This window comes from Scardinius erythrophthalmus (genome assembly GCF_964197995.2).
Source record: "Scardinius erythrophthalmus genome assembly, chromosome: 2".
NCBI classification, from domain to species: Eukaryota; Metazoa; Chordata; class Actinopteri; order Cypriniformes; family Leuciscidae; genus Scardinius; species Scardinius erythrophthalmus.
In genome coordinates this window covers 54,602,547-54,674,635 of record NC_138222.1, presented here as the reverse complement: position 1 = coordinate 54,674,635, position 72,089 = coordinate 54,602,547, and the positions used below count along the sequence as shown (strand labels likewise).

Here is a 72,089-nt window from a genome sequence, read left to right as displayed (position 1 = left end):
TGTTTGCAGCACATGACTTTGTTTTACACAGACATACAAATATTATATATAGCCTATAAATACTCAAGAAATGCTTTTATTGTAAAACCTTTGCTCACTAGCAGATTACGATGTAAACGTGTGAAAGATGCATGCAAATAAGTTCTTACACTCTAATAGGTTCTTGACAAGTTAGATATAAATTCTCAGTGTGAATTCAAACACTATAATTTTACAGAAAGCAGCATATGTCATGCTAAAACAAACACTTTTGGCCTCTAATCCCTATAATAACAACAACTATTTACAATACATATAAGTCCTTATTAGTTGCCCAAGCCTACTTTATTAAATATTCATGCGAGGCCACGCCCCCTCGTGCGCAATGTACAGATAGGCAACTCATTTTTATTCTGCATGATTCGCTTTATTTAATTGACAAGTTCGTTCAAACAGAGAGAATAAATATGTTAAACATCACATTATTGTTTATTTAAATGTCAAAAAAATCTGAAAAGTAAATTTTACGTTAGGAGTGCATCCTGCTTCCCAGGAATGAACAAATGACGCATTGTCTACTGCAAAGGCGCTGTCCACCGCTGTGGTGCTGACCTTGCTCCAAAACGCACGTTTTAAGCATTAAAACGAGACTTTCCAGGGAATAGGCTAATTATGGAAAAAACGAGATTGTTTTACCTATAAGAAGTTAGAGACGGCTAAAACTAAATGTAGCCTGACCACGCAACACTTCACCAACTCTTCCACTATTTACTTTGGCAGCGCACTCTCTTCAATTGCATTCACCATTGCCTCATCACTGACTGAATCCTTCTCATATTCGTCATGCTGTAACTCCATTTAGAGCGTCAACCTTTCCATCACATGACTGAGAGTGATTATATGGCTGTGACATATTTCTTTTGTTGGGTTAAGGCGGTGACACGTCGAAGCGCGCATTGTTGAGCGAGAAGCTTAAGGAGGATTCATTTTTAGCACAAATGTTGTGTCGGGGGGAGTCAGCCTTGTCTGCAGTATGTAACAAAACACGCTGAACATAACATCCTCGTTCTAAAATAGCCGATTTCGCATTTCGTCATCTGCTCTAAATTTGCAGTCATACGCATTTTAAGTGACAGCGCGCAACACAACTGGCTGTGTCATGGAAGTCAGTCTCCGTTTGTCGTCGGGTAAACGCCTCCCATAGCATTAGTACGGGAATATGCATGGCATATTCTAAGAGAAAGTGCAGCAGGGCGAGAGTAGTGCCGTTTCTCTCACTGAAAGGAGGTCGCGTGAACGTCTGGCGCGCGTCTGGAATGACGTTCTCGAGTGCCGCGCTCTCAACTGTGGGTGAGGAAGGCAGAGCAGAGCCTCAACTCCACTAGGATTGGACAACGGGCAGTGCAGTGGGGATTCCTGGGGACTGGTGTCTCTCCTAAAAGAAAACTACGACTTCATCACCAATAAAGCCTATGGCAGCTTCGGAGAAAACGCTCATTTACCGGGAAGACACCGATTCGTTTAAGAACTTGCTATCCAAACGGGACATGCGCCTCATAAGCGCACAAGAAGAGTCAAATTATGTGGATCTGAACGACCTGCTGGAACTGAAACTGGATGATACCAAAACAGTGAAAGTAACATTTACTGGAGACTCGAGTCAACTGGAAATAATTAAAAGTATTAGTGGCATGAGCGATTCACAGGGAGAGCCTGAACCTCCCACTGAAAACATACCCGAATCTACTCAAAATAAATGCGCACTGGAGGAATGCGCGGAGAAGTCGAGCTCTTTTGAAACAGCAACTTCGGAAACACCTCAAGCTGATAAAACGGACTGTATCGAGAAGACGGAGCAAAAGCTTCCGTCCCCCAATTTGGAGACGCAGAGCATTGGAAACGATAACAATGAACAATACAGTGAAGTTTATCTGAGCAGCAAAAGTGAATCAGACGATGAGGTCACTGTGGTGCTTTCGGATCACGACACGCGCGAAGACGAGTCCCACTTTATCACAACCCACGAAATAGAGCTTTTGGAGTTGGACCATGATGTGGATTACGACTTTGAGACGGGATCAAGCTGGGATCTCGAGGACGATCTCCAGGTCTACTCGTTTGTCGATTATGCCTCTTTTGACAGTGATGAAACGACGGGGGCGAAAGAAGCGAGTGTGGAAAGCAACCAGGCTAATACGAGCGGAGCAGTGGTCAGCAGTAAGCCTGAAAGCAATCTCTGTGACGCGGACAAATGTGCCAGCTCAGAGGAGGGCCTGTCAAAAAAGCAAAATTCAACCGGGCAGATTCACCTGTCAATCAAAGCCACTTCCCGCGCTGTAAATGAGCTACGCAACATCCAAGATCACGAAAAAGACAAAAGTCGCTATGTTTTGAGAGGAGTGGATGCAAAGGGCGACAAAGCGTGTGATAACGCAAAGTGTTTCATTGCTTTGCCGGGGCGCCTGCACTTTGGCAGCAAATTGAAAAGCAAAGATGTGAACGAGTATTCCAGCGGTGCGTCCAGCGCGGTGAGCGAGCTGGATGACGCCGATAAGGAAGTGCGCAATCTCACTGCCAGGGCGTTCAAAAGTTTGGCGTATCCGTATTTCGATGCCATCAACTTTAGCACCTCAAGTGAGTCTTCTGCTTCAGAGCATGGGTTGGGAATCAACAGCTGGTCGACGTTTGTTGACCTAAAGTATGGCAAGGGGCGAGATCAAAACTTAGTCGCGCATAAGGGCTCCACACCCAAATTCCATTTCGCCAAAAAGAGAGACGGAAAGGGGATAACAGGCTTGACGCTGACCAGCATGCGAGCGCCCCCCGTCGAGATATTTGCTCTGAACGGCAATTTAGTCGGCCACAAAAACGCATCGTCCACCACTAAAAAGATTGAGCTCATGGGGAAGTTCTCACAGGGGCAAAGTGGCCTCATAAGACTGACCGAAACGCTCAATTTTCGATGCAATGTCAAATCCGGCCAGTCTGTAAACGAAAGCGCTGGAGGATCACGTTCCACAGATGAAGTTACACACACCTTGCCAAGCGCTCAAGGGAGCGAGGCAAGCAAGCGATCCTGCAATGCAGGTGAAACCATGGAAGACACACACAAGAAAGCCGTATTCGCTTCGAGTCTCCTCAAAAATGTAATTTCTAAGAAAATGCAGTTCGAGCAAGAGCGCAAAATGGAGAGGGGCGAGATATGCGAGGCGCACCACGCGCCCTCTCCGTGCTTCGCGATGCACGAGCACGAGAAAGCGGCCAAGAAAAATTCCAAAGGGCTGCAAAGGCAAAGCTCGAAATTCTCAGAAGCCGATTCCGACTTCACGATCGTAAGCGTGGACGATCTGGGCGACATAGTAGACGGCAATTCAAGCGATGCCAAAGACGACGGGCGCAATGAGGAGGCTTTGACGAGTGCATCAGAAACCAATTTAGAGTCGGCGAATGATACTAAAAAAGGAGCATTCGATGCATCCAAAAGCACGCTGCTTCGAAGCCAAAATAGCGCGTTCAGATCGTGGAGGGACGGCGAGCTAGAGTTTCAAAAGGAACATAAAAACGTCAAAACTCTTGAGGGGAAACCGCTACGCGAGTGTCCGGGGGAAACCAACTTGTGCGTCGATTCGGCGAGCGGCAAGCACACTAAAATGTCACATTTATTTGTGCCAAGCATTCAGCTTCCGTCCTCGGAGAGGGACCTTAGGAAACCACCGCCGAATGTGAGTTATTCCACGCGCAATCGGGGAGAAAGCGGAGCTTTAAAGTGGCGCTCGGACACACTTTATGTGACAGACGCGACGCGCAGCGCGGTGACATCGAAGCCGCCCGAAATCAAAATAAGTCTGCGGAGTGTACGGGACAACAAAAGCGACCCGTTCAATATCGCCAAGCTGCTGACTCCCAATTTGGGCTGTAAGACAGCTGAGGACACCAGATGCCAAGCGCTCGCCACGGCTTTCAAGGGTGAGTCCTGTGACAAAGTGCCTCACTTTATAGTCAGAGACATTAGAGAGAACAAGGGCAAACTACAGACCCCCATTCACCAGGTTAGAGACGTGCGTAAATTGGTTAAGAGCTCGTATCACTTTGTGTCTTTAGATAACAACGACAATAAATCGACTTCTGATGGAGAGCAGAAGACATTAAAGCAGAGTCCTCATCTGAACTCAGCCTCTCTTTCACCCATAGTGATTAAATGCCAGTCTGTGAATACAAATAGCAATGTAAAGCAATCTGGAGATTTAATAGACCCCCCCAAGAGACGATTTCCAGAGGATATAGTTGAGGCTGACAGGTCCTCTCCTCACGTTGCTGTAGCCAACAGGCTGCCAAAACAAGAGGTCCCAACCGGATTAAAGATTGAGACGAGCACAAGAAAGCAAGATAAACCAAGCGACGCCAGCGAGAAAAAAAACGAACCCAAGATGGCCAACCAAGCCGCTTTGGAAAAATTGCAAGCTGCAGTCAAAACAATGGAGCAACTGTATGTTTTTGACAAGAATGAGTGGAAGAGAAAAAAAGAACCTCGGCCGATAACGGACAGCCACGTGCTCTCGCTCATCTCGGGCGAGAAACACTCTGTAGAGGAGCTGGAAAGCTACTCTCCTGCGGATAGTTTGCAAAGACAAGATTCAAACTCAAACCTAATCGAGACGCCCCCTAAAAAAGACGACAAGTCATCATGGGCCACTCAAGAGCGAAACGGCCCTAAGGCGCTCACAGGAACGCCATGTAAGAATATAACCAAGAAGCCTGTTACCTCAAAGACGCCACAAACACACGTTGCATCACCGGCATCTTTTAGCTTCAAGGCCTTGGCACCCAAATCTCCAAAACTACCCATTTCCTTGAAGATATCTCATCCGAAGCGTGTGCTAGAGGAGCGGGAGAGGCCGAACGGAAGTGAGACTGAGTTCGCCCCTCTGCAGTTCACTTCCACAGCAGATTCGGAGAGCTACCTAACCATACCCGTGAAGCCTCACGCCACGTCCGCAGCCGGGCTGGGCAAATCCGCTGTTTACACAATCCCACACGGAGGAGGCAAAACCCAAACGGCCAGTCCGCCGTCTTACCTGGCTCACAGTGACACCAGAAGCCATCCGTCACCTAAACGTTCATCGTTTGTCATGGAGACACGGCCCCCGGATACCCCTACCGCCACTATTTACCACACACCCCTGCCTGTCACGATGCAAACTGCTCAGCCTCAACTCATTTGCTTCTCTCCTTCAGTTCAACCCTCCCCCGTCCCGACAGAGCACTTCCACACGACCCAAAGAAAGATGCTGCTGGATCCCACCACTGGAAGCTACTACTTGGTGGACACTCCGGTGCAACCGGCCACCAGGCGTCTGTTTGACCCGGAAACCGGGCAGTATGTGGACGTCCCCATGCCACAGCAGCCGCCCATGACCCCCGTCCCACTTCCGATATCCCCTCTCGCCCTCGGCCCGGGAGCTTATGGCCATACCTACATGTTTTACCCGGGATACATGCCAACCACGATGATCCCCGCACGCACTATTCAGTCCCAGCTCTCTATGCAGTCCGAAGCAGATGATGGGGATAAAACCCATCCGCACATGGGACAGCAGGAGGAACGAGCTTATATGGAGAGCCCGTACTATATGCCATCGGGGAAGTCGTCACAAACAGCCCATGTGGCTCAACATGTTCCCACCACCTGCAAGCAGCCTGTCATCAGCATCACCTCCCAGCAAGGGCCGAGGATCATCGCTCCCCCCTCCTTCGACGGCACCACCATGAGCTTCGTGGTGGAGCATCGGTAAAGTCCCGCTCACCTGCAGCGTAAGTGCAAATTCATTATTTCTTCATCGTGTTTGCATGCATTGAATGTTTTTCATAATGGTGAAGGCTTTAAAAAACAATGTAAACAAAAAAGATTTTGCTTATAATGCAAATCTGACCTGTAATGCTGCCTGAATCTTAATCATACACTGTTCGCTCGTTGGCCAGAGGAGAACCTTTGTCGCCTTTGGCTTTCGGCTTGCTTAGTTGGGGACATTTCATTTAATATTCAACAATGTTATTGATCTGCCTGCATTGACACCATTATATGAGAACTCAGCTGAGCTGGACAATGACATCATGGTTTTCTCCAGAGCGGCTATAGCTATATATATATATATATATATATAAATAAATGAAATTAATTTTTTTTTTACAACAAGTGAACCATCACTGAACTTATTTAAGCTGGACTGTGACGCTATTTTCTTCTAGAAACAAACTTTGTTCCATTATTTTCCTGTTTTCACTGTAAAGCTGCTTTGAAATAATACTTGGATATTTAAGATTTACAGTATATACTTAAATAATTCAAGCAGACACAGTCTGACACCATAGATAGTATTATATACACTACCTGAAATGGTTATTTAAGGTTTGAAAAGCTCTGAAAGTATTTGTATAGATTAACACAACGATGTAAACAAACAAACAAAAAATATTCAATAATGTTTTTCAGATTTAGCTTGAGATGAAAATGCAAAATAGCTTTTTAAACCTTTAATAGTTCTTGAGCATCATTTTAGATAAATAATGTCTAAAAACTGCTTGGATTATTTAAGTACAGTTTATACTGTACATCAGTGATGGTAATTATATGGGTACATTTAAGGGACTGTTCACACAAAAATTATTTCAATTTTTCATTATTTACTCACATTGTTGAAACCTGTATGAAAGAAAATGTAAAATAAATAAGTATACAAATTAAAAGTAAATGATCTTCTTCCTTTTTTGCACTTCCGGCTTGTAAATGCACTTCATAATGACTTCATGATTCACTTCACCCTTTTCTCTCTGGCCACAAGAATGTCTAATTTAGCTTTAACAGCCTTTAGTGACGTTGCTTTTGCTGGCAGCTTGTATCACACACTGCTAGGAATGTCCTTGTTGTAAAGAACTGTTTTTGTCAAAACAACATTGGACCCCATTAACTTAATGGACAGAAAAACAAGAGTTTAAAAAAAATAAATGTCCTCTTTTGTGTTCTGTTATTTTAATATCGTTTGCAAATATCAACATTTTATTACCAAAGCTTATTATACATTATACTTATTATTATACACTCATATCACGGAGTATAGAAGCTTGTTTCCACCACAGAATAAAACATTTTAAAAGATAATTGCGACTTTTTACTCAGAATTGCGTGATATAAAGTCGCAATTGTGATAAAAAAGGCTGAATTGTGTAATATAAAGTCGCAATTGTGATAAAAAAGGCTGAATTGTGTAATATAAAGTCGCAATTGTGTTATAAAGACAGCATTGCATGATATAAACTCGTAATTGTGTTATAAAGACAGAATTGTGTGATATAAACTCGCAATTGATTGTTATAAAGTCAGAATTGTGTGATATAAACTTGCCATTGTGAGAAAAAAAGTCAGAAGTCGTATTTATCTTATGTTTTATTCTGTGCCAGAAACAAGCTTCTATTACAGAGCCCCTAAAGGGATGTGGTGAAGTAAAAAAAGAAGACGGGAGAGAAAAAGATTTTAATGCTTCTCTCAAAAAGTTTGAGAGAAGCACCCCCCCCCCCCCCCAAGAAACTTTGTGTTCGCTCTCAAAGAACTCAAATTGTACGGAGCCCCTAAAGCAGGGGTGGGGAACGTCGGTCCTGGAGAGCCACTGTCCTGCAGAGTTTAGTTCCAACCCTAATCAAACACACCTGAACCAGCTAATCAATGTCTTTAGGATCATTAAGGCTACAATCAGATGAGTTTTTATCAGGGTTGGAGCTAAACTCTGCAGGACAGTGGCTCTCCAGGACCGACGTTCCCCACCCCTGCCCTAAAGGGTCATAGTGGTGAAAAAAAAAAAAAAATGGGAGGAAAATAAGTCAATGCTTTTGCATTCTCTTGCAAATGTTTTGCTTTCCCCGAGAAACTTTGAAAGATTTAGTTCACGAATAACTCACAGTCATGACTTTCATTTACAAATTCGGCGTTAGCACCTGACTTTTCACGGTATTCAAGCTACGACGACATTTTGAGCGGATTAGTGAGTTGTTGACTCAAGAACAGCTGCAACTGGATCAGTCCGATTCGTGAATGAATTGTCCCGTGCAATTTGCGAACCAATTCATTAGGTTAATTGGAAAGAGTCAGCTCGTTCACGAATCAGACATCGCTATATTGCGTCTCGGTTTGGGTTTCTGGTGACGATTTCTCCAGTTTTTATGAAATGGAGTAAAAAGTGTGAAATTAGAATGTAGTGAAGTAAAAGTAAAAGTTTCCCAAAATAAATACACTCTGATACTTGAAAAATGTCCACCACTGCACTGCATAAATGAGTTCAACGTAGAAGTTTTTGTCATCGTAGTCATTAATACCATGTGTGACCTACACTATTTTGTTTATGGGTATAAATAAAAATGATTTTATCTTAACACCTCCCGCTCAAGTCATAAAATAGCACCACCGTAAAAATACATGACTGCTGTTCTATTTCCTCAAGAGCTACTGTATGTGTATGGTATGGACCAGTGGCGTAGCCACGGGTGTGCCAGGGTGTGCCGGTGCCACCCACAGTGGCAGCTGGCACACCTAAAAATGGATGCAGAATAAATTTTTATAGTCTCAATAAAAAATGTTTTACTAAACTTGGGCTGTTGTTGTTTATGTAGAATATACTTTTTTTTAAATCAACCCTTTCACGGCACGCGTAAGTTAAAAATATTTTAACTGACACCTTGTTTCCATGGCGTGATGTCACGTGACACACCGCAGCCACAATAACTAACAGACGTATCGCTATTCGTTTTATTTCGTTTTTCCTTTTTTATTAAAAATATTCACAAACTTGCTTACCATGTCAACTATCTGATATTCCGATTCTTCGTTTAAAAAACTTTATAAATTATCTTGATCTATAACGAGATGAGCGCTGCAGTTCAGAGAGTCCTGTCAGCCGGATTTACAGCACCTGAATTCAGTTTCTCCCGAAATACATGAAAGTAAGTGGCTTATTGCCGCTTCCATAGACATCAGTGTGTATTTTACAAACTGCAAATGTATTGTTTTACTAGTACTTATGTGTATTTAAATGTCTGAAACATAAAATAAACATGTGGTTGAAAACACTGCATATTAGTTGTGATATGACAAGCGCTGAGCGCGTCCGTCTCTGGCTCAGCGCCAGCCAACGCGCAAAAGAAGTTTGGTTCAGGTTTGAATCATAGTTTGAATCTGGCAGTTCTGTAACGTCACTGAACATTCTAAATCATACTCAGGGACAGGGGCACAGCAAATGGTGCCATAACGCTGGTGTCCGGGACACGTGACGTGCGTGTGTTTTTTTTTTTAAAGGACAAGTGAAAGAGAATTGTAATTGCCCAAACCGAATAAATGCCCTGATTAAAACAATTTTCTATATCAAAAAAATAAAATAAGAAATAACGTAGCCTACTCGATTACTAACGTAACCTCAGTTCCCTGAGTAGGGAAATAGTATAGAGAGTAAAAATTAGGGAAAGAAATGTCCTTTATAAAGCTAAAAAAAAAATTATTCTGATCAAAATTAAATTGTCAATGTTTCATTACATCACTGTTGGAAAACACTCTTATCAGATTCTGATAAGAGTGTTTTCCAACAGTGATGTAATGAAACATTGACAATTTAATTTTGAAGGGAGTAAAGCCTCTGTTTTGGCTGGAAATGTAATTTTGACAAAAGAATAACTTTTATTTTAAGTAAATCTTAATTTTAAATCAGCCTACTTCAGTGTGATATTTTATCATATTATCATGCTTAATCAGATGCAGATATCTAAATCAGAGAATATCATAGGTTCAGGAGGTTGGCGGGTGGATTATTTATTTTTAACAGCAGATTCGGGTGACTCAAAGTGCACCAGATTAATGAATTTATCTTTAAAATGTACAAAATTTTCTTTCCGGGGGGGCATGCCCCCGGACCCCCCTAGAGGTACCGAGCTCAACCCACAAAATAAACAGACCCCCCCCCCCCCCAAGAGCTTTGACAGAATGCGAACACTGTAAACGACAGAGAATTTTTTTCAGCCGCTATGTTATGACTGACTTATTGGTGATCCTGAGTGTAATGTATAGTTATATTTGATAAAGTTTTATGGTTATGTGGGGAATAGTTATGTGGTTATGGTTAATACTTTTGCACAGTAATCTGACAATAAATGTGGCACACCCAGATTTTCAGATGCACACCCAGAGTCTCTTTTCTGGCTACGCTACTGGTATGGACGGTGATAAGACGAGCCCTATAAAGAGCGGGGGGTGGCGCGGCGCGGCGTCCCGCGGGCAGAAGGGAAGAGGCGTGGCATTGTTAGCATAGCGGTGGGAGGAGAGAAAGGTCAGCCAGTTTGAGGCATGTGTTTGTGCTGATACAGTGTTGTGCCAGCTGCTGCTGGATATCATCGTCCTGAGACTCTTGGGGCGCGGGCAGGTCACCTTTTTATAGGACGGCCTTATGTTAAAGGGAAAGACCCAGAGGCGGGCCAGAAGCTTTGGCTGAGGGATATTATACAAACAAATCAGTCAGCGTGCGACCGGCCAGCGCTGGGGAGTAATGTAAGACGCCTGAACTGCAATATTTTAATGACCAATAATCCAAGCAGGTTTTAGAGACACTAAATAACACTTAAATAACTAACCTGTTAGCGGATAACTGTGTTCACATGCTGACAGGAGAACGCTGTTGTGAGAGATTCAGTTTTAATATCATTCTTGTTTTGTTTCACACAGGAGCCACGTGACGTCACCTTGTCTCTTCTGTTTTTTTGCTGAATTTATTCACCTCCTTCATCATGAAATCCCCCCCCCCCCACTCTTCTCCCATTATTATCTGTGGCCTGCTTGTTCATGCCGATTATCCCACTTGCTTCGTTCTTGTGTTATAACATTTTTTTCTGTCTGCTTGTCAAATCTTTATGAAAGTGGATGGATTTTTCTGCATTGGATTTTTTTTCAATGGGTATTTGAATTCATGTGCATTTACTGTATAGGTTATTGTAAAATATCACTTTAAGCACCTTCGGAATGATGTCAGTTAAATAAGTTAAAGAGAACTTGGTTACACTTTACTCAAAGCCTTTATATACTGTATTATATATATATATATATATATATATATATATATATATATATATATATATATATATATATATATATAACTGTTGATTAACAGTAATTTGTGAAAAATTGGTCCAGCATGCATTAATTTCACTGTAAATTTCTGACTACAGTAATTTATTGTAAAAATACGCTTTAATCCTGTAAATTCCTGTCAATTTTTTACAGTGCACAGATACATTAAATTATATATTAACAGATGATGCATTAGTAAATGTTAATATTAACATTAACTGAGATTAATAAATGCTGTAAGTATTGTTTATTCTTAGTTCATGTTAACTAATGTTAACAAATGGAACCTTATTGTAAAGTGTTTCTGTTACAATTATTTATGAAAATATATAATGCATTATGATGTACATTATTACAGTACATAAAGGTTTTAAGTAAAGTTTTACCAATAGCTTTTTAAATTATGACTGCTAAGGATGTAATTATATTAAAATTCTGCCAATAATTATTTTCATGTTATGGCTGCTAACCGATAAATGGCCAATATTAGAACATACTATTTTTTGTCAAAAAAAATACTGAAAAATAAAACCTATTATTTTAAATGCTACAAGTGAATCATAATGTAACAGCACGAAAAATTGATATTCATGTTAAGATTTAACAGTATTAATAAATTATTAGTGTCTCTCAGTGAACTAACTATAAATGCAATCTAAATGTAAAAATAGGCCAAGTTTGTGCACAATTATATATCTGTGTATAATTCTATATATATATATATATATATATATATAATTTTTTTTTTTTTTATATCCACCATATCTATAGGAACTTAAATTGCTACATGTTAAGGCTATTAACAGGTTCTCTATAAAAAACACACACCAAATTTCTCCTGGTTTCCATCTTTCCTCGACTGAAGTTCTTCTCCTGACCTTGATTCTCAACACTGTTCCTTGAGAGGTGTTCAGTGAGCTTAAAAAATTACATTATAATTTTTATATTGTATATTTGTGTGATTTTTTTTTTTTTACTGCTGTTGTTTTTTCTGCTGGTATTGAATAGACCACCACTAAACACACACAAATGTGTGGCGATGTGGTGAACGGAGTGTTTTAGGGGATGGTATTTCCTCTATTACTCACAGTACCAGTATAGATTGTGTGAGAGAATGTGTTTACCAAGTCATTTTGATTTGGTATTGCAGTTTCATTGCTTTTGGCTGCAGTGATAGTGGATCAAGGTCAGGTGAATTGATTTCAGGTGAAGAAATGAAAGATATTAGAAGGGATTTCTTGTATTTTGAATACAGAAACTGTTATACAAAACACAGTTTACAAGATATAGCTTTAGACAACGTTTAGAAAATTTGACTGAACCTCAATTTCAAAGGAGTAATCTATACACAGTGTTGGGTAGTAACTGATTACATGTAATCTGGACTGCGTAATCAGACTCCAAAAATTAAGTACCCGCAATTAGATTATTTATATATATATATATATAAAGTAAATAGACCACAGTTACTTTTCAATTGATTCTATGATTACATGCCATTCTCACAGTTGTAGTAAATTATTCATAATTAATTGATTGTTATCTTGTAAATTTATTTGGAAGAAGCACTGGTCATGTGACTATTTGATCTCTGCATTTACAGAAATCATTTCACTTTTAAAAAGAGTTTTCTCAACATTGCATATATCTAATCAACTCCTGACAAACATTCATTATTATTTGAATTATCACTCACTCATTCAACCACACTGAAAAAAAACGAGTTAGGTCAAAAGTAATCTAAAAGTAATCAAAAAGTAATGTAATCTATAATGAGTAATCTAGATAACATTACTAACTACAATTTTTGTCATGTAATTTGAAATCAGTAACCGATTTGTAAGTAATCTACCCAGCCCTGCTAATGAGGCATCTATGAATTTATATCTATGAAGAAGCAGTGTAGACAGCATCACTTATTATAATGGGTTTTATCCGCTTATATTTTCACATCTTTAAGATGAGCAAAATTAACATTCTTTATAACTGACATTATTCTGAACCTTTTAATAACAGAGGCCTTACATTTAGATCCTCTGTTATATTGTTTTTGTTTTGGCTTTTTTAGATGCACATGGCAAGTTTTTAATAACTCTTGTTTTAGTATTCTTATGAATTCATTCATTATTTCAGCTGTTGGAGCTGCTGGCCAGTCCGTAAAGCTGTATTTGACAAAGTTTGGTGTGGCGTTGTCATCAAATTAATGAGAATATCATTTTGCCGTGTTTAAATTCAGTGACAAGACTAAGTTTACTTAAAGGTATTTTTTTTTTTAAATAATAAAAAAAGAATAAATATGTGAAATACAAAACACAACAAGGTTAATATGTGAAAATGTTTTTGTTTGGTATGTGCTATATGTTGGTTTTGTTTGTAATCAGAAGTCACCTGATGTCATAAGATGACATTGAATGTTCCTGTAATGCCATTGTTTAATCATAAGCAATCACTGTTTTACGAGCTACACTTGATAAATGATGAGACTGACATGAGGACAAAGTTATGTTACAATGGTTAGAAGTATGTGTGAAGATGGACGGGCGACATATTGGATGAGAATGCGCATTATAGCATCTTAGAAAGAATAAAGACTGAGATTCAAAACAAAGGAATGCAAAAAGGAGAAATGTTCTCTGGTTTGAAGTTACAGGAAAAATAAAAATTGTACTTGAAATCAGCATTTTGTTGTTGTTGTTGTTTCCTTTTCTTTGTTTCCTTTTCCTATACTTGTCCAATAAACATGCACTTTTCCAAAGACATAACTACATCTGTTTTTAATTAAAGTAGTAGTAAGTAATTTCCTAAATGTTCCAATGAGTGCACTGTACAAAAAAAAAACTAACATTAGGTTAAATCAACTTGGATGTTTAAGTAATTTCAGCTTAAATTACATTAAACTGAATTAAAAAATTAGTTGAATCTTGTATAACTTTTTTTTAAGGAGAAAATTTAGTTAAAGCAATTTAAAAACATTTGTTGTCATAGGCTAACTTATTGATCATATATAAGTTTTTACAGTGTGCTGAAGATGATGGGAGTTGTTCATACTAGAGCTCATATCAGTTGTTGTTACAATGACATTTAAAGAATGAGTCCAGCAAACCAGCGGTACAAAGTCTTTTTTTTTTACCATATTAAGAGCTCCACGTTACGCTCATTTACAGCAATCTATTTGTAATCCTCTGTAAAGTGCCTATCGGGAGAATGAATATGGGAAGCAACAAATCCATATGCTAATATGTGTTGCAAAGTGCTAATGTGAAAGGTGATAGTCTGGTAGTTAAAAGTCTGTCACACATTCCTATGCAGCAATGGGAATGTAAACTTGCATATTAGCTGTAACTTTACTCAGGTGACATGAGCTCTGAATGAGCTCTAACATATGTTTTATAATTTTAATTCACTGAGCTTATCGATGCATTTCCATGAATGTGTAAATAACTTTTTTGTGCTGACGTTATAAGAACATTATCAAAGATCAGATATGAACCACACATTTTATGAACGTTACTGGAAGAACGTTTTCACATATTTCGCGAGAACGCTTGTCAATGTTCTGAGAATGTATGTCCAGGCAAAGTTCACGGTCAGTTTTGTGTGCCTTTTCTTCTGCCAGTGCTACATTAAAAGCACTGTTACCATGTAATGTGCATGGCAGAATATTTCAGTTGACCACCTGTGCATGAAACATAATATGGTGTTAGTATATGTTGGGAGGCCGGTATTTTGCCAGCCATGCTGTCAGACATACATCATATATAGTGTTTGAGTAAATAACAAAATAGAAAACAATATTTGCATTATAAACAACTATTGTTATGGTTTCAACATCAACCCTGTTTTTGTAATAATTCATTATTCTTAGAATTGTAAAGGAGACATTTATAGTACTATAAGCATTTGCCTCTGAAAATGTATAGGCTTATAGTTTAACAATATATATGCATATCTCAATGTTAAGTTTAAGTGTACATTTATATAGAATATACAATTTATGATGACTCACAACATACGGCAGATTCAAGACCATTCTTACACATCCAGAAAAACGTGAAAAGCAAGTTTAAAAAACAATTAAGCATATACAAAGGTTAATACACATGTAAACAACTCACAACAGATGTTATATCAACCTAGGCTCATTTACAGAGATTTCTCATGCCTGAATGTCTTCACTTGCCCTCACCAACATGGCGGACTGTTGACGTTCCCACGCTGAGCGAGTCGCTTTTAAATGACGCAGCATCCAGCACATGATGATGACAGCCCTACTGCAAAGACAACAGTTTAGAGGTAGTTTTCTCTTTCATGGAATTCTGCTATTTTAAGTAAATTATCACTATTATATGGGCCGTTTTATAAGGTATGTCGGCATGCTTGTTTTATGGTCCCCCTGATGTTTTGCATCATTTTGACAGTCAGACTCTGAATACATCTGATGTTATCTCTTAAGTTAACCTGTATCGTAAGACGTAGATATCTCAAGTTAACATGTATTGCATGTCAAATAATATGGAAGTCATGGGCTACCTTTATACAATAAAATAACTGTCAGAGCTCATGATACCACAGGCAAAAGTGACATAAAGGTTGACATTGTAAGTTGTTGTCTTTGTTTGAAAGCTTTTCTAGGCATCATAGTCGCGGTTAAACGCGGATACGGTAACCACAATTGTGTTTAATTTTTAACAGATTTCGTTACATCGGTGTGTATGTATGTATTATTTGTTTGAGTACTGCTCGGCATGCCGAATCATCTCAGTGACTCGAATCTTTTGAATCGGTTCACTTAAAAGATTCGCTCACGGTTTCGAACAGTGGCCCTTTCAAGTCATTGAACCATTCTCTTAAAACATCTTATTATCCTTTATTAAAATATGCACACATAATGCTCCAGAAAGTGTTTATGCAACATATTTGACTTTTTTTTTCTTTATCTAATTATCTTTTTCAAGCCCAAATAAATTCTGAATTTCAACTACATCCTTATGAATTTTTAATTGATACCTTTCTATTGGAGGTATCCATATCTGTTGTATTTGAAAAAAATAATCTTTCAACATTTTTTGCTACTACAGGATTTTCACAGTAAATGGCCACCGAAATGGCCAATGCACCTGCAGTGCTGGAGAAGAGCCATGAATGTGCTAACAATGAAAATGAATCTACGAAGGGTGAAAATGAGACCGTACAGACTGGAGAAACTGAAACACTGTCTAAAAGACAAAGGAAGAAACTTCTGAAGAGTCAGCAATGGGAAGAGCAGAGAGAACTTCGCAAGTAAGCAGTGTTATCTTAGTATTATTTATGTACACTTATAGTTTTTATTCATATTCTGAATGAGGATTAATTTTAGTGTTTGTAAAAATAGTCTACTTTTATTTAAGTTAGCATTAGTATTATATGGCATTTCTAAAAAACGTTTTTATGCAAGTAACCATTCAAAATGACGAAACAAGACAAAACTGTTTGCTCTACTAATATATGGTCAAGCAGCTCATGCTTAATGAGAGACATTCTATGTTTCACATCAGCAAAAAAGTGTAAAAACAATACGCTTTCTAAATAAAACAACTATTGGTTTCAATAGTTCAGTGTAACGTATCTGTTAGTTGCAAAGCTTAATTATTAAACACTATATATCTTTATATTAATGTACAGACAGAAGCGGAAAGAGAGAAAACAGCAGAGGAAACTGGAGAGACAAGCGCAGGCTGACGACGGAGTGGAGTGGACGGGGAAGAAGCGTTTGCGCAGGTCGGACTCGGCAGAGCCCAGTTCTCTCAGACTGGTCATAGACTGCAGCTTTGATAACCTCATGCTGCTCAAGGTAAGAAACAACTTCAGTGAAGGGCATCTTACAACTTCCTTTGCTTACTTTCATAATGCTATCTAGCTGTTGCACTAAAAAAATCTTGTTGAAAGGTACTTTAAAGAACCAAATTGAATTTGCATAATTATTTATTGTTGTTTGTGTAGGATGTAAAGAAACTTCACAAGCAGATTCAGAGGTGCTATGCTGAGAACAGACGCACCCTCCATCCTGTACAGGCATGTTTCCTTCATATATGTACTGTGTGTGTGTGTGTGTGTGTGTGTGTGTATATATATATATATATATATATATATATATATATATATATATATATATATATATATTCAGTATATATACATAGTTCAGATGCAAAAGCCTCTAAGTGCCATCTGAAATTTTCTTCTTGAATTATCATTTTTATCAAGCTCGTATATTTAAGTTCAGTAATTTCACTTAAATGGCAATGAAAATTACCTATTAATTGTCATTTAAGTTAAACTACTGAACTGAAATATACGAGCTTGATAAAAATTATCATTCTAGAAGAAAATTTCAGATGGCACTTAGAGGCTTTTGCATCTGAACTCTTCATATATATATATATTCATATATATATATTAGTAGATGTGATCTTTAAATTCAACAGCCTTTTCATATTCACAGTTTTACCTTACAAGTCACGGTGGTCAGTTGAAGCAAATCATGGATGAAATTAACAAAGGCTGGGTTAACTGGAAGGTAAGATGTGAAATGACACTACTTATTTATTTTGTTCACACTTTTGTAAAGTCATCTGACAGTAAATGTCATTTGCTGTTGCAAAACTGATGTTTGCTGCAGACATCTTAGCAATATAAACAAATAATATAAACCTTTTTGGCTTGTGTTTACAAAATACATACCTGCAACAGGCGTTTGATTTATAATAGCCGAATACTGTAAAGCCCTATTCAGACAGGACTAGTTTTCTAAATGATGTTTGATTACAATTGTCACCCGACGTCTGTGATCTCATGCACCGATTCCGATGGGACTAACATCTGTGTGTTTTCTAGACGTGGGCGTTACAGAAGCTCATCTGCTGTGCTTGCGTGTGTAACATATGACATATATGTCTTTAATGAATTACTTATTGATATAACTTTAATTTATTATTAAAACCCTATTTAAATAAACTTCACATGAGTATATAGAAGTGGATGTTTATAATAAACCTAAAAGTGAGCAGAGTCATCTAGACCGGTATCTTACCTGACACTGATATTAAAATATCTTCACAGTTTCCACGTTCGGGCTCGATTTATTAATTTTATCATTTTATTTTTTCGTCAGATACCAATGTCATTGAAATGAAATGAAAGAATGCGAAAGATTGTTGTGCAAACAATAGCTCAGGTTGGTCAAAAAACACATGAGGAGAAGCTTTATGATAATACAACATCAGCAAATAACAATTTGCATCCGGACGGGGTTTCTCAGATGACCGTCGAGTTTGACGAAAAACAGTAGGTGATTTTACCTGGACTTTTTATTGAGGTTGTGTGAGAAAAACACAGACATGGCAGATTCGGACGGGATTAAAATCACAAAGTAAACCTGTGAAACATGAATTTCTCTGAAAAACTAGTCTCACATGAAAAGGGCTTTTTCAATGCTCAAAACTGTTCTGTGGTCTTGTGTTGACAGTCTTTTGTATATTTGTAAACCCACCTGTCACCCACACAAGAAAACTCATTAACTATGCACAAATCATGATTCTTAATGCCGAATTTTGCCTGAAAGGGGATTAGCTATAGACCTTACAAGCGCACAGCCATCTTTAAAATATTGTGTTTTGAACTTCCATTTTTGGGGTCGCTCTGTATATTTCTGTCATCGCTGTTGAAGAGTTATTAGCTGGGGAAGTGGATTTACTTATTATAGAGTTAACAGAAGTGATCATGAGCATTGTAATGTTTGAAGCGGATATTGTTACAAATGTCAGTAGACCGGGAAGATTTTAAAATGAGCGGTTCATTCATAAATCTGTAAGATCTTACCTTCATGCTGTGGGAATACAAACCGAAACACAACAAGCGCATCGCTGAAAAGGGGCGGGGCTATATAAGGTCTTTATGAGCAGATTTGATGTATGAATGTTGGATAATAAAAAGCAACGCCTTTAACAAATGGAAATTTAAATGTGGTGTAGGATGTCCATGTCAAGCCTGAAGCGTTTCATGAAATCCTGAGCAAGGACGACCTCGTCTACCTCACGTCTGATTCACCCAATGTGCTGGAAGAGCTGGATGAAGCCAAAGCCTATGTGATTGGAGGTCTGGTGGACCACAACCACCATAAGGTGAGTGGCTTGTTACAGTTAGAAGTCATTGAAATGATTATTTGAGAAAGTACATGGGACTGTTTTAGTAAAGTTATTTCACAGGCCCTGCTTGCAAGGAGATTTTATTCTGAGATGAGTATAGGGTGGCACTTGTCATAATGTTTCATTTTTGTTACCTTGAACTTGAAGTCATTACAAGCTCTTGGTTTTGGGGAATTCAATGCTTTATTACAGGGGATCACATATGGTCGAGCCCAAGAGCTTGGCATTGCTCATGCTCAGCTTCCGCTGGGCAGTTTCGTCAAGATGAATAGCCGCAAGGTGCTGGCTGTCAATCATGGTGAGATGCCCTTTCTTACATTCACTTTAGGCCCTGTTTACACCTGATATTAAGATGAGTTTTGGTCGATCGGATCACAAGTAGACGAGGGAGACACATTCCCATTTACACCTGGTGTTTTAATCTGTCTCTTTTGTCCACTTTCAAACACTTCTGTCCTGATTTCTATGAAGGGAGGGTCTATGGGCTGGTAAATATATGGGCTTTTTCAGATCTTTCAATCTAATGGACGATATAAACTCACTAAATTTACATATGAATGCGCCCGGAGATGACAGAGAAACATACGAAGAGCAGCAGCTTTCGTTTCCGCTCTGACAGCCACAAGACCAGCCGAACTCTGTGAGTGTGTGTTAGAAATCAGGAATGGTGAGAGAACATTGTGCTTGGTACATTTTTCATCTTCAGACCAAACTTATGTCTTCAGCCAAAGTTTAAATCCCGTCTGCTGGTTGGCTGGTCTCATAATATTTACACATTAGTTCAGTAGGCAGAAAGTAGATGGTCTTTTGTGGGTGTTTAAACGCATTCGACCACATGAGCGTTTACACTATGAAAGCAATCCGGTCAAATGCGTTTTCGACTACCTCTGGAAGTGGTCGAAAGTGGACAAACTCAAAACGTTTTAGACCCCGTTTACACCTGAATTTAGCGTCGTCCACATGTGATCGGATTGACGAAAACACTTCTTAATGCCAGGTGTAAACAGGTATCCATTCAAATGACACTTCTGTATTGTCTGGAGGTTTCTGCCATGAAAAAAAAGTAATTGTGTCTTTTTATCTCATAATTCAGATTTTTTTTATATATATATATATATATATATATATATATATATATATATATATATATATATATATATATATATATATATATATATATATATATATATATATATATAACTCAATTGAGAATTTAGATCCCGCAATTCAGAATTTTTTTTCCTCAGAATTGTGAGATATTAACTCGAAAATTGCAAGTTATAAAGTCAGAATTGTAAGACGACTTTTCTCAGAATTGAGATATAAACGGTAAAGTCCTAATTGCGAAATATAAACTCGCGATTGTGAGGAAAAAAGTCTGAATTATTAAAACAAAATTATTCTGCAGTGGAAACTTCCATAGTTATAGATATACAACTTTTAAGTGTCCTGCTACAAATTAAACAATCATGTTCCCTCTTGCTGTAGTTTTTGAGATCATCCTAGCGTTCCTGGAGAAACGAGACTGGCAGGAAGCTTTCTTTACGGTTTTGCCACAGAGGAAGGGAGCTGTGCCAGTGGGCCAAGAGGACAAGCTCGGAGAGGGCAATGATGAGGAAGACTCTGATGAAGACTCGGACACAGAACAGACAACCTCAGAAAAGGGAACGGACTCAAAGGACCAATCAGATAGCAAACAAGAAGAGCACAAACCTCTGCTAAACCAATCAGATTCCAGCGAGCGAAACACAGCATAGAGAAGACGTAACATATTTATGCCATTTCATCTTTTTTTGTTCATTTTTAATTGTTTGTTTTTCTGATGTTTTTCCTTTTAGTTTAACAACATCTCAGTTTGAGGTTTGAGATGCTTTATGCAAAGGTTTGGACTTGAAGGTGTTTTTGTTGAAACATATTTCATGAAAAAAAAGAAAAGAAGCTAAAATAAGAAAGTACCTTTTTTCAACCTTTTCCATTAAAAAACAAGCAACAAACAATGTGTAGATCTTGTGAAAAGAAATAAACAATTACAATATCACTTGTTTTAGAACAATGAGCCTTTTATTCATTGTAAACATTTAATACCTTTGACCAGATGATTTAGAGAAGTGTAGATTTGTAGATATCTTAAATCGCATTCCTGTAGTGAAAAGGATCAAAATGACTAAATATTGTTTTTTGATGATCTGAGAAGCAGAATCTGCGTATTAGCTGTTTTTGCTGTTCTGCCACAGTGGGAATTTGCACCTGTGGGCCAAGAGAACAAGCTCGGACACGGCAAGACTCTGGATGTAAGCCACCCAATCCCAGAAAAGAAAAAAGACCAATCAGACAGCAAGAGGGAGGTACACAAAACTCTGTTAAAACAATCAGATTCAGTGAGAGGAATATAACAGGTAGGGCGAAACTTGATATTTAGTCTTTTTTTTTTTTTTTTTGCCAGTTTTGTTCAGTTAAAGTTGAATTAAATGTTTCGGTATGTTCCTTTTTCAGTCTGAGACATTTAAAATAAAAATGTTTAGTTTAATTCTTAATACATATGTATGTAGTGATGGTCGACATACATACTATATTTTATCTATTGTGCGTATTTTAATAATCTGCATCAAAAATGCATTTTAAGATTATATGAGCTAATCAGTGTTGGGGAAAGTTACTTTTTAAAGTAATGTATTAAATATTGTGTTACTCCCTAAAAAGTAACTGATTGCATTACTTTTCATGGAAAGTAATCAGTTACATACATTTTTTTGTGTTATTTTATCTCACCTGGACTTTTTTTTTATAATAATAATAAAAGTTCTACTTTTGGTAAATGTAAAGGCCCTTTTACAAAAGTGAAATGAATAAGCCTCAGCCTGAAGGAAATGCAAATTAGAGGAAACAAACCTTTCATTAATGTAGAGTTAAATGTTAAAATATGGATTATTGTGAATCACTCAAGTACATAAGTGTGTAAACATGCTTCACAGTTGTTGAAGCAATATTATATTTGAAAACTACTCAAATTGTCCCCTAGATGTCACTATACACACACATAGTTTCATCAAATAACTAATATATATATATATGTTATATGTTATTTAAGTTCAGTAATTTCACTTAAATGGCAATTAATAGGTTATTTTCATTGCCATTTAAGTGAAATTGCTGAAATTAAATATACAAGCTTGATCAAAATTATCAGTCTAGAAGAAAATTTCAGATTGCACTTAGAGGCATTTGCATCTGAACTCTTCATATATATATATATATATATATATATATATATATATCTGAACTCTTCATATATATATATATATATATATATATATATATATATATATATATATATATATATATATATATATAAGCTTAGTTTAATTAAACAAAAAGAAAAAAGGAAATCATATTAGATTTAATAGAGAAATATCTTACAATTATTGATTCAATTCAGTTTTATCTCTGTAATTCTTTTCACAATAAATCTTGATTTCTTTAAGTATTTATTTTTCCAGATTTTTTTCTTTGATATATATAATTATTTTTTTTCATTAAATAACTGTTTCACAGATAGCAAAACATTTTATATTAGTATTAATGTGTTAATAAACTTTTAATTAATTCAAATTAAATTAAAGAGACAGCATCAATGAAACTTGTGGACATTTAGAGTACTTAATCTAATACATTCATAGACCGACATGATAATCACAGTGTATTTTCTTTATGGGAGCTTTCTTGATCACAAATAACTCTTTTCCAACTCAAACCCTCGTTTGGAACGCTATTCTGTTGAACACGGTAAAAGTGCCCGGGGCTTTAACTGTTTTCAGGAGGGAGAACAGGTTTACTGTTTTGGTGCTTGTTTTCCATCAGGAAAGGAATGCAACCAGATACAGTACATGACAGTTCAGGTTAGATCCAGATAAATAACCATGTATTTGTGTACATACCATACATGTATATGTAGCCTATTAATGACACATACACATTATATCACGCACTTGCAGAAATCAATCAGATGTGCTGTCTAGCTCATCCAGCAGGATCTGATTTGATTCCTAAAACCTTATTGGAAACTAGGAAACACTACGGTCTGGTTTACAGACAAGGCTTAGATTAAGCCAGGATTAGGCCTTAGTTAATTAGGACATTTAAGTAGGTTTTATAAACGTGCCTTAGAAAAAAACATTACTGGTGTGCATCTTGAGGCAAAATAATGGCACTGACATATTTTAAGATATGCCTGTGCAAGTTGCTTTCAGTTAAAACAGCTCAAACATGCATTTTAGTCCTGGATATTAAACCTTGCCTGTAAAATCAGGGGTAGGCCTAAATGTTTAAGAACAGTGTCTTGCTACTGAACCGATAAAAGGGCATTATGATCATTCACTTTAAGGAAAAAAACGAAGTTATATATACAGTATGTTCTGAAAAATCTTGTATAAGACAGCTTTCAATAGGATCAATATTTATTGTGAAATATTTTTTTAAGCATTCTATATATATATAAAAAAACGGTGTAATATGACTGGTGTCTTAAGTCACTGGTCTTTTTCAGATTAAACTGTTTTTCCACAAAACATTAGGGCAATAATCTCCAGATATCCACGTGAGCTCGACTATTAAAGATCCCAAGCGATTAAGCAATTAAAGAATATTAAACCAGCTAGATTGAATCATCCGATTGGGAAGAAACACCCGGATTAAAAACTGGAAAGTTGAGTTGCGCGTAAGAACATGTGCGCGACTGCGCAATGCAGAACTGCCTTTCCAACAGGTGCCTTTCCTGAGAGGCTTTCTCTCTCACAGCTTTCTCAAACCGAACGTCAGAGGAATAATGGAAATACTCTGTTTTTTTCCCAACATGTCGTTGATCTTAAAATAATACGAAAACACCTTAAACTGGAGTAAAAACTTTTGTTCGCTCCCTTGAGGATTTACGCACGGAGAAACGTTCACTTTGATGGATAATAGTCCATAAACATTCTATAAATTGATATCGTTTCCTCTTTCTTTTTTTTTTGTAGGCTACTTCAAACGAATTAATCGATATATCTCTGATTCTAAACACAGAGTGATTTTGTTTTTCTGCACCGGATCTCCACAACGTGATCTTCATAATATATGGGAGTCTCCTCTCCTCTTCTCCAACATCCATGATCGATTGGATTGATTGGGAATAAAACTAGCTCTTGACAGGGACACTGTTTTGGTCTTTTAATAATGACCATCACATTGAGATCGCCAAACTGATAACTTGGGCTCAGGTGAAAGTCTGAACTGGAGGACGATGAAGACAGTTTCATATATTCTTGCTGCGATGATCTTCCTGAACTCAGGTGAGCCATTTCATATGAGCTATAATAAATACATTGCGGGTGCAACTGGAAATATTGCAGGATTTGGAGTTAAACTTATTGGAAAAGAACTTCACAACACGTTACGGTTGTCTGATATTACAGGAAGAACTGGTTCTTGTGACAAACTGAGTGATTCAGAGTGACAGACAGGCGCTCCCTGCTCACGCGCACACACATACACAGTGTGTTATAGGCTACGCAGAGTCTTAAGGAGTGTTTTCTGGGCTGATGAAGTTGTGAGAATAAGGGTGTGATGAATCTGAGGGTGTTGTCAACGTAACTTACATTTTTGAGTGTTTTCCCGGTGTATGAGCTATTCATATACAGCTGTGTGTGTGTGTTAATTCAATGCGTCTGATCATGTGAAACCTGATTAATACATTAACACCGTGTCCACACCAGACGCGAGCGGCGCGAGGCGACAAGAGCAAAGAGAACCCATTCAAATAATGCTCTGGGTGCGACGCGACGCGACAAATTCCCGCCAGTAAACTGACGCCCGTTCTATTTCTGACGTAGCTAATCCAAGCGCTCGCGCTACTTCTGATTCATTTGCAATGGTCACTATATAGCGCCAGTGTGGACAGATTCTAGCGTCTGTGCGACATGGTTTAAGACATTTTCCTGCATCACCATCCTTTGCTGGGCCTTGAACAACATTTCAGTCATGATGAGTTATTGCCCTCTGATGTTAAGAGTTGAGGGTTAGGACCTTGAACAACATTCCAGTCAACCAATCATTTTGAGATTTGAGATCAATATTGTTTTGTATTATCCTTTTGGTCATTATTTTCTGACATTCAGAACCAGACAGAATCCGTTTTTAATAATTGTAAGGGTTTAATAATCTGTTTCTCTTGGCAAACAGTCCTTTGACCGATTTCTCAACGCTTGGCAGATACCGAGCTGTAAATAACAATATATTTCTTATTCATACATAGACTAATATTATTTTATGATCATTTTGGTCATTATTGTCTGACATTATTTCTGCTTTTTGGACACAATATTGGCTAAATGATCATTATACCCTTTGTTGTTGTTAATGCTATTATACATAAAGCATGCAACATTATTTTGTCATCTAGATGATTGCTAGAGAATAATTGTCTGTTAAAATAATAAAAAATAAAAGTAATTCAAATACACATTAAATAAGCTACATTACCAGTGAATACCATTGTTATTTGTTAAATTATATAATATATCAGTTGACCTAATATTTAAGAACCGATTACAGATTAATAAAGTGTTCATATTAGTAGAAATATCGGCATCACTTTAGATTTGGGAACACATTCATATTCACATTATGAGCTTAGTTGCTTATATGGCTGTTTATTAGTACATATAAAGCACATACATGCCTTATTCTGCATGACCATATTCTACATCTCTTAATCCTATCCCATACCTAAACTTAACAACTACCTAACTATTAATAAGCAGTAATTGTGAGTTTACTGAGGGAAACTACTAGATAATATGTGTTCCCTAATCTAAAGTGTTACCAAAAATGTCAGTCAAATGAATTAGGTCTGATTTAAGGCTAGTATTAGGCAACAAATAACAACCACTGTAAGGATGCTGACTCAGAAACATGTCATGTTGTGTGACAGTGACAGAGGATGTCAACAAGCATATGTCTGGGAGGCTTTTGCCATTATGTTCATTGATGTAATCCTAGTCTTCGCAAACTGAACAAATGACTGTTGTGGCCTCATGGTCAAGGATCTGACTCAGAAACTAAATAATTAAAGGGATTACAGTCCAATCCCGGCCCTGAACTTAGATGCTATTAAGTGTGGAGTTAATAGATGTTTTTTATTTTTCACTTTTCAACCCTGAGTACATATCGAACTGCAAATAACGATAAACAATTTATTTCTTATTCATACGTGAGCCCAATCAACATGATGTCTGCATGACATCATTGTCTGAACTATTTATTTAACATTAATACATTTTTTATTTTAGTATATTATTTTATTAAAATATTAGTGCTGTCAAATCGATTAATCACGATTAATCGCATCTTACATAAAAGTTTGTGTAAGTAGTTCAGCTTATATTCACTCCGCTTTTAAATGTTGTGTGTTGAATTGAGTGTTTGCTTATGCTTGTCTGCAACCCAAAAGTAACTAGCCCTGAGACACATAACGAGTTGAACAGCATATCTACACTCTTCCAGACATCTGTCTGTCTCTCACCCCTCTTCCTTTCGCTTATTTTGTTATCCATATCGATTCCCATGTCTGCTTCTCCTCTCTGTTCTCTGTGCCAGTTCAATAGAGGGTTAAAAATTGAAAGGTTCATGTTACCACCATATTGAAGGTAACAGATGACCTCAGCCAATGTGGCCCAACTTTCCTTTTACTGCAGGTATGTTTCATGCAGGTACATATCTATTAGAGGTGTTATTTCTATTCTTTTTAAAGCCTTCTTAAACTGCATTAAGCTGTATGATAAATGGCGTATTATTTTTTGGTCTAGCCCTTTAAACCCAGGATGTGATGCCACAGCTATGAGTGCTACAAGGAACTTGTTGTGGTGAAGTTTTCTTAACATTAAATGCAACACAAAGTAATGCATTGCAATACAATATGCAATATCATAATAAGTCATTTAAATACAGCTGAACGTCTATTTCTGGAATGTTGTTAACAAAACTGCCAGAGGGAGGAATCTGACCTTCAAAAAGTATATCATATAGCATGAAGTATAAATATATGTCTACTGGCTACTTTATTAGGTACACCTTGCTAGTAGCAGGTTGGACCCACGTTTGCTTTCAGAACTGCCTTGTTTCTTCATGACACAGATTCAACGAGGTGCTGGACACATTCCTTGGAGATTTTGGTCCATATTGACATGATAGCATCACACAGTTACTGCAGGTTTATCGGCTGAACATCCGTGATGTGAATCTCCCGTTCCACCACATCTCAAAGCTGCTCTATTGGATTGAGATCTGGTGACTATGGAGGCCATTTGAGTATAGTGAAGTCATTATGTTAAAGAAAACAGTTTGAGATGATTTGAGCTTTATACATGGTGTGTTATCCTACTGGAAGTAGCCATCAGAAGATGATTAGACTGTGGTCATGGACATGGACATGATCAGCAATAATACGCGGGTAGGCTGTGGCGTTTGTGATGCTCAATTGGTACTAAGGTCCCCAAAAGTGAGCCAAGAAAATCTCCTCCACATCAGCCTGAACCGCTGATTCAAGGCAGGATGATCCACGCTTTCATGTTGTTTACGCCAAATTCTGATCCTACCTTCTGAATGTCGCATCAGAAATCCAGACTCATCAGACCAGGCAACACTTTTCCAATCTTTAATTGTCCAGTTTTAGAGAGCCGGCGTGAATTGTCTCCTCAGTTTCTGTTCTCAGCTGACAGGAGTGTCACCGGTGTGTGTCTTCTGCTGCTGTTGCTCCTCTGCTTCAAGGTTCGACGTGTTGTGTGTTCAGAGATGCTGTTCGGAAACCTCGGTTGTAATGAGTGATTAATTGAGTTACTGTTGAACCATTCTGGTCATTCTCTTCTGACCTCTGACATCAACAAGGCATTTTCCCCCACAGAACTGCTGCTCACTGGATATATTCTCTTTTTCAGACCATTCTCTGTTAACCCCAGAGATGTCTGTGTGTGAAAATCCCCGTAGATGAACAGTTTCTGATTAACTACTATATGCCATTTTCAAAGTCACTTAAATGACCTTTCTTCCCCATTCTGATGCTCCGTTTCAACTTCAGCGGATCATTGACCTAGGCTGAATCCGAAATTGCCCCCTATACTCTCAAATAGGGCGTTATTTGAGGGGACAGCCATTTGTAGTGGTGTCCGAAACCATAGTGGACATTATTGAGTGCACTTATTCAATCCCACATTGCACTGCAATAACGATTGTACAAGCGATGTACCCTCAGCGGCTGTCCGAATTCACTCACTCATTTTCATTCAATCCTTAAAGTGAACAGCATTAGTGGACTAACGTAGGGAATAGTGAATGAGGATTTAGTGGGCGATTTCGGATTCAGCCCATGTCTACTTGCACTGAGCTGCTGCCATGTGATTGGCTGATTAGAAATTTGCATAAACGAGCAGTTGGACAGGCGTACCTAATAAAGCGGCCTGTGTGTGTATCATACTATTCATTTTTTTTTTTATAAATATAAAATAAAAAATATAATCACTGCTGTTCCACAAAATCTTGCACTGTTTATGGTTAAAACATAAATAAATATAATTAACATGATGTGCTTTCCAACCAAAGTATAATTATATATAATATGTTTATCAAACAACTTCCAACATGGCTCATCCAATTGAATTTGTGTCTTTTATCATGTTGCTGTTGGCAGAATTGTGTTAAGCATCTGATCATGTCTAACGCCGCTGCTCTATCTTTCTCTCTTTTAGCAGCCTGTGTAAGTGGAGAACAACAACCGTTTCTTGAGCCCTCTAAGACCCCCTGGGATCTGCAGTCTTTGGCAGAGGAGGAAACACGTTTACCCTGTCGATTCAATGTGTCGGACAGTGAGACTCGGGTGGTGCAGGTGACGTGGATTCGACAGAACTCAAATGGAGCTGAAGAACAGATTATCACTGTTCATTTCAGTGAAGGACAGACAGGTAAAACAAACTCTTTTTTGTGTCTTTTACATCACAGACTTTTTTGTAACAATTAATAGACCCTTTCCTTTTACTAATATCATTATCACCAAATAATATCTTTTTTCATTAAAATTACAATGGTGCATCAGGGTGTTCATTGGTTACTTGTTTCAAAATATGACAATACGTTTAAAAGTTTACTCTGAGAACATGGGTTCAAGTAATATATCTCTCTTCACTCTTAAAGATAAAGATTCTTTATTGGCATTTGTGTTTCCATGAAGAACCTTTAACGTCCAAGGAATCCTTCCATTGCACAAAAGGTTCTTTATACTGGAAAAAAGGCTTTAGTTTATAAAATGTTCTCCAAACTAATGAATTTTGCATTCATTTACATTGAATCGTTAAGGAAATGTTAAGGAAATTTTTTTTTTTTTTTTTTTTAAGTGACTTACAATTCACTTTTGTAAAGAAACATGCATTTTACAACAACTTATAATACAGGAGCCAACAGAGCAGAATATTGCTTCTTAATTTTCGTTTTCATGTTTTTTTTTGTGTGTGTGTTCATCATTCTATGATGTATGTGTAACAAAACTGTCGCAAAACCAAATCTTACTGTCATATGGTGGATGTGACAAACACATTTAATTCTTTTTCTATTTCCCTCTCACAGAAAACCCTGCATATGCAACGCGTGTGCGATTCGAGACCAACAACCCAATAGCAGACTCTGCTCTGATTATTATGCGGACAAGTTCTGCAGATGAGGGCAAATACATCTGCAAAGTCGCCACCTTCCCCTCTGGAAACTTTGAGACAAAGATTTCCCTCACAGTGTGGAGTAAGTGCATTTAATCAGTGCTATGGGCAAACAAAAGACGACAAACTTTTTTTCATGCAAAACTTAAAGTAATTAATTACTAGCTACTAATTACATCTTCAAGAGTGTAATTGGATTACACTAAAAAAGTATTGCATTACTAAAAGTCCCCCTGTTGTCAATAATTCTATCCCTTAAAACTCACCTTTGATCACCAAAACGACATATTTCTTCGTGCCTTAAAATATCTTGAATATAACTCTACAGCCTTGCCTCATTTAGTAAACACGGTTCTATGAATATGCAAATTAGCCACGCCTCCACTCACTCACACCAGCGATTCACTCGTTGACGATCACACGTTGACATGATTGAAAACTGCGTTTTTGAGACTGTCTTTGGTTCACTGCAGTTTTAAGGAGAAAATTTGCACATGGTTTGTCTTAAAGCATATTATTAAAAACCACATAGACATATAAACAACATTAAAAGCTTGATTGTCACCACAAGAGGACTTTAACAAGACGTCTATCTTTGAACAACACAAGGATAGACATGAAACTGCGCTTTTAATTCTTTCAAATAAATAATATAAAGTTGCATAAATTATTCTTAAACTGTAAAAGTATTTAAAGGGAGAAGGTTACATTGAAAACGTATATTTGACATTAGACATTAAAAAAGTTGATGTTAAATCCACTATTGTTTTATATAGAATTTTTCTATTGTCTGGAGCAACATGTTTGTTGATCCTGGAACATCATTCCAATCAACCAATCAGATTTGAGGGACAAGTTTACAAGGCGCTTCCAATCAACCAATCAGATTTGAGGGACAAGTTTACAAGGCGCTTCCAATCAACCAATCAGATTTGAGGGACAAGTTTACAATTTATGTCAAGTTTAGGCTTACAACCAGGGTTATAGACGCTTCTACATCAGTGTTGTTCGCCATCATTTCCCTCTGATTTTAGGGATAACTTATGGGAATGGTTGGGTTTAGGGGATAGGGTTAGGACTACATTTTCGGACAGGAATGTTGTTCCAACAAAATATTTTGATGATGTCCATATCTTACTTGGAAAAATCACGGTGACTTATTAAAGCTGGGACTGAGGTGGGTCTTGCGCATTTTGCCCACTTGGGTCCCACCTTGTACCAAGTGCAATCCTACGTGAAATCCATCTGGGCAATTCACATGGGGCCATTATGGAACCCACGGACAATCCCATACAGAGCCCATTTTTCAGCCCATTTCGAACCCACATGGGCCCCATGTACAAATGTCTACTGGGTTAAAGCTGGGACCGAGGTGGCTCTTGTGCATTTTGCCCACTTGGGTCCCACCTTGTACCAAGTGCAATCCTACATGAAATCCATCTGGGCAATTAACATGGGGCCATTATGGAACCCGCGGACAATCCTACATGGGGCCCATTTTTCAGCCCATTTCATACCCATATGGGCCCCACATACAAATGTTGGCTGGGGTATTTAATGCAATCACATCAGAATTAACTGTAATTAAATTACAGAAAAATTAAGAGTAATCCCTCACTTTACTTTTTCAAGGGAAAAGTAATTAAATGATAAATTACGTAGTAGTGCATTACACCCAACACTGATATTGGTACATTGGAAGATCACTTTAAACCAACTTTTGATTTCAGACATTCACTCCGGTCATTCCGGTTAAGAACTGCCCTCTTAGGGTTCATTTACACGACAACGATATGCTTAAAACTGAGTTTTTCCTTTGAGTTTTCCCGCGTACAGACGACACCATTGTCAAAATGATCCCAATTAACATGGATCTGTGAAAACGACTAAAAACGCTGTATTCTGCTGCCAGGCCATTAGGTGGCGATAAAACACTATAGATTGAACACGTAATACGCATGCGCATGATGTCATCGTTTTTAGAGATTCGCGTTTTCAACTCAAATGTGTTTTCGACTAAACAACATTTTAAACTAAACACGTAAAACGTTCTATGGATTTTGGCCATTCATTTACACGACAACGGCGTTTTGGGTGCCTGAAAATGCTAACTTTTGAAAACGGTCTCTGTGTAAACAACAAAAACGAGAATCTGTGAAAACGATGACGTCATGCACATGCGTATTACGTGTTCAGTCTGTAGTGTTTCATCGCCATCTAATGGCCTGGCAGCAGAATACAGCGTTTTTAGTCGTTTTCGCGGATCCGTGTGAATGGGGATCGTTTTGACAATGGCGTCGTCTGTACGTGGAAAACTCAAAGGAAAAACTCAGTTTTAAGCATATGGTTGTAGTGTAAACGTACCCTTAGATTAGACAGAATTGATTTGAGTCTTATGTATATGCAGAAGCCCTGCAGCAGTTAGAGATTAAGGATATACCTTTGATTTTTTTTTAACATAACTCTTGTCATTTCATTCACCGCCCCTTTCATATACCTAGACAACCCTTTAACCACAAGGCTAGCTCTGCTTTTATGTATACAGTTACTGTTCTCAGAATAACACACAAGTATTGTGTTTGTCAATGGAAGTGATGATGGAGGTATAGACATGAAAGTGTTCACTGTTGCTGCGATTATATGATCGTACAATAGATGCTGCTTTCTCCTTCAGAAGTATTGTTTATGATTGTGTTCAAGCACACTGTTAGAAACAGGGAAGCACACAGGGATATTTGATCATTTTTACAAATCGGACGCTGGTGAAATATCTGCTGTAATATATGACAAAAGACACTGGATCTATTTTTTTATTTGACATTTCTTATTTATTTGTCATTTTATTTCACAGCTAAACCCATCACTTCCCTTCAAGACTTCGTCCTGGTTGAGGGCCAGACTTTCCGTCCGGCTGCCACATGCCGTTCGATGGCTAAGCCAATGGCAGGCCTCTCCTGGGACACGGAACTCGCGGGTCAGAGCCAGAACCTTAGTTTGGATGGTATGGTGACCTCGATCCAGTTTTCCCTCCACCCTCTCCGGAGTATGAACGGACAGAAGCTGGACTGTCTGGTCTGGCATCCATCTCAAAACGGCCCGCTGAGGATCGCCAATAAACTTACAGTGCACTGTGAGTCTTAATCTCTTACATTGTTCTGAAAATGTTCACTAGTGTAAATACTGAAACTACTGTATAACGGGAGAATCTTACAAAGAAATGCCTGGGTCATAATTCCATCCTTGTATCAAAACAGAAAAAAATGCATAAAAATGTCATTGCATAAACATTTTAGCCTATTTATGTGGCACTCTTTCCTCCTTGATTTTTTTATTACTGTAATAAAAGAAAAATCATAAGACGCTAATGAAAATCATCATGTTGAAACACAATAAATGTTTAATTAAAATCAGCATAAATTTAATGAATTCAGTACTAATACTTCCATGCATACTTTCAGTAGTACTTTACAAATAAATTGACTTCTATACACAATTTTGAAATGTATATAATTCAATCATATTTTAATATCACTTTGAATTTAAATAAATTCCCCCAATAATAATTGTAAAAAACGTTTTTAAAATGACTACTAAACTAAACATTAATATCACTTTATTTAAAATACAATGTCCTAATTTTTAAGAAATATTATACTGACATTACAAAAATTGTTCTTGATTTGATTTTTTTTTCTTAGTATTCATTAGTGTTGCCGTTTATTCAACGTTTATTCATTTTGGCATTCCTTAAAAATTATTTTGATATCCAATCACTTTTTACGTACCAGTGCAAACCACTTGGCAGGTTATACACACAAGCTGTGTATAGTACATTTACTTCAAAATAACTTTAATGTTGTCCTTACTGCAGAATGATTGATAAGTATATCAATCATTCTGCAGTAAGGACAACTTTAAAGTTGTCACATGCGTGTTGTTTCACACATGAATCTTTATTACATCGCTGTCTGTATGTGACTCAGAATGATTGTGAATTTTACAATGTGAACCTAAAACTCCTTTCCTGTTTACCGCGCTTGTGAAATTTAAATATGATGAAACTTTCGTTTCACCTTTTTATGTGTACAGATGTTATTTCCTTTATATGTGTTCTGACCTGTGGACATCTGTTTATTATCTTAATCGATACTATGACAACATTGTTATTCTCTGATTCATCACAACTTGAGCTACAGTCATTAAAACATTTTTGCTTTGGGTGACTGGAGGAAAACTTAGTAACAACAGAAAATCCTGTCATTTACTCACCATCATGTCTTTAGAAACCCATTTGACATTCTTACTTCTGTGGAACTTAAAAGGAGAATACTTAAGAATGCCCCTCCCCCCCATTTAAATTAAAATGAATGGGAATTAAGTCTGAACTTGAATCCACCATTCAGTTCATCTGAATGATTCATTCACAAACTGGACGATCCGACTTACTGACTCTGGTTGCAGCCGTTAACATCTCACTAGAATAAGAGATTATCAGTTAGATTTGAGTGGTCCTCACCCAAAGTTTTCATTTGAGCATTTTATGATATTTTAATGGTGTTTTTACGTCCTTGTTAAAATTGGCATTGTATTTTCTTCCCTATTGCTTCGTATACCGCTTCTCGAATGAGGAAAAAACCTTAATGCGGGGCTTGATTTTGTCCACCGGAAATTGATTGGATGGTAGTGGTTTGCTATTGGTGGATCTCATGTGAGTGACAGGTTGCCCCGCCCTCATCTGAGAAAAGAAGAGATGTCGCTGCAAGAAGAGGGAGGGGAATTTATTTTAATGAAAGCTTACGAGGTCACATGAATTTTAAAAAGCTGATGTGCATGGACAAATCATTCTTCATTCTGCGGTCCTCATTCTTTAAGTGTATAATTGCATGGAGGAAAAAAAACAAAAAAAAAAACAACAACAACCAGGACTTAATTCCAAAATTTCTCCTTTTGTTTTCCACAGAAGAAAGAAATGTGGGTTTGGAACCCATTGCTTTAATTTAATTGCACAAAATTGTGATTATTCAAACATGTTTCATAATGCCAGTATTAGGGTTTGTACTGTGTCAACAACAGAGAGGATCAGGTGAACTTACTGGTCAAACGAATGGGAAGTTCATCACAAGTTCAAACAAGAGGCTGAAAAGTGACACACCTAATTGTGAGACCTTTTTGTGTGTGTGTGTGTGTGTGTGTGTGTGTGTGTGTGTCTTCATGTGTGCGTACAGACCCTCCGAATGCACTGATATCTGGCTACGATGACAACTGGCATGCTGAAATGCAAGGTGCAACGCTACAGTGCAGTGGCGAAGGAAATCCAAAACCTGACCGATTCAAATGGACGAGGTAAGACTTTCTGTCTACATGTTTTTCACCTGTATCTGTCAATCTGTTTGTTTGTCTTCCTGACAGCCTGTCTTGTCAGTTTAATTCTGTTTCGGTTGGCTTCTCTATCAGCATGCCAGAGTAATCTGTAGGTGTGGACGAGAAAGGTTATAGCCTAAATTCATGAGCGAATCTATAATCTAGTCGATCAGAAATGAAGGCTGTTAGGAAGTAATACTGACACTGAGAGGTCGTTGAAGTACACAACAGTTTTTGCATTCGTGAACAAGTCTGAGATCAAATTAGTCACAATCACACACCTATTTTTTTGGTATTTTTCGGTACGAGTGACTAAGGGGGTGTAGACACCGACGTTTAGATGATCACGCAATTCCTGAGACAAACATTCTCTGGTTTGCTCCTCAACGCCTACAGTGGGGAAACCTGTTCTCAGGCTGCTCGGTGTGAATGCAAAGTAAATGAAGTAACTGTGGCCTGGTGTCGTGTTGCAACTTGTGCGGCAAACAGACAAGAGTGCATTTTCACACGGAGGGAGAGAGCGCGGGGGTGAGACGAGGCGGGTGGGGGAGATGGAGTGAATTTATGACGACGATGTCGGGAAAATTTGCCTGCGTGTGTGTGTGTCATGGGATGAGTGTTACTACTGTCCTCATGCAAAACACACTGTGCTCTATAAAAACATACTGTAACATGTAGTTCCTGGTATAAACTGTGGACAAAGTTCTTATTGTCTACAGAACCCCTGAGTGTGTCCATTTATGATATTAGCTAAATAAAGGCTTATGGACTTTTAACAAGTGGGGAAATCGCTTCCCATATCATATCAAACTAAATAAGGTGGATGCAAACATAGTGTGCTTGACAAACTACACTGAAAAGAAATTGTTGTAGAATTGCTAATACATTTTAAAAATAATTGCACATTTTTGACGAGTTAGAAAGACTTAATTAGTTTTGGGAACACTTTATTTTGATGGTCCACATTAAGTAACTTTGCAACTACATGTCAACTAGCAGTCATTAGAGTATTAGTGGACCGTAATTAATATCTCCGCTTCAGACGTCACTCCCACGGACCGCTGGCTGAGCGTCTGATGCATAAGGCACACTTAATTGGAAACACTTCAGGATTTTCAAAGTCGTCATCTGATTGACTGAATTCTACGTCCGGGAGACGTGTGTGTCGCTTAATATCTGCAAGTCTCACGTATAGCCAGAGCTTTAGACTTGACGAATTTCATTGGTCAAGGAGCGCCCAGAGGCCGTCTGACTGACATGTAAAGCAACCAATCACAGTTTGTTTTGTTTTGAGTCATGTTTAGGGGCGTGAATGTTTACCTGCAGATGAATGAGAGTTAATTGACACGTAGTTGCACTTTAAGTTACTTATAGTTAGTAGAATGTCTAAAGTGGACCACCGAAATTAAGTGCCACCTTAGTATTTTCTTGTGAAACTCAATTACAAAAATCTGTTTTATTTACAACTTCGAAAAACCTTTTACAGTGTATGACAAAAAACAACAGCACAGACTACATTAAATTTGCATATTCGCGGAGTTTCACTTCTTGTTGAGCCGACACTTCATGTCCAATGTAAAAAACTGAATCCTGAGGCAAAACCAGTTGTAATCGCTGCCTAACACATTAGTTTGTGTGTTCTTAACTGAATACATGATGTTAACTATCCACATGACATTTATTATATTATAGCTGCATGTTATATTGCTGTATTAAAACTTCCTTATCGAAAGATTGAAACTAGCATTTTCTGTAAAGCTGCTTTAAAATATGTATTGTGAAAAGTGCTATGAAATTTAAATTGACAAACTATTGAATTGAACTACTGCTTTATACCACTGTATGAATTCAGTTGAAGTCATCATGAAATAAAAATTAAGTTTTTATTTTTTTTACGGAAAATTACAGTATTTATTATGATTTACCCAACACATCATTATTATTTTTTTAATTCATGTGCCCTTGTCATTTTTAATTAAAATAACTTCCCCTTACATCGACATCTCTTCTCTTCTCTGAGGATGTGTTTACTGGCGTTAGGGCGGGGCAACCTGTCACTCACATGAGATCGACCAATAGCAAACCACAACAATCTAATGATAGTAAAGAAAAGACTATCGCAACTTCAGTTTTATGATGACTTTAACTTATGCTAATTCAAAGACAATCTGATGGATATTTTCACTGACAACATGATGGACAAAAATATAAATTGCATAAAAAATATAATGGAAAAATAAAATTGCTGATGAACTGAAAGTGATACAAGGCTGATATTTATGAAATAATTAAGCATTAATCATTTACTGCATGTGCTGAATCCTTCAGTATAGGTGACCAAAGCATTCTGTTGTTTTCGATGCCTGGTTTTTATTTGGGGATTGAATTGTATTTCGTTGTTTACACAGGAAAGGTGAAGCTCTACCAGAGGGTGTGACGGTGGACGGTGGCACGCTGAGCTTTTCTCGGCCCCTTCTCCTGACAGATCAAGGGGATTACATCTGCACCACCACCAATCTGGTGGGATCTGGAAAAGCTGAGATTTCAATAAGTATATCAGGTGTGTATCCCGCCGAAAAATCTTCACTCATGTTGAAGTGCAATGCACAGTGCTGTCATCTAGTGAAAATATGATGCAACTGCGTGTCTCATAACCTATAAAAATAAAGTAGTTCATCCAAATATCCAAATACTGTCATCATTTACTCAGCCTTATGTCATTCCCAACCTTTGTTTTTTTTTTCATTCATGGAATGTGAATAAATATAATTGAATATACTGTACAACAAGTATAAGTAGTTTTTTTGCATGTTTCTTTCAGAGACGTCTCCGAAGCAATCATCAGTGAACTACATGCTGATGATTATTATTGCCGGTGTTGCTGCAGTGGTTGTTCTCACTCTGATTGTAATAATCATTTCTGTTAACCGCCACTATAAACGCAAGAATCAACAACTGGCCATAGAGCTGAATGAAAAAAAGTAAGAAGTCTTTCTTTCTAGACATGGAGTAGTTTACATGACTGGTCTGAATATGAGAGTTCCTGTACTTCAATCTGTCTGTTTCACTTTCTTTATAAGGGTGGAAATCAGCACTCTGTCACGACAAGCCTCGTTTAGAAGAGTGAACTCAAGAAGCACAGACGAAAGATACTCGGTAATAAATCCATATACACACACTTTTCAAACAATCTATGTTGTTAAAAGCGCTATATAAATGAAGGTGACTTGACTTGACTTTTTTTAAAAACATGTTTATTGATCATTTGGTTTGGGATTATATTTCCTATGCTCACCAAGGCTGCATTTATTTAATAAAAAAATACAGTAAAATTGATTTGATATCATGATTTGATATTAAAATAGCTGTTTTCTAGTTTTGTATATTTTAAAGTGTAATTTATTTTTGTGAAGGCAAGCTTAATTTTCAGCATTATTACTCTATTAATTCTTCAGTATCACATGATCCTTTAGAAATGATTTTAATTAGCTGATTTAATGCTCAAGAAATATTTTATTATTATTATCAATGATGAAAACAGTTGTGTTTTAGTGGAAAAATGTTTGCAGAATTTTTTGAACAGCATTTAAGTGTGTGTGTGTGTGTGTGTGTGTGTATATATATATATATATATATATATATATATATATATATACACATCTGGCTTAAGTATCTAATTACCCTGTATTGCAAATGTATAGGCTATACACTTAACAAAATTATAAACGCAATACTTTTGTTTTTGCCCCTATTTTTCATGAGCTGAACTCAAAGATCTAAGACTTTTTCTATGTACACAAAAGGCCTATTTCTCTCAAATATTGATCACAAATATGTCTAAATCTGTGTTAGTGAGCACTTCTCCTTTGGCGAGATAATCCATCCACCGCACAGGTGGGGCATATCAAGATGCTGATTAGACAGCATGATTATTGCACAGGTGTGCCTTAGGCTGGCCACAATAAAAGGCCACTCTAAAATGTGCAGTTTTATCTCACAGCACAATGCCCAAAAGTGTTGCGTTTATAACTTTGTTCAGTGTATGTAAACAAGGATGTATATTATATCACCCTTCCTCTCATTTTGCTGTCTCTGTCTTCTTTTAAAAGGAGGAAAATCATCCTTTAAGAGTCGAAGGGACGATACGCACAAGTCTCTCCTCACTGGTTCGTCTCTCTTTTCATGTTTTAAAAAATGCATTTACCAGTCAAGCTCTGCAGTTGTTTGATGTGATATATTTACAGGCAGAATAATACAGTCTTAATTGTTGTCACAAATATATTGCTTGTGTTTTGTTTTCCTGATAAAACAGATAAAACCCCTAAACGTTTACTTTCACAGGATCGTCCTCGCTCCAGGGATAGTCGTTCCACGCTGGGAGGGATGGACTCACTCGGTCGCCCTGCAATTTTTAACAATTCCAGACGAGGTCGAGACAGACTGATCGAGAGATCTGATAGAGAATCCGTTCGAATGATGATAGAGTCTTATGAAGAGGACAGTAACATGTCACAGGTATGAGAGATGCGTTTCATGAGTCTGCATGTGTGGTTGACAGTAGCAATCGTTGCTATGTTTCACATGTTTCACTTGAAACGGGCATCGTAACAGAAGGGACCTCCGCTTGCGCTCGTAAAAGAGTCCCGTTCCCCGGCCATTGAGCCATTGCGTCTCCAAGAAACACAGTGATGTTTCGTTACTGAATGAATCCGCGAACAAATTTTTTGAACAAAACGACTCGCTCGTTAAGACAGTGGCTGGGCCTGAAATATTAATAATGCTGCCTTCAGAGGATGCTTTCAAAGTTAGGAAGGCATCAAGGCATATCCGAATCCGAAGTGCAAGCTTCACTTCCTGTCTCCTGCAATACCTTCATCTGATTGATTGTTGAAGGCAGCATAGATGTGTCCTTCGCTGACTTTGATATCCCACAATCCTGTGCCCTCCATTCCATGACAGTTAAAAATAAATATAGTGTTTGAGAGTTCCGGTTGGTGGTCAGTTTGGGTGTAAATGTACGTTTTTGACCAACTTTTCCACTAAAATGAATATTGTAGTAATTAAATATTTGCTTAGTTATCACCAAAACTTGCTCTATTTTGTTGTAGATCATTAAACCGTTATGCTGCCTCAGAAGTTATGCTTTCAAAAGCCTGAAATCAGTTTTGTGAGGTACGTTTGTGCGCAAACGCCTGCAAAGTCATTGCCTGATAGGCCAGCGAGGCAACAAGCCAGCTTCCTAAGTTTTCGGATACAGACAGTCACTTGCTTTGGCCCTGAATGAATCAGCCGTTTTGAACAAATCGTTTGACTGAACGATTCGATGACTCACTCGCCGACTTTTTCTTTGAAACGGCCTCTGAAGTGCAAAGCCTGTCTCTAATGGTTGATTTATGCCACTTTCCACAAATAGAGCTTCAATTTGTTAAAAAAATAAATAATAATAATTCAGAAAATGGTCAGTAAATGTGCTTAACCTTCATGAAGAAAATGTTCATGCACCTCAGATGGTTAAAATAATCTTAAATTACATTTAGATAAATATACATTTTCACAATTTCTTTTGAATTATGTAATTAACAAAATTTGATAATTTTTTCGTACAATAACTTTGGTAACAAGTTTTAACAAAAAAAGTCAACAATGCAATTGTGTAAAAAAGGAAATGAGAAAATAAAATTAATTGTTTAAAAGAGAACTGTTTGTAAAACTGTAGTACCTTGGTATTAGCCACCCACCACCCTAAATTTGGCTAAATTAGGCTTTTTTCATGATTTGTTAATTTTATGTTGATACTATTTTATCTACAACATTTAATAGATGCTTTTAATTCTTTAAAAACAGTAACAGGACACCAAAAATGTACCATAATTATATTAAGCCCTTTATAGCGTTTTACCCTAAATTCCATACAAATACTCTAATAATAAAAATAAAAAAAAAAGTTTTTATTTTATTTTATATGTGACCCTGGACCACAAAACCAGTCACATGGGTAATTTTTTTTAAATTGAGAATAAATAATTCATGAAAGCTGAATAAATAAGCTTTCCATTGATGTACAGTATGGTTTGTTAGGATATGACAATATTTGGCTGAGATACAACTATTTTAAAATCTGGAATCTGAGGGAGCAAAAAAATCAAAACATTGAGAAAATCTCCTTTAAAGTTGTCCATTTATATTCATGATTGTGCTGCATTCACTCACAAAAATATTTTTTTTTTTATATTTATGGTATGAAATTTACTAAATATCTTCATGGAACATGATCTTTACTTAATATCCTAATGATTTTTGGCATAAAAGAAAAATCAATCATTTTGACCCATACTATGTATTGTTGGCTGTTGCCACAAATGTACCTGTGCGACATGTGACTGGTTTTGTGATCATATGATCTGATACATCTAGCACTTAATGCTTTAGTATTTTTTAACTGTTTAGTAATGCTAACACAGTTATGCTCTATCAAATACATGTGCATGTAAAATTGCACCTAATAACTATTTACAATTTTGCTATACAGGAAACCCAACTTCACCCTCCTCTCAACCCCTCTTCTTATTCAATGGACCAGGCCGTCGAAATGGTTCGATCCCGGAACGGCAGTGCCATTCTCCCGGCAGAAGGGAGGCCGCAATCAGGAGGAGGAAGCAGCAGAGGGCATCACTCACCTTTAGTGTCCACCTACCCGACTCTTACAGACGAAGAGGAAGAAGATTCTGTCAGCCCTGCGGATTCAGGAGTCCACAGAGGTTTAAGGGAGCATGATGCTTTTGAAAACGGCAGCAGCGAGACGGCGAGTTCACAGATATCTGAAGCGCTATCCAACCATTTTGAGCGCACTAACGGCACGCTACGGCCCAAGTCGAAACCCAATAACATCCTGCTCCCGGCCAACACAACACTTTTCCTCTCACCGCATAGCCCAACCATCCACAAAGCTCAGATCGTTTAGAGTGTTTGCTTGGAAGCGTCTTGCATTAGAAGAGAGTTGAATTTATCGCCATTTAAACTCAGTTGATGTTACAGGAGGATGTGCTTTTCTGTAAATTCACTCTTCCAAGGGCTGTCTTGACAACAACTAACCCGTAAAAATGGATCCATTATGTGAACTTTTATTTGAGTACATTCCCAAGGTGGCAAAAACATGGGCAGAACTATCAGGCCATCGACATCTAACCAAACTCAAACCTGAAAAACAATACCAGCATTACTCACATAGTTCCTCAAATGGTTGCATAATCCGGTGTGTATTCTGGAACTGGGACGACTGAGCATTATGGGGCACAGCATGTGTTTCAGGTTCAGATTAACTGGAGACCACCGGAGCTGAGCTGCACTGTGTGACCAGGGAATGGAATTAAGATCTTTTTTTATTATTATTGCAACATAAGGCTTCACTTGAATTACTGTTGAGGGAGAAAATACTACATGAACTGTTTTCTGGTCATCCTTCACTGTGACTTTTGACCGTAATGTCTGTAATCCAAAAAGATATCAAATGGTGTTTTGAAATATTTTTTTATGCGTCTTTTGTGTATTTTGACTGGAAACTGCCCAGAGCATGAATAGTATTATGAAGTACTGCATTACCATATTTTAAGAGTGACTCCTGCGTGTTCACAAAATATCACTATCATGGCAGGAGTGACACTGTCTTTGTTTACAACATTTATACTTCATTATGTACTAAAGCTTTTACATGTAATTAGTTTTAATAAGCAGGTAGTGTTACTGCTCCTGAGGTACTCCTGTGACCTTTCTATCTAACAAAATATAAAGCCATAAAATGGGTCTTGATGGTTAGTAACTTTGGTGTATTCAGTTCACTACATTGTATGAGGGTGGCGTTAATGACCGGTTATTAAATCAACCCTAATTATACTGCATGTATACATGTTAGATTAATTTCAGAAAACACAATGTTGAATCAGGACATCATTGTTGGGTACTTTTCAGCCGACACCTGGACAGCACAATCTGAGGTGTGGTGATTCATCTGAAAATGTACCATAATAACCATAATTTCCACCAAAACACAGCAATAAAACAGTGGATACTTTAAAAAAAATAGCCAATAGTGTTTAGTTTATATCACAGCTCAGCTGTGATTGATTTACCCCTATACTCTTAACAGTTGATCTTAATCTTCTACATATCGCTTTAAAATCCAGCATTTGAGGCAGAATTCAAAATAGGCTTGATTTGTTTCATGATCCACTCTGTGCTATCGTGTCTCTGGACCGGAGCAGACTGTGTGGACTCTGCAGCGGTTTGCATGACACTAACGTGAAACCAATATATTTACACTGTCTGAATCGTTCCATTTGTGCACTATGTGCAATTCACCATGTAGAAAATAGTAAATAGTAAATTTGATCTGCAGATTCAGCATCTATTTATAATGTAGGGGGCGGAGCGCTTCAGATTCTAGAGAGCATTTGATTGGACAGAAAATTTGATGAGAAGCTAAAGTGCAGAGTGATGTCATCAAAATCATTGATTCAAATTGGCAGAAGTGAGCGTTTTAAATGTTTTTTTCTTGTAAATGCGAATTTTGTCATTGTTTTGGAGCACACTAGCTTATAGATAACAGTAAGACTAACATGTTTATAGTAAAAGAAAAAAGAAAAAAACTTTTTGGGACTTTAAGAGCACCATCAGGTATTTGTTGCTTGAATTTCGTAATAAAACGTACAGAATTTGAAAGCTGAGACCTTGTTTAATCTCAAAAGTAACCTGCTCTATCTTGTCAGTGGTGTTTTGTCACTGCGTGAGAAAGGCCAAACAGTCCCTTTAAGGTATGGTATGGCATTTTCCATCACGAACGATGCTTGTTTGGCAATGCTTGGCTTAGTGCAGGAAACTTGGACTTTTATTTTGAACTTAAACCTGACTGTCATTCTGCATTAGACTGGGTAAACCCATTCTGCATTGCACTACATTCCAATTAAAGGTATCTCATGTTTACAAAAAAAAAAAAAACTGCCTCTGAAAGTGTAAGAAAATGGAAGAAATAGCCTTGGAAATTTTGTATGAAAATATTATTATTTTTTGCCTGCAGTTTCCCTCACAAAAAAAATAAAAATAGTGGAGAACATGCAGAATACATAGACATTGATTAACCTTTTTCTAATAAGTAGTTCATTCGGTATTAATAATAAAATCATAAATGGTCACAAAGCGCTCAGAAAGGACTTTTATTACGCCAAAAAGGCGTATCGACGTCCATTTTGTTGACTGCTCACAATGGCGAGCTTCACACATCGCTGCTTTTAATTCTAAGCACATTCGCTAAGGAATTTACCACCCATCATCTTTTCTCCTTCACCGGTGTCGACGCTCTTCCTGATTTATTTTAACTTCCTGAACTGTACAGTTTTCTTTCAGCTTTGTATATCTTTTGAAAACACACAATTGTGCATTTATTTCCCTGATAATATGGATTAATTTGTCGATGCCTGCTCAAATTGACTGGATATATCTGTTCCACCTGACCATGCAGAATATCCAGGCGATAACACACTCAAAGGATTAGTGTAGTTTATATAGATCATTGCATTTATATAGATCATATTTGTATACCCGGAATCGCGTTATTAATTTCGGCAGGTTTTTCTAAGAAAGGGAAGAAAATAAAGAAGAAGAAGGAAACCCCCAAACAGAGGTACGAATGTAACTAGTTCATATGCTTTTTATGTTATTGGTGCATTTTTGCGGTTGTGGCTTTTCATCCGCATTTATGAGTTCACGAGCCATTTACTTGTAACAGCCCCATATGTATGTATATATGTGGTGTGTGGTGAGGTTTAAAAAAAAAAAGGAAGCAATTAAAGTCCTCATATTTTTAGGCCTATATCAAATGTAAATGTATGTCCCTAGCTTTTACAATTAATTTTCCTGGTTAAATAAACATGACATAAAAAAGAGAGACCAAATACAATTCTATTTTGTATTTTACACTACGTAATGTTCTATTTATTAAAAACAAGTATAAATTGAATCAAGTTCGTGTTTTTACGCATTTTTACACTTATTCCAAAATAATAACGCAGTAACAATTTAAACGATATTATTTGTGAACTAATACTCAGCTTTTCTTTTTAATAGTCAACTTATTTTCAGCAGTCATCAAGCTTGTAAACACTAGTCACAGACATAGACACGAAGATGTACCTTTATAGGCTGATTGCTCACTAAAAAACCCCGCAGTCATATTTTTTTCTAGCCATTTCAAGTTTGATTTTGACGGGATAATGTGGTGATATCTAAAAGTGTCTGAGTTGTTTACTTACTTTTGAATTATTATTCCCATTAATGTCATCATCGTCTTCATTCAGGCCAATTCGAGAACGCGCACGAAAACAAGAGGCGGGATTTATCGCGTGAACCAATCATAATTCAATCATAACTTGATGGACATATGGCCTCCTCTCACGTGACTTTCTATCATGACTTTTACATTTTTTTTATTTCATATTTTGTAATATCGATTATTTTCTTATCCAGTTTTTTTGATGAGACACTGCCAAGTCAAAAAGGGCAAAATATTTAGTGTTAAAAAAAAAAATAATAATAATAAAAAAAACGACTTAACCATTAATCACTGGAAGGAAAATTAGCAAGAATTGTACAAACACTGTAGATAAAGTATCGTAGCATGAATAGCCTTCCCCTTTGTTTTCTGTTAATGTTTAAGCCTTGTGGGTAAACTTGCTTTTCTTCCTGCTTTTAACAGGAAGAAGTTTTCCTCTCAAATATTAATGGCTTCAAACTCTGTTGTTGAAAAATGTCTCCCAGTTCGTTTGAGTTTAATGTGAGACCAAATATTCACTATAGGGTTCAAATCTGGACTCTGACCAGGCCAAAACCACGAGCCTGACGGACATCTTCTTAAGCCACTTCTTGCTTGTGTTTGCAGTTTGGGCAGAAGTATTGTTTTGTAACATCTGATCATTCATTTTTAGATAACTTTTCTTTTGTGGGAGGCAAGCCATTCTGCAATATTCTCTTAACCTATAAAGAAAATTGCAGAATTTGCTGTGGATGCAGAATATTGGGAAAAGATGCACAGGAATGTCCCATGAAAACTCGTTCCTGGAAAGCAACCTTTAGACCACAGTTCACGTGTCAGAGCTTTAGGATTTACAAAGTTGTAAGCCGTTTATAGTGAGATGTTTACGGGTAGTTTTACCGTTTGGCATGTCTCTATTGATTCTAGTTTGATCACATTTAAGACAAAAAGTCTTTAGGGAGGGTTAATATATCCAAATATGTAGTCAATATATCTCATTAGAATGTGAATATGTAAAAGACCTTATTCAGAGCAGTGCCATGACAAGTATGAAAGCGAAGCTGTGAGGGATAAACTTACTATTTTCAATGGCATCCGCTGTAAAAAGCTGTATAAAGCTCCTAGATCATTTATAATTTTCCATACTCATGTTGTCTGGATTGTTTTGATCACTGAAATGTCTTGGAAAGATATTTTTGCAGTGTTTCATCAGCAGAACAATCCAAAAACACATTATATAACAGTACAACCCACTGAAGAGATGTATGTCTATCCCTCACCGCCTCGCTTTCATTCCTGTTATAAATCAAAGATGCCGCTGCTGTGAATAAAGTGTGTGGAAGGTAAGCAAACATCAGACCTTAAATGTTGATGGTTTGTGACTTTAGCTGTGTCGTGTTCAGTCTCAGACACGCGAGAGCTGCAGGCGTATAGAGTTGCACTGGACAAGAGGAGCTCTCACTTTTACCTCAATACTTGAGCCTATCTGACCTAATAACCTAGTGCTCAATAGAACAGACAAGGTAGAAATCATATTTTACGTGATAGATCATATTAATTGGTGACGATTTTGAGATTACGACCAAATACAGACCAGGGTATTTATATCTATGCATATTTATTGTAGTTGATATTCCTGTGTTACTGTCTTCGCTGTTACATGAATTTTATAATTTTTCCTAATATGTTTACTTATTTAAATCTTGTTTAAAAGCCTCTAAGGCTAGTGTGACAACATGCCCCACTACTGACATCTTGTGTTCAGCTACCCAAATGTTACTCGAGGTTCACTTATAATGTAATGAGAACTGAACTGAGCTGGACGATGACATAATTTTTTGCAGAACTGCTTTATAGATGAAATTAACTAATTTAATAATTGATGATCTTTACAACGGAACTGAATCAAAACAGAACTGACTTCAGCTGAACAACAGTCGAAATGCACAATTTTCCTGTTTATCACTGTAAAGCTGCTCTGAAACAATCTGTATTATATAAAGCGCTGTATAAATTAAGGTGACTATAGCTGAACTATTTGTCGATGTCATATGCAAATGTAGGCTATTTGCTAGTGTGACGTCACAGATCCCGCAATATCAAAACAAGCCATTTTCGGAGCTTGATTAAATAAATGCTTTGTTTATAATAAGGAGGACGTTTTAAGCTCTTCTGAAAATGTCAGGATGTTTTAATGGTACAAAGAACTCTTATGTCAAAAGATTTAATTTGATTTCTCATGTCTAAAATTGAAGTTTACTTAACCTATTGATGTGATTGCAATATTTGCATATTGAATTGTGATCAGTCTTTTTTCATGCATTTATTTTTCTTACCAAATTGCAGTTGATCTTTTGCTTTCCTTTACGTTCATTTTTACTTATTTTAACATGCTTTATTTGTGCTTCATGTCATTTTCATGAAATACTATTCCATGATTGGTTTAATCATTAATGACATCTACTAACTGTGTTCTCCGCTCTCCTGCCCGCAGTCATGTCCTTCAGGAGGGGTGTTGTCAGGCAGAGTAAGTTCAGGCATGTGTTCGCACAGGCTTGGAAGGCTGAGCATTGCCTTGATGATGTCAGAGTGTCACGCGTGACGTGGGACGGTCCGCTCTGTGCTGCCAATCCGAAGTTCATTGCTGTCGTCATCGAGGCTGGAGGAGGCGGAGCCTTTCTTGTGTTCCCGCTCGCCAAGGTTGGCATGCACTCTCTCTGCGATATGTGAAAACAATGAGGTTTTACAGTTGGTGTTTGAGATATTTACAGTTGTCTGCATAATCAAACCAACATTTCCATAAAATTGGTTGAGCTCACATTGTTTTTACATCTCTAACCACTAGAGCGGTAGAGTGGACCAGAACACCCCGACTGTGTGTGGACACGCCGCTCCAGTGCTGGATGTGCAGTGGTGCCCTCATGATGACAACGTTATCGCCAGTGCCTCAGAGGACTGCACTGTCAAGGTTAGGTTTACTCCCTTCAACAAAGCCCACACCTCATATATGAATGGTGAATAAGGTGTCTTTATGAATATTCATTGCATTATTTAAGGAATTATTTTAGATAAGTCTACAGTCCCAAAAAATCGGCGTGTTCCTTTAAGACATGAAGATTCACATGGTACACATTGTCATTTTTGTTGGTACGTTTTTCAATATTTATCTAATAATTTTTCAATCATTTAAATATTACTTAAAATTGTGTTTTTGAACCAAACAGTTTGTAAAAATCTATGTAAAAATATTGTACACGTTTTCCCATATAATATACTTATATTACCAATCAATAATTTTTTTTATGTTTTTGAAAACAGTCTACAACAGTATTATTATAAAATATTATTATAATTTAAAACAACTGTTTTTTTATTTGAATATATTTTAAAATGTCATCCATTCCTGTGATGCAAAGCTGAATTGTCAGCATCATTACTCCAGTCTTCAGTGTCACATGATCCTTCAGAAATCATTTTAATGTGCTGATTTGCTGCTCAATTTGTAACATTGGTTCTTCTCATTATTATCAATGTTGAAAATGTTTTTGCTGCTTAATATTTTTGTGGAAATCGTGATTTTTTTCGCAACACTTTTATGTAATATAATGTAATATATTTATATATAATATATTATATTTATTCCAGTTTTCAGGGTCACAGGGTCATTGTAATATGCTGATTTGGATTTCAATTTCATTTAAATGTTATTTAATTAATAAAAAGTTCAAAGGAACAGCATATATTTGAAATAGAAATCTTTTGTAACAATATAAATATCTTTTTGATAAATTCATTGTGTAATTTCTGAATAATTTATTTTTTTTTTTTTATATCTCACTTACCCCAAACTTTGGAATGGTTTGTGTAACACAAAAATATTGAGCAGCACAACTGTTTTCAACATAGATAATAATAAGCAATGTCAATGAAGATTTTTTTTGTTTTGTCAAGGAATTCACGTTTTCTACAAACATATTAAACACCACATCTGTATTCGTTTCTCTTGGATATCAATAGCAAATATTTCTTGAGCAGCAAATCAGCGTATTAGAATGATTTCTGAAGGATCATGTGACAGAGAAGAACTTTACTTTTACACAGAAGATCCGTTTTCTTGTATGTCTAAAAAGAGAGACACTGTGTTTGTGCACAACAGGTTTGGCAGATTCCTGACGGAGGTCTTACGTCTCCCATGTCTGAAGCTGCTGTGACCCTCGAGGGCCACAGTAAAAGAGTGGGCATCCTAGCCTGGCACCCTTCGGCCCTCAATATCCTGTTGACTGCAGGTTAGCACTTCCTTTGTCTATATATACTTTGCGGATCTCGGTACTTGGATTAAGTCTGTTCTGGCACACTCTATTTCTGGAGTGTGCTCTAATTCTGGTGTCTTAAACCTGCTTTATATCTTTTCTCAAGCCCTAAATTTGGATGTTGGAGTTTGTTGATGGTTTTGTGCACCTTCAAAGCACTGAAAAGACAATAGTGCTGTCAATCGATTAAAAATGAATTGCATGATAGGCTGATTCTGTAATTAAGTGAATCTCAATTAATTGCATATATCAATATTTGTTGAGAAAAGCCACCAAATGAAGATAATTGAAGACATTACACTCTTGAGGCAGACAAATGTATATGCATGACAAAAAGTGGTTTTAGAAGTCAATAAATTGTTTTATTTCCATATAATTAAGAAATAGTGGTTGATGTGTCTACACAAGCTAAACCACTTCATGCACAGTTTGATTTAAAGGTTTGTGCACAACCAGACAAAGAAAGGCAGCTTTGGGTTTGATTTGCATTAGCGTGTAAATATCTGAGATGCAAATCTTAGCTCTTAAACTGGTAAAATGTTTTTTTTGCTGATCTTTTGGCCATCTTTGATCGGTAACACTTTATTTTGATGGTCCACTGTAGACATTGTACTAACTATAAGTAACTTTGCAACTACATTTCAACTAACAATCATTAGAGTATTAGTGGACCGTCTGCTAACTAACACTTTATTTTGATGCTCCCATAACAGATCTACAACTACATGTCAACTTATTCTAGCTGAACCCTAACCTAACAGTCTACTAATACTCTAACGAGAGTTAGTTGGCATGTCTCTGTACCAATTTCGGGACCAGAGCAAGAACTGCTGAATTAAGTACTTTAATAAATTCTGCCCGCTGTCAATCATAGCAGTTTCCGATTCAATGGCGCATTTAAACATGGTTGTCAGTCCAGAAACTTTTCCGTGTACTGAGCGGCATAAAAAGCTACACTTGTATTGAGATTGTGAATGGGTAATAAACAGAAAGCAAGAGAAGAGCCTCCCTTTATAATCACTAAATCTATCAATCTCTAAAGTTCAAGCTCACTGAATTCTGCACTCTCGTGAAAACTCCCATTATAATAATAAAAAAAAAAGCTTTCTTGATTGTAGAGTGAATCTCTTGTTTATATTGTATTTCCACTTTGTTGGTTATAAGAAGCATGCGGCGAACATTGAACAAAAACAAAACCTCATGCGTTTTCAGCGGATTCTGACTAACTTACTGAATAGCACCTCTGATTGGCCACTGCATTCACGCGCTCAACAGATGTGACTGTGACTCATTACAATGCCCAACAACCAGCTCATAGTGCGCTCAAACAAACACGAACGAGAGCATTTGAAAGCAGCGTCTATCAGCGGGTACCGAATATCCCCAGTACTACTGGAACTGCAGAAATGCTGGTACCATCAACTTTTTTTTTAGTAGTAAGGGTACTTTTGACAGCCCTGGAATGTCTAAAGTGGACCATCGAAGTAAAGTGTAACCCTTTGATCTTGTGTACCCTTGTTCTAGGATGTGATAATGTCCTCTGTGTGTGGGACGTGGGCACCGGGGAGATGGTGTACCAGCTGAGTGATGCCCATCCTGACCTGATATACAGCGTGAGCTGGAACCGAGAGGGCAGCGTCCTGTGCACCACCTGTAAAGACAAAGCCTTACGAGTCATCGATCCCCGGCGGGGAACTGTCCTGAAGGTCAGCCTGTTCACTCCTGCATCCTTACATTTCTGCATCAGGGTTTCCCAACCGGGGATTTGTAAAGCAATGTAACAGACAGATTCAAAGGTTTGGGTTCGGTATGATTGTTTTGGAAAGAAATCTCGTATTCTCACCAGGGTTGCATTTATTTGATCAAAAATACAGTAAAAATAGTAATATTGTGAAATATTATTATGTTTTCTATTTTAATTTGTAATTTATTGCTGTGATGCAAAGCTGAGTTTTCAGCATAATTACTCCAGTCTTCAGTGTCACATGATCCTTCAGAAATTATTGTCATATGCTTATTTGCAGTTCAAAACAACAGCATTTATTTTAAATATTAATCTTTTGTAACATTATAAATGTGTTTAGTCACCTTGGATCAATTAATGCATCCTTGCTGAATAAAATGATTAATGTCTTTCAAAAACAATGTTACTGACAACGGTAGTCTAGATACAGGAGATTTCAGTGTGATAGTGAGAATATTCCTAATAGGCCGAGATGATACAGGTGTTCAGTATAAACATGGGCATTAAGTGCACCTGAGGACTTATAGAATTATTCAAACATGTTTATTGAGCTTTATTCTTTCAAAGCTTGCTATTGCTAGCCTCTCAGAAATTGCCTACCCTACCTTTAATAATGTGAAAATAACATTCATTTTCATTGGAAGTGTCACATGTGACCATGGCCGTAGCCAGCTATGAGGTCACCGAGGTCTGGACCTCGGTCATTTTTTTATATTCAAAAATAAAATGTCAAGCTCTCTGAATGATTAATTAGCCGTTTAAACCGCGTCATGTGTGTTTGCAATTTATGTCGCTGCGAGAAGGTAGATCAGTGAACGGGGCTTGAGAGCGTGTTGTAAGCATAGACTATAAAAAATGCGGCAGAGCGCTTTATGTCACTTTATTATAATTTGTAAATAAAGCGCAAAAGAAACTACAAGCATGATGCAACAACATTTGATGTCAATTTGTAATTCATGAAATGACCAAAAAGTGCCAATGAACTTTTTTTTTCTTTTACATTTCCGATAATGGAGCGTAATTTGCACTAAGTGCCTGTCTTTTTAGCAAAAAAAAGACACCTTCTACTAAATAGCTACAGTGGCATGGGTCGTTGGGCGTGCGTGAGGTGCTTGAAACTCAGTAGCTTTTGAAGCGTTCGACTCGAGTTCGAATCCGCCTTTTGCCGAACTCGCTCTTCTCCCTTTTCCCAATACACATGAGATGTAAAATGTATAGCCTAACATAAAGGTCTCTAGCGTTATATTTTGCCAACGAACTAATATCGAAACCGTGATATGGTTTTGTGCTTTTATAAAACAGCACAAGAATTTAAGTATCCTATATGGGCATTATGTTTGTGCTGCGTGATTTAAAGAAAAGTGCGCACTTTGCTCACGCGATCAAAGAGTTTATTTCTTGCAAGTGAAGACATTAGGACAAAAGTATTGTAATTTTCCTATAGTGTAATGTAAAGTATACTTTTGAAATATTCATTTTCATTATAGGCTATATGGATTTTAATAGGAATAATTATCTAAATCATTATTATATTATTATTATACTAATTGTTTGGCATACTAAAACACCAGTTATAATGTAATGTAGACTGAAACTCCATATCATAACTAAAAAATATGTTTGAGCCCCCTTTAATGTCCAGGTACAAGTCAATGTTTTTTCTTTGTGCACAGTTCATGGGTTGAAGCCCGTTGAAGCTCTTAATTTTGAGCTCTCAAAGACCACCAGATTGATGCATTTAACCTTAAAATGTACAAAATTTTCTTACGGGGGAGCATGCCCCCGAACCCCCCTAGAGGGACAGAGGTTTACCCAACATAGTTTTACAAAATCCTATGGGAAAGATCGATCATTTATGAACTTTACTCCAGCATAGTACAACAAAGTTCCTTTTAAGTCAGTAAACTAAAACTCTTAATGCAAAATTAAAATGTCCTTGGACAAACTATACATTTGGCCTACCTAAGGGGGGGCATAAGACATTGATTGTGGCCAGGGGCCTCTGAATTCTTAATCCGGCCCTGCACCTCACCCCGGACCTCACTAATTTTCAAACCCTGGTTACGGCCTTGCATGTGACTGCAGTTCTGTTTGAGATATGACCGACTTGTTGGTGATGTTGAATTATGTATGAATAGAATATTATTGAATTAACACTTTATAAATCAATAATTTGATAAATAAATATAAATAACTTTATAAATCAATAATAAAACAACAATTCTGTGGTTGCCTCTAAACATGAAAAGTCTCCAGTTAGCTTAGCCTTAGACTTTGCCCTGAATCTGTCCTTGTTTTCTGCATCAGGTCTCTTAGGAATGTGTCAGTGTTTTCAGATCAGTGTTTTTGCACAGACATGTGATTTTTCTTGTCGTTTGACGATGTCACACTCAGGTGCGGGAGAAGGCTCATGAGGGCACCAGGCCAATGAGGGCCGTCTTTCTGGCCGATGGGAAAATCCTGACAACCGGCTTCAGTCGCATGAGTGAGAGACAGCTTGCCCTCTGGGACCCAGTAAGAGCTTTTTTTTTTAGAGGAAACTCATTGGTTCATTGGTCAGCAAGAACGTTTTATCCTGTCAGTGTTTTATTTGCTGACTTTAGCTAGCTTCTTTGCACGAAGAACAACATAGTGACGAAACGAGTTTGTCTGTTTAGAGCTACTATAGAAACATGCCAGCGCATTTCAATATAAGGGGACCCGCGGTGTATGTAGAGAGAAACTGCTCATTCTAAGGTAATAAAAACATAACGGTTCATTAAGTAAGGTCTTTATACACCACTGAAAACATTTCTCTCAACAGATCCTCCTAAATATTACACAATGCACCTTTAAGATAATTTTTTAATGAAATTAAAACTTTCATTGGTAAGGATGCATTAAATGTCTTTACTGTCACTTTACTGTCAAAATTGTAAAGTAAAGCAAAAAAGAAAAAATCCTTTCGAGAAACGAAGGATGCATTTGGAGGAGTCTTTGAATCGGGACAGTCTTTGTCGCGCCGCGGTGATGCAATCGGCTTTCGAAAGCGGCCTTCGAAGGATGCAGCCTCTGAACTGGGACTCAGCTACAGTCTTAACTTAGCGGCTACTGTATGTTTATGCAGCTGGCCCCAGGACACATGCATCAATAATCAGACACTCTCTAATTATTTTAGTTGGCAATGAAATCATCTATATAATCAATCAATCAATCAGATGAGCTTACTTACTTCAATCAGATGTTGCCTGTCTGGTTCAGTTATTGATATGTTTTGGTAATGATATGTATTTTGATAACCTATTCTGTCTGTGCTTTTCAGAGAGATCTCTCTGAGCCAATGGTTACACAGGAAATGGACACCAGTAATGGAGTTCTGCTTCCATTCTATGACCCAGACACCAACATGGTTTACTTGTGTGGGAAGGTAAGATTACCCAGCTTTCACTGCTGCGCGACAGGTTTCACTAGCTGCTCTAACTAGGCCTGGTTGTCAAAAGTAGCGACTTCGGTACCAAGTCGGTACTGAAATTTAAAAAATGTGATGCTTTGAGTGCTGTTGAGCAGAATCATAAACACCTCTGATTGCCTATTGTACTCACGCGCTCATCGGATTTGTCTGTGATATTTGTCTATCTCAGCGCCAGCGGACCGGTCCGCCGGTAGACGCCTTCTTTCAAACTCTCCCGTGTGTTGTTTTTTGTTTGTTTTGTTTTTTGTTTTTTCAATGCCACAAGAACAAGAGATATTACATTTTCACAATATCACATTAAAGGGTAACTAAACCCCTGGTCAGAGCCTGACTCCACCCACTGGCAATATTTGAAAAATGCTAGAAAAGTGGGCAGACCCCAGCGGAGATAGAGGGGACGAACCGAGGGCGGGGCTGAGCGGGGGGGACGTGCACCTGAGACCTGCAGTGACGGATTAATTGACAGCTGCTGTCAGACTCAAAATGGAGAGTGACTCGCAGAGTCGCAAGACGACGTAAAGTACATGCATCTGATGAGTTTTATCGAGTTAATGTCAATAGCGAGCGCTCTCTATAGGCATATTCATATTTTGCCGCTATGTGAAAAAATCCGGCAAAATGCGCCGGCGCGTTTGTCGACCCCAGAGGATTAACTTTAGCCTAACCATAAATTGTTATTAAAATATATATGATCACTCACACCGCTGTGGTGGTGGAGTCCATGCAGGAGGAGCAGCGTTTGGCACTGTGTCGCTTTTCAGCGCGAGCTGTGTGGAGAAGCCCATTTCCACCTCTATTGCGTTGGAGAAGCAATCCTGCGTAAAATGCAGGTTGCACACTTGAGCTCTAAACGGGAACTCACGGTCTTCCAGGCCAAGTGGATGCAACCACTGGCGCCTAATTTCCAAGTCTGCTGGAAAGCTATGCCGTCCAGCAGTGCTGTTGCAACCATCAACACACCTACGTACCCTCCTGCCCACTGTACTAAATACAGATAAATCTACGCTAGCTCGTACCAAGGGCGTGGTGAGCTGGAACCTGCTTACGTCACGTAGTACAGCAAACATCCAATAGGAAAATTCAACTGCAGTAGCCACCGTTCAACCTGAAGAGGGCAGCACTCAGACGTTTTTACACCATATATTGTAGAATTAAAACACTTTATACCCAAATGTCAAAAAAGTTCCTCGAATCAATGAACAGCACTAATAAAGCCCCATTCTTACAACTAAAAAAAGTTGGTTTAGGGTTTAGTTACCCTTTAACTGCCAGGAAATGAGAAAAAAAAAGAGAAAATGCCCCCTTGTGTATCTGTGTAAGCGCTCGCTGAAGAGCGTCATTGATGTATATTTACAACATGTTTTTGAAGCGCTGATCATTGTAGCCAATTACAGACATTTGATGAGTGCGTGAGTACAATGGCCATTCCAGAGTGTTTACGATTCTGCTCAACAGCACTCAAAGCGTCATATTTTTAACATTTCAGTATCGACTTGGTACCGAAGTCGGTACTTTTGACAACACTAGCTCTAACAGACATATAAACTGTGCTGTTTACAGTAAATGTGTCCAATCACTGACTCAGATAGTTTTCCTTACATACAGTAAACATATTATAAAATAAGCTACGTTTTAAAAGTTTGGCGTCTGTAAGGTTATTTTTTAGCGTTTTTGAATAAAAATATCAGGGGCTTATTTGATAAAAAAAAAATATTTAATATATTTTCAAATGTAATTTATTCCTGTGATCAAAGCTGAATTTTCAGCATCATTACTCCAGTCTTCAGTGTCACATGATCCTTCAGAAATCATTTTAATATGCTGATTTGCTGCTCATTTACTATTATTATCAGAGTGAAATGAAAACAGCTGGTTGTTGAATATGTTTGTAGAAACTGTGATGCTGTTTTTCAGGATTGTTTGATAAATAGAAAATGTATTTTAAATAGAACATTTTTGTAACACTGTAAAAATCCTGTAAAAGTTAATGCACAAAAGTATTAATTTCTTTCAGAAAAACAAAACAAAACCAAAAACATATCTTACTGACCCCAAATTTTTGAACGGTAGTGTACGAGATGTCGAGTCTGTAAGCACATGTAAACTAAGTGGTGGTAAATCGCACAGTGATGGTATCAGATGTTAATACCTTGGTACTTTGATGCATACCATAGATCGTGTGTCTCAGAGGCCCATGTAATAAAAGTAGATCTGGTAATTGCTGAAATCCAATGAAGTCAATGAGCTCTAGTTCATCTGTCTGTGACCGTCTCTCTTTCGCAGGGTGATTGTACCATTCGCTACTTTGAGGTGACAGATGAGTCTCCGTTTGTTCATTTCCTGAGTCTGTACAGCAGCAAGGAGCCGCAGAGAGGTGCTGGTTTCCTAAGCAAACGAGGAGTAGATGTCAACAAGTGTGAAATAGCAAGGTATGAACTGAACTACGGTGTGACTTTATGACAGTGTCATTCTTTCTATTTAATAATGCCTTGATAAATCCCTGGGAACATTTGAGTGGCAAAAACGTACTCGGTTACTAACGTAACCTCGGTTCTCTCTAGAAGAGGGAACGAGTACTGCGTTCGTAGAACGCTGCGGGAAAAGTCTCTTTTCACGAAATACTGAAGCAAAATTATCCTTAATTTTCATATTTGTAAAACGCATTGCAGCAGTGCACAGCCATGGCGAGACGGCTCGCTCACTCATTGGCTGTTCTGCGGCAACTGCATGAGCCTATCGAGCGAGGGCTGATGCAATATCAGACCAATGAGAGCGCTTCGCGCGCTCCTCGTCACATCCCGCCGAAACGGGTGTGGCCATCCCCTATAAAAGGAGCTCGAGTAGGCTGATTCAACTGGTTTTCATCGCCGAAGCGAACCAGAGCGAACCGCGCGCACGGCAGGGAACGCAGTACTCGTTCCCTCTTCTAGAGAGAACCGAGGTTACGTTAGTAACCGAGTACGTTCTCTTACGAGAGTTCTCTCGTACTGCGTTCGTAGAACGCTGCGGGAACCACTTGTAAGACGCCGTGCGTGCTGGGATGAGAAAACACCGACCACTGGAAGCTAGTCCAGGTATACAGTGCATAATCACCCGGTAGACTTCGGAGAGTCTGGAGGGGGGGGGGGGACAACCACCCTCAGATAGCTGCGTCCTAAGACGCGATATAACATCACATAGGCAGGGGGAGGCCTGGCTAATGTGGGAAATGTGGGTCTTACGCAAATTTTTGCCCAGATATATGCGCCCTTAGGCGCGAAACAGCGCCACATAGGCAGGGGAAAAACCTGGCTGATGTGGGAGATGTGGGTCTTACGTAATTTCGCCCAATGGATGCGCCCTTAAGCGCGATACAACGTCACATAGGCAGGGAGAGCCTGGCTAATGTGGGAAATGTGGGACTTACACACTTTCGCCCAAATAGGTGCGTTCTAGACGCGATATAACATCACATAGGCAGGAGGGAGCCTGGCTAATGTGGGAAAACATGGGTCTTACACAATTCTGCCCAGAGAACTTCGGCGGCGCTGTGCGTCTGCGATATCAGTGCCGTGTTTAGACAGCTGACTCGAATACGCCGAAAACACTTGGCTTGCAAGTGCGGTGAAGTATTCGGTGGCGTTGTGCGCCTGCGAAATCAGTGTCGTGGTAGACAGCTGATACGGCTAAACCGAAAACAACCTGGCCTGCAAGGCGGGAACTTCTAGGTTGTAGAACCTTATGAATGTAGACGGCGAGGCCCAGCCCGCCGCCGTACATATTTCCTGTAAGGAAATCCCGCTAGACCAGGCCCACGATGAGGCAACGCCTCTCGTGGAATGCGCTCTAATGCCCAACGGGCACTGAAGGCCCTTGGTAGTATAAGCCATTGTTATGGCGTCAACCACCCATCTGGACAGGCTCTGTTTCGAAACAGCCGTTCCCTTGGAACGTCCACTGAACGAGACAAAGAGCTGCTCCGTCTGTCTGAAGGCAGCGGAGCGGGACACATAAGCTCTTAACGCCCTAACGGGGCAAAGACAGCTCGAGTCCCCTTCCTCGTTTGACCCCGGCAGGGCAGACAGGGAAATAACCTGAGCCCTAAACGGAGTGTTGAGGGATTTCGGCACGTAGCCGTGCTTAGGTTTGAGTATGACTTTGGAGTCATTGGGCCCAAACTCCAAGCACGTTGGACTCACAGAGAGCGCGTGCAGATCGCCTATGCGCTTCACCGAAGCGAGGGCCATCAAAAACACCGTTTTGAAAGACAGATGTTTGAGGCTAACAGATTGGATAGGCTCAAAGGGGGGGCCTTTCATGGCTGCCAAGACCGTAGAAAGGTCCCACACCGGGACTGAGGGAGGTCTGGGGGGATTCAGCCTCCTAGCTCCCCTGAGGAAGCGGATGACTAAATCGTTCCTACCCAGTGACTGGCCTGGCGTTGCTGTCGAGCACGCTGCGATAGCCGCCACATAGACTTTGAGCGTGGAAGGGGATCTGCCCTTATCCAACAGCTCTTGTAGGAAGGAGAGAACCTCCGTCACCTCACAATCGAGGGGTGACAGGCCCCGAGCTGTACACCAGCTGGAGAAAACCGACCACTTCGAGGCATAAAGCCGCCTGGTGGAAGGCGCTCTAGCCTGAGTGATGGTGTTCAGCACTCCATCCGTGAGGCTAACGGGTAACCGTTGAACGTCCACGCATGAAGGGACCACAGCTCTGGGTGTGGGTGCCAAATCGAGCCCCTGGCCTGCGAGAGGAGATCTCTCCTCAATGGCACTGGCCATGGAGCGGAGTCTGCTAACTGCATCAGGACTGGAAACCAGGCTTGGTTGTCCCAGAACGGTGCTATAAGCAGTACCGGGCATTTCACTTCCCTGACTCGCTCCAGCACCTGAGGTAGGAGGGAGACTGGGGGAAACGCGTATAGCGGGCAGTGCGGCCACTTGTGGGACAGCGCGCTGTCGTTCTTTGAAAAGAACACGGGGCAATGAGCGTTTTCTGGGGACGCGAAAAGGTCCACCTCCGCTCTGCCGAATCTCCGCCACAACAGCCGGACTGTTTGTGGGTGTAGAGACCATTCGCCCGTGGGAACATTGTTCCTGGACAGCCTGTCTGGACCCAGGTTGAGTGTCCCGGGCACATGCACCGCTCTCAGCGAGCTCAGGTTGCGCTGAGCCCATATTAGGAGGCGCTCGGCCAGCCTGTAAAGGGAACTGGAACCGAGGCCGCCTTGGCGATTTATGTAGGACACCACGGCCGTGTTGTCCGAGCGGACTACGACGTGTTGGTCCTTGATGTGGGGACAAAAGCGCGTCAGCGCGTTGTGAACTGCTAGCATTTCCAGGCAGTTGATATGATGGAGCTTTTCTCGTTCTGACCAGAGGCCAAAGAACGGCCTGCCCTCGAGCAGCGCTCCCCATCCCGAGGTGGATGCGTCCGTAGACACCACTTTCACTCTCGAGGAAGTCCCCAGGCTTACACCTGAACGGTACCAATCGCCCGCCGCCCATGGTCTCAGGGCTGCTGCGCAGTCTTGATCGACTTTGAGGCGCAATCGGCTGAGTGCCCACGCTCCGCGTGGCACTCGCGCTTTCAACCAGAACTGCAGAGGGCGCATGCGAAGCAGGCCCAGCTGGAGAACTGATGATGCTGAGGCCATGAGGCCCAGCATCCTCTGAAAACGTTTGAGCGGGATAATCGCACCGCAGCGGAAGGACCTCGCTGCGTGCTGTATGCGCAGCGCGCGCTGTTGCGACAGCCGCGCCGTCATAGAACGAGAGTCCAGAACGATGCCCAGAAACGAAATAGTTTGGCTGGGGTTCAAGGAGCTCTTCGTCCAATTGATCGTGATACCAAGATTCTCGAGGTGATCGAGTAACATGGTTCTGTGCTCCACGAGCTGAGATCGTGATTGAGCTATGATCAGCCAGTCGTCCAAATAGTTCAGCACTCGCATGCCCCTGAGTCTGAGGGGGGCGAGCGCTGCGTCCATGCACTTCGTAAATGTACGGGGTGCCAGGGACAAGCCGAATGGCAGGACTGTATACTGGTATGCCCGACCCTCGAAGGCGAATCTCAAGAATCGCCTGTGGCGTGACGCTATCTGTATTTGGAAATACGCGTCCTTTAGATCTATCGACATAAACCAGTCTTCTCGGCGAATGTGCGCGAGGATTTTGCTGGTTGTGAGCATTTTGAAACTGCGTTTCACTAAAGCTCTGTTTAGTCGTCTTAGATCTAGTATGGGTCTGATACCACCGTCCTTTTTGGGGACTAGGAAGTATCTGCTGTATAGCCCCCCTTCGCTTTGAGCTTGGGATACATGTTGTATCGCCCCTTTGCTCAACAGTTTTGATATTTCGGCGCGAAGCAGGTGTGCTACTTCTGAATTCACCGTAGTTTCGACGCGCGCTGTGAAGCGTGGAGGGCGCCGACAAAACTGTAGCGAGAAGCCTCTCTTTATAATGTCTAGCACCCAGTCCGAAACCCCTGGAAGCGCGGCCCATGCGTCTGCATGGCCGGCTAGGGGTTGGATGCGAAGCGCGCTCTGTTCGCTGTGCGACGGCGGCGCTTCGGGGCGCGCTAGCATAGGCGTTACGCCTGTGACATTTGAGGCGGGGAGCGCGCATAATACAGCGGGCAACACGCTCATCCTCGACCCCGCTACAGTGTTTATCTGAACGAGGGAGGTCTGAGAAGGTCTCATGGGACTCATGCAGCCTACAAGTGAACGTGGGCGGGGACCGGGCACGTTTACTGCTTTGGCCGCGCTGTCTGCTTGAACAGAGCGGGTGCTCACAGGTCCCGTTTTTACAGGGAGCCTGTGGCTTACCAGACATAGCGTTTGTGGGCACTGGGAAGTGGGCACTTTGACTATGTTTGTGGCGCGATCGAACTGTGTCGATCTTATGAGTACGGGCCCTGTGTGCAGGGCTGTGCTTGTGTGTAGGGATGGGCACAGGGAAGTGGGCATCAACACTACATTTATAGCACCATCGGCCTTGGCCGGGACACCAGAAAATACACTCTTTTCGGGATTTATCTGGGTAGCCGTAAAAACGGCTTTTGTGTGCAGGCAAGCGGGCAGCTGTGCGGGCTTGTGCTCTGCTGAGAACGCTGAAGCAGTCGCAATTCCTGGGACTGAGACAGCGGTGCGCTTTGGTGAGGGCCCGGTCGCAACGGGGCTTACACACCTGCGCTTTCCTAGGCGTGCTAGGACTTCTTTGGGGCTTCCGGCTTCAACACAACCCTTGGTCGCGGCCCGCGGTGAGTGGGGCGGCGGCTGGTAGAGCGAGAGCGAGGGCGTGAGCTGCGCTGCTGTCGCTGAGAGGGGGCGGCCGGAGGCTGAGGCTGTGAGCTCCGAGGGGCCTGTTTCTCACGGCCCGCTGCGGAACTGGAGCGCTTCGGTAGGAAGTGCTTGAATGCCTGTGACGCTTTCTGGGCTTCGGAAAATCTCTCCACGAACTCGGAGAGAGAAGATCCAAAGAGGCCAGCGGAGGATAGCGGGGCGTCGAGGAACGCGTTGCGCTCTGCATCAGCCATCTCCGTGAGCGTCAGCCACAAATGCCTCTCGGCTACGGTAGCGGAAGCCATACAGCGTCCCATGGCTTGTGCTGCAGCCTTGGTAGCGCGGAGGGAAAGATCCGACGCGCTTCTCAGGTCCGTGATGCAGATAGCTTCAGGTCCTATCTCGTCCAGTTTGCGGAGGAGATCGCCTTGGAACACCTGAAGCGTGGCCATGGTGTGCAGGGCCGATGCCGCCTGCCCAGCGGCGGAGAAGATCCGCGCGAGCAGCGACGACGTCATGCGGCAGGCTTTCGACGGCAGCACTGGCTTAGTCCGCCGTCCAGCAGAGGGCGGGCAAAGGTGGGCTGCTATCGCCTGTTCCACCGGCGGCAGAGTGAGGTAGCCTCGATCCTGAGCATTATCCAGGGAGGAAAATGCTGGGGATACAGACGAACGTGTTCGTGCAGAAAAGGGAGCGTTCCAGGCCTTCGCCACTTCTTCATGAAGCTCAGGAAGAAACGGAGCGGGCTTAGACACAGGAGAAGAACGCTCACCAGGGAGGAAGCTACCATCAAGCCGGGTGCGCGAGGGGAGTTCCGGTGCAGACCACTCGAGGCCGAGGCTCGCCGCGGCCAACGCGAGTACTCGCATGAGCTCCCTCTCGATGCTAGCTCTAGCCGACGGCTTTCGGGCAGGAGGCGTGAGATCCGCAGAGCTCGCCCAGTCTTCACTGCCTGAAGCTAGCAGAGAGCAGGAATCCTTTTCGACCGACTCGACTTCAGAAACAACTTCCTCAGATGAAGCGGCGGCAGACTGCGGGCGCTGAGCATCAGGAAGTGCTTCGGGGGAAGCCGGTGAAGCTGGCGGGCGAGCCGGCGAGCTTTGTCGGGAAGAGGTGGGTTCCGGGGCCCGCTGCGAGCGGCGCTTCTTACGGCGCGGCAACGCGGCGGGGGGCGCAGGCTCGGAGAACTGTGCCAGGCGAGTCCGCAGAGTCGCCATCGGCAAAAGCTCGCAGTGAGGGCAGCCGCCGTCAGCGAGCGCGAGCGCTGCGTGTTCTTCGCCCAGACAGAAGACGCAAATAACATGGCGGTCTCCATCGATGAGCGGGGCTCGGCACGAGCCACAGGATGGCATCTTGAAAAAGACGCGGCTCTTTTAGGGGTGAGTGTTCGGGAACACTGCACACACACATACACAAAACAGAGCAGATAAAGGATATGAAGCGCCGGAAAGCGCAGCAGGTACGGCAGTAGAAGGCGGCGAGGCCAGCGGCTTCGAGGGCTCGTCCCGCTGAAAAGCTTGCCTCGACGACGCTTGCTTCTCCGTGATCCAGCGATGCGTGAGCTTCGCTGAAGAGATGAAAATCAGTTGAATCAGCCTACTCGAGCTCCTTTTATAGGGGATGGCCACACCCGTTTCGGCGGGATGTGACGAGGAGCGCGCGAAGCGCTCTCATTGGTCTGATATTGCATCAGCCCTCGCTCGATAGGCTCATGCAGTTGCCGCAGAACAGCCAATGAGTGAGCGAGCCGTCTCGCCATGGCTGTGCACTGCTGCAATGCGTTTTACAAATATGAAAATTAAGGATAATTTTGCTTCAGTATTTCGTGAAAAGAGACTTTTCCCGCAGCGTTCTACGAACGCAGTACGAGAGAACTCTCGTAAGAGAACTTCAGTTTTTAGTTTGGTGCCAAAGTTGTTTGACTGGTTATTTGTCTGGGATGTTTGACTTAGAATTTTTTTTTAATGTTTTCTTATTGTGGAATATTCAAATATTGTGTTACTTTCTAAAAACTAATTGCGTTACTTACTTTTCATGGAAAGTAATGTGCCACGTTACTTTTGAATTACTTTTTCTCACTTGGACTGGGCTTGTTTGTTCTTAATAACAAAAAAACACAAATGTGATGTTTATCTAAAATAATTTTGCTTATTAGTATGGTTTAATTGGATCATCGAAGGTGAGCACCATAGACACTGGTTAATAAAGTGAGATTAAATACATAAAGTATATTTGTGTTATTATAACATATTTTTTCATTGCATGTTTGCTTAATATTCTGAGTTTTCATTTCACTGTTTTTACTCATTTTTAAGAAGCTGTACAGTAACTCTGAGTAACAAACTGGAACAAGTAGGCTATTAATGATAACACTTTAAAGGTTAATTAGTTATCATTAGTCAATGTATTTACTAATATGAACTAACAATGAGCAATACATTTGTTACAGTATTTATTCATCTTTCTTAATGTTAGTGCATAAAAATCCGTCTGTTCATTGTTAGTTCATGTTAGTTCACAGTGCATTAACTAATGTTAACAAATACAACATTTGATTTTAATAACATATTAGTAAATGTTGAAATTAATATTAACTATAAGATTAATAAATGCTGAAAAAGTATTGTTCATTCTTAATTCACGTAAACTAAGGCAGTTAACTAATGAACCTTATTGTAAAGTGTTACCGTATTATTCGCTAAAAATCATTTTCATTTTTGAGCTTTCATTTTGAGTTTATACAGCATCTCTCTCCAGCGCTTGCATTTATCTCCATTGTTCTTCATCTTGTTCCATCAGGTTCTATAAACTTCACGAGAGAAAGGTTGAGCCCATATCTATGACTGTGCCACGGAAGGTAGGTTCAGTCTGCATGCATCCATGCGTTCACTTTTGAATCTGTGTTTACAGCGAGTCAGAAAGGAAAGTTAGTAACTTTTGGCTACTAATTAGTCATTCCATTTTGTCATCTACAAGAGCTTTGAGTTGAACTTTGTTCTGATAGAAGTGTTGAGTTTCTGTTTGAAATGCCTTGAAGGCTTGGAAAGTTTAGTGTTACAGGAAGTTCTCTGAAAAATACCATATTTGAAATGCTCCCTTGCCTTGTGTGTAGAAAAATAATTGCACAGCGATGCGATGCTTGATCATCCATATATAGACTGCAATTTGTTCAAAAAAAAAAAAATGTTCAAATGGTGATGATATGCTCATGGGCCATTCCACCAAATGGGTGCCTTTTGTTATTGTATATTATTATACTTATTATACTCTTGAAAATCTGGGTAAAGCTCACCCAGAAATAAAAATTATGTCATCATTTTCTCATGCTCATGTCATTCTAAACCTAAACCAATCATAAAAGTTCCAAAGAAGAAGTTATTTTTCCTTTCTTCAGAAGAAAAAGCAACACGGGGGTGAGTAAATTGTGACGGAATTGACATTTTTAGGTGAAATCAATGTGAAAATGAAATAAAACAGGAAACCCATGTGAATTTTAAGGTATTTTATGAATTCTTGGTACTGCCCCCACTGCTGTATTTTTAGAGTCTTAGTGTCTCTGTGAAAGAGGAAGGAAGAAAACCCATGTTCAGCTGCCCATTTGCAAACTATTAATTGACATGTTTATCAGACTGCACCATTTCTCTAAATTAAACTCTTCTTTCCCCCCACCCACTATCAGTCCGACCTGTTTCAAGGGGATTTGTACCCGGATACAGCGGGATCAGAACCCGCTCTATTGGCGGAAGATTGGATAGCAGGACAAGATGCCCCTCCAGTCCTGGTTTCCCTCAGCGGAGGCTACATGGCCCCTCCAACCAAATCCGGCACGCTGCGGGGTCGACCCAAACTGCTCTCCCAGACCAACACTAGTCCCACCAGCACGACTGCGCCAGCAAACCCTATGGCGTTTGAGATGGAGAGCGAGGGTTCGGGCCACGGGCGAGGAGGAAGGGATGTAGATGTTGGGATAGAGAGAGTAAAGAAAGAGGTGAGTGACAGTTGTGACGAGGTACACAGAAATGAGGAGACGGCTGAGATGGACTCGTCTCATTATTGTACACATTAGTGTAAACGAAACAGTAGCGCAGCTCACGCTTATATAGTAACTCTTTCTTGTTGTTGGGAAAACATAGACACAGTTAGGCTGCTTGTTACCGGTAGTTTCTCTCTATCTTTGTCTGTCAGCCAGCGGCTTTTATTTTCTCTTGAATGTTTCTGTATGATGCACAGCACAGTCTCCTATCTTTGTGTGTGTGTGTGTGCTTTGAAAGCAGTGCATTAATATAGAATAGGGGTTAAACTGACTGGAACTACTTGTGCAATTAAACGATTTGAATCATATTATTGTAAAAAAAAAAAAAAAAAAGTACGTGACGTCACCCGTAGGTTTCTGAAGAGCATTTTTGAAGCCCAAAGTGGGCGGAGCCGGCCGTCGCCATCTTGGCAGCGCATCACCGGATAACCGAAAATGGGCAAAAAAGCGGGATTAACTGAGGTGACGTGACGCTAACAGACAGCAGACAAACGGCTAGTCGTGACAGCAGCGGCAATCCACCTGTCACTCAAGTGGCCACGCCCTTAATTATGCAGAACTTTAAGGCTTATTATAATTTAAACGGATGAGTTATAAAAAAGATGCACCCCCCTCACAGTTGTCATGAAAGGCAAAATTACCTATGCAGACCAAAACCACTTTTTGCACCAGGCTGTAAACACATTTTTTCTGCTGTAAAGTTGGGCTTGTTAACATGGGGGGTTTATGGGATTGACTCTCTTTTGCATCCAGTCTCTAGTGGCCAGTCGATGAATTGCAGTTTAAGTCACTTCTATGTTTGTTTCAAGAGAGAGACAGGCAGGTTGCCTCTTGGTTTGAACGCACACCTTCCAGCTAATCAGAATCGGGTTCTGACACACCATAGAATAAATATATTTATAACAGGGTATGTCAGAATACTCTGATCTGATTGTGTCATTGTATTAATTAGCAATGAGGGGTTTAGAATTGCCGTTTTTGAAGTAATTAAACTGCGTTATTGTTAGTAGAGAGAGACGCTACACAAACCCAGGTAATACACACACACACACACACACACACACACACACACACACACACACACACACACACACACACACACACACACACACACACACACACACACAGACACACATTCTTGTACATGTATCTTTATGAGGACATTCATTGATACAATGCAATCTCTAGCCGCTTACGCTAACCTTACCCATCACAACTAAGTGCCTAACCTGAACCCTTACCCTAAACCCACCCTTAACCTAATTATAACCTTATCCCTAAAACCACGTCTTGACCCTCAAACAGGCCTTTAAAGGGGTCTCAGAAAGTGAGGACCGGCCAAAATGTCCTCACTTTACTCTCTTTGTCCTCACTTCAATGGTCTAAAACTCAAACTGGTCCTCAAAGATAGTTGTACAAGTACACACACACACACACACACACCTCTCTCTCTCTCTTTCTCAATAATTCATTCATATAAATAGTATAATTTAATCAAATAAATGTAATCTTACGACTACTTTATCTCTGTGTCTGATTTAAAGCATTCAGTTTCAACGCACCTGTTTAAAGTTCCCCAATTATGCTATTTTAAAGGTTCCTACTTTTGTTTTGGAGATCTCCTATAATAGTTTTACATACATCTAAGGTCAAAAATATTTTCCAAAAATATAATTATGTATTTTCTCATAATATACTTTGCAACATTACCTCTGCTCTCACAGTGTCTGAAACGATTCAATCGAAGATCCAGTCTCTCTAAACTCCTCCATTCCGAGAGCCTACTCTGCTCTGATTGGCCAGACTGTTGTGATTGGACTGTTGTGATTGGTCTACTGCTTACAGCGCGAGTCAGAAATGAAACGGCCATTACCATATCTGAACTTCAGCTCCGAATCTTCCTCAGCGTTTGATACAAAGAACAGGAACAATGGCGGATCAATTCGAGCCCGAGTCCGCATCCTTTTGAAGTTCATGCAAAGAATATTTGCTTTCGCAACTTTCCTCTACATGTCGACAACACAAACCAAACTTTTCCAGTCTCAGCTTCAACCACAGTGTTTGAGGGTCAAAGTAGACGTTATTCGTGGGCAGCCAATGACGACCATAGACTGGCATTATGCAAATGTGTGGCTGGTTTCGGCAGTTCAGAATCTATTCTTTCTTTAAGGAGACGATAGCTTTTTTTTGTCGTGCATTTAGATCTTTAAAACTTTGCAGACCTTTTACATTCACAAACACCTGTATTTACACACTGCATGGAAAGATAATATAGGGAAAAAAGCATAATAGGGGCACTTTAAAGCCTAAATGTTCATGTCCCATTTTCTTTCTTGCACAGGAGGACCAACTTTCTGATATTCTGACGGAGGTGCGGGCGTTGCGCGCTCTGGTTCTGGCTCAGGGTCACAGGATCGACGTTCTGGAAAGGCAACTCGCCCGCATTGAGGATGGAGAAGTGTGAAGGAAACTACCAACATATCACAACACATAGCCTTACCCACATTCAAAAAGCTTCACTGAAGAGTTATGGGAAATGTAGTTCCGTTACTGTGACATAGTAATACAAAGAAATGATTGAGCTTTGAGCTTTATTGGTACACTTTTGGCTATTGATGCACTGATATATAATATCCTAAATGCTGCTCATTTTGTGCTTTTACTAGGGCTGTTACATCAGGTACTTACTGCTAAGTACAGACTCTGAAGTCAGAATTCGGTTGGGTCAATATTTGCATGAACATGCAAACTTTAAATGAAAAGCAGACTTGGTAATATCGTGTTGTGTGCATTTAAGAAAGCATTTATGAACGCTTCTACTTAATGAAAGTAGTTTGAAGCATGAAACCTTCAGGAAATGTATTAATCCAACATGCTGAATTAATTCCTTTCTTCCGCTAAAGTTTGATGGTGCTTATAAACATGCATTGACCAGCACTGTTCTTGGGTTTCTTTCTTCCATTTTATGTCTTAACACTTGTAGCATTTATTTGGGATGTGGTTAGAGTTTCATGTGTGGAAATGTGTGTAGCATGTGATAGAAACTGTACTCGTTGTTGAAGGAATTTGTGAGCTATCGATATAATGAAGAAGAGTGTCAAGAAAATACAGATGAAGATCTTCTAGGGTGAAAAGTTGCCCAGGTCACATTTCACCTCAAAATCAAAAGGATAATAAGAAATAATTCTTTTGACATTTTCATTTTGTAATTGTTTACTTATTGGGATTTTTTTTTTTTTTTTTTCAATTCCTATTTTTGGGAATTCACTGATTTTACAGTAATCATTTTCCATATTACACTAAAAGCATACTGTAAAACATTTTCTTTTACAATTAAATCAGACTAAATTTAAGGCAGCTCATACTAAAAAAGTCTTTTTTTCATTATGGTAATGCAAAACGTGCTTAACTGTCATGAAAATGCCTATCATTTCTTATTTATTTCCTTTGATTTGGAGAGACCTGGACTTGTTCTCGGCAGGTCCGTTGAGATTCTTGAGAGTCTCTTGATGAATAACCATGTTTCATTCCTGTTTGATTGAATATGAAAAACACTAGTAGAATGTGACATTGATTTAGAGGTTTAGATGGTGGTGTTTTTGTATTTTATTTTTAGTTTGTAATCATGGGCACTACAATCAGGGATGACTGAGACGACTCATCCTCCTCTGTGAATGACTTTATGTAGCTTTATCTGTTGTATATGTTGTAAATGATCTAAGTACCCATTTACTTAAAACTTAAGTGCTAACTTAATCTGTTCTTTTTAATAAATGACATTCACCCTAATCTACTGTGAATCAGTTGGTTTTATTATTTATCGCATTACAATCACTTACAGATTGTGCCAGCTGGCCTGTGATTGAGGTCAAAATGAACATTTTTGGTGCTACTTTTAGAAATGAAAGTGAACTAGCTTAGCAGAGCCAAACAGTGATTTCTCCTGTAAAGTAGGAAGTAGTTAAGGTTAACCAAGGCGAATTTCAAAACTGAAATGGCATTTGCAATGACATTAGAAAACTGATTTGAGGAATATTTGACCAGCTCTGGCTAAGAAACATGATCTCCTGTTGTGTATTTGAGCCAGGTTTTGCCTGCACCTTGATCAACCGTAAGAACCGAAGGCGTTTTAAAAAAATGTGGTCGTTTCGCAGCTCTTTTTGTGTTGTTGTGTAACGACCACACTCTGCATCCAGCCTTTTGCTGCATTCTGTGCACTGCACAAGCAGTGAAGCGTTCGTGCTTTCATGGTTCATAGCATCTTTAAGCTCGAGCTTTACAACAGGATGTGGTCTGAGAGAGAGACTTGTGTTTCATCTCACAATCTAGCTGAAGGAAACTGTGTTCCACTGAGCTCTTCCTGTGTGGACTCCTTAGACGAGTTATTTGTGCACATGCTTTCATTTGAACATTTTATTTTCACTATAAAATGTTCATATTTTTAATTTCGAGTTTCTAATAAACTATTAATATCATGATGTTACGCAAGAAAACGAGCCAAATGCATTATTTTTGAATTCTTATGCATATTTCTTTATTACTTTTACCTCAAAACTGCCCACAACAAATCGCTTTAAATTTGTACATCCCATAAAAAAATATATATATTTTTTTTAAATCCATTTTTAGAATTGATATTTTGCAAATCAAGATTCTTGTCATGACCTTATTGCATAAAAACCTGATACTTTTCAATCTCTCTCTCTCTCGCTTGCTCGCTCTCCCTCTCTCTCTCTCTCCGCCCCTCTTTCCTGCCTATATGGCCAAGACAAATTTGAATTGTCTATTTTATTCTCACATGGGCTATGGGTTTAAGGACAGTTGAGTAAAGGTGAGTTATTTCAATTTACCTTTTTTTGTGTGTGTGTGTGTGGCTTGTGCTGAATTAGATTTGACAATATTTATGAACAGCATTTTTACATATTTTAACAATGTATACTAAGTTCTTTTTAGGCTATTTATCTATATATTCTGTATTCCTATGCGATCTGTATTGTAAATAAGAAGTATAGCATATTATGTGTGAGTTTTAGGAAACATGTAATGCAGGTTTGTTTCAAAAGCAACAATTAATTAGTTAATTTCCCCTTCTTCGAGCATTTGCCATTTCATGTAATTTGGCACATGATTTTTGGCAGGCTGACACATTCGCCCGTGCCGTACACAGCTGCATTAGCACAACTTGTGAATTGCTGTTAAGTGCTATTAAGTGGTTTGAAACTAATTTATTTAGACGTGTATTAATAACCAGTGTTAGGGTGTGTAAGTGTCAAAGAGGTACATTGAAAATAAACCTTTAGCACACAAATGACGAAAAGCTGAAGTGATTTCCTGCCAACTTTTAAAAAAGTAATGCAAGCATGCTTACTTCCGTGCAACTGCACTTCAGAACAGAGCATGGCGGGAGGATGGTGTTTGTGTGGGCAAAAAAGCCACAGTTTTTCACAGTCTATATGAAACATGTTGCAAGTTGTTGAATATCCAGCTAAAGACACTGTGATTGCTATATATTCTTGTGATAATTTTGTTTTTACTTTTATATTGTATTTCTTACATTTATATTTACTTTATATTGT

General features: G+C 39.3%; 4 protein-coding genes across 6 annotated transcripts; all 4 read left to right on the top strand.

The window, feature by feature from the left end:
- Positions 1–1,309: 1,309 nt before the first annotated feature.
- cUnh4orf54 (chromosome Un C4orf54 homolog) lies at positions 1,310–10,868 on the top strand. The gene is made up of 2 exons (XM_081391436.1): positions 1,310–5,790; positions 10,733–10,868. The coding sequence occupies exon 1, from the start codon at positions 1,452–1,454 to the stop codon at positions 5,769–5,771; it is 4,320 nt and encodes a 1,439-aa protein (XP_081247562.1). The 5' UTR covers positions 1,310–1,451; the 3' UTR covers positions 5,772–5,790; positions 10,733–10,868.
- A 4,478-nt stretch (positions 10,869–15,346) lies between these two features.
- Positions 15,347–21,362, top strand: trmt10a (tRNA methyltransferase 10A). Of its 3 annotated transcripts, none has more exons than XM_081391554.1 (8): positions 15,347–15,427; positions 16,213–16,414; positions 16,796–16,964; positions 17,114–17,185; positions 17,613–17,687; positions 19,141–19,290; positions 19,507–19,612; positions 20,803–21,362. In XM_081391554.1, exons 2-8 carry the CDS (start codon positions 16,227–16,229, stop codon positions 21,069–21,071), a joined length of 1,029 nt encoding a protein of 342 aa, XP_081247680.1. In that variant the 5' UTR covers positions 15,347–15,427; positions 16,213–16,226; the 3' UTR covers positions 21,072–21,362. The 3 variants fall into 3 exon arrangements, with proteins under 3 accessions (XP_081247680.1, XP_081247679.1, XP_081247681.1); XM_081391553.1 differs by having other exon boundaries at positions 15,386–15,497; XM_081391555.1 differs by having other exon boundaries at positions 15,393–15,732.
- Positions 21,363–24,324: 2,962 nt separating this feature from the next.
- nectin4a (nectin cell adhesion molecule 4a) lies at positions 24,325–43,213 on the top strand. The gene is made up of 11 exons (XM_081391478.1): positions 24,325–24,638; positions 29,088–29,300; positions 29,959–30,126; positions 32,896–33,174; positions 35,270–35,387; positions 37,814–37,965; positions 38,227–38,386; positions 38,486–38,561; positions 39,515–39,571; positions 39,747–39,920; positions 41,935–43,213. The coding sequence occupies exons 1-11, from the start codon at positions 24,590–24,592 to the stop codon at positions 42,364–42,366; spliced, it is 1,878 nt and encodes a 625-aa protein (XP_081247604.1). The 5' UTR covers positions 24,325–24,589; the 3' UTR covers positions 42,367–43,213.
- Positions 43,214–44,671: 1,458 nt separating this feature from the next.
- coro1b (coronin, actin binding protein, 1B) lies at positions 44,672–70,311 on the top strand. Its single transcript, XM_081391514.1, has 11 exons — positions 44,672–45,078; positions 48,200–48,405; positions 48,551–48,673; positions 49,862–49,991; positions 51,540–51,721; positions 54,154–54,273; positions 55,061–55,165; positions 57,494–57,639; positions 65,280–65,337; positions 66,160–66,468; positions 68,855–70,311. Exons 2-11 carry the CDS (start codon positions 48,202–48,204, stop codon positions 68,975–68,977), a joined length of 1,500 nt encoding a protein of 499 aa, XP_081247640.1. The 5' UTR covers positions 44,672–45,078; positions 48,200–48,201; the 3' UTR covers positions 68,978–70,311.
- Positions 70,312–72,089: the final 1,778 nt, after the last annotated feature.

Excerpts from the sequence above, each read along its gene's own strand:
- cUnh4orf54 (XM_081391436.1), top strand. The coding sequence starts at position 1,452 with ATGGCAGCTTCGGAGAAAACGCTCATTTACCGGGAAGACACCGATTCG.
- trmt10a (XM_081391554.1), top strand. The coding sequence starts at position 16,227 with ATGGCCACCGAAATGGCCAATGCACCTGCAGTGCTGGAGAAGAGCCAT. Across the intron at positions 16,415-16,795 it reads GAGCAGAGAGAACTTCGCAA|ACAGAAGCGGAAAGAGAGAA; the intron begins GTAAGCAGTGTT and ends ATTAATGTACAG. Across the intron at positions 17,688-19,140 it reads AAGGCTGGGTTAACTGGAAG|GATGTCCATGTCAAGCCTGA; the intron begins GTAAGATGTGAA and ends AATGTGGTGTAG.
- nectin4a (XM_081391478.1), top strand. The coding sequence starts at position 24,590 with ATGAAGACAGTTTCATATATTCTTGCTGCGATGATCTTCCTGAACTCA. Across the intron at positions 30,127-32,895 it reads GATTTCCCTCACAGTGTGGA|CTAAACCCATCACTTCCCTT; the intron begins GTAAGTGCATTT and ends TTTATTTCACAG. Across the intron at positions 33,175-35,269 it reads CAATAAACTTACAGTGCACT|ACCCTCCGAATGCACTGATA; the intron begins GTGAGTCTTAAT and ends GTGTGCGTACAG.
- coro1b (XM_081391514.1), top strand. The coding sequence starts at position 48,202 with ATGTCCTTCAGGAGGGGTGTTGTCAGGCAGAGTAAGTTCAGGCATGTG. Across the intron at positions 49,992-51,539 it reads CAATATCCTGTTGACTGCAG|GATGTGATAATGTCCTCTGT; the intron begins GTTAGCACTTCC and ends CCCTTGTTCTAG. Across the intron at positions 51,722-54,153 it reads GGCGGGGAACTGTCCTGAAG|GTGCGGGAGAAGGCTCATGA; the intron begins GTCAGCCTGTTC and ends TGTCACACTCAG.